Raw genomic sequence first — 72089 nt, 5'->3', positions numbered from 1 at the left:
GGATCATCAATATCACTAGCTTCCACCTCCACATCTTGTCTCACCAGAAGGTCTTTGGGAGCAAAGTAACACGCATGGGGCTGTCATCTCCTATGATAGCAATGCCTTCTTCTTGAATACCTCCTGAAGGACCTGCCTAGGCTGTTTTACAGTTAACTTTTTGAATATGTAGAAGAGTATGTTCTAACATAATGATAAAATGTGTAGTATAATAAACACATAAACCAGCAACATAGTCATTTATTATCAAGTATTATGTATTGTACACAATTGTATGTGCTATACTTTTATAGAACTGGCAGCACAGTAGGTTTGTTTACATGGGCATCACCACAAACACGTGAGGAATGCATTGAGCTACGACAGTTACAACAAGAATTTACATGCAACAAGAATTTTTCAGCTCCATTGTAATCTTGGACTGCTGTTGAATATGTGGTCCCTCATCAATTGAAATGTTGTTATGTGGTGCGTGACTATATATTTTTTTCATGAATTCTATTATGCAAATATAACGATGCATATTTAGGAATGCTGTGAGATGATATCGTACTTACAGCTGTGCAAATGGCTTTTTTTTAACAGACATCGTAATATGAATGGCAATCTATGCCAATCAATAAAAATTCACATAATAATAAAAATGGCAATACGTTAACACTGATTTTTTAAAAGGTTAATATTTATTATTGACATCCTCATTCCTGACACTGTTGTAAGAGCTAAACCTATAGTTATTTAATCCTCAGCATCATCTGTAAGGATGATGCCTGCCTTTAAACATAAGGGAACTGAGGCACAGTGAAGGCAGGGCTAGCAAGTGTCGAGACTTAGATTTGAACATTGGCTGTGTGGCTCTCAAGCCCCTACATCTAACCAGTATGAGCAGCTGCCTTTCATCCAGTAAGATCAGGGCATAGCAGCACAACTAAACAAATTAAGGTTTCCTGTTTTTTCTCAGTTAAGTAGGCAGACCTTTAATTAATTAATTAATTAATTTATAGACCAAGTTTTACTCTTATTGCCCAGGCTGGAGTGCAGTGGCGCAATCTTGGCTCACTGCAACCTCCGCCTCCTAGATTCAAGCAATTCTCCTGCCTCAGCCTGCCAAGTAGCTGGGATTACAGGCATGCACCGCCACGCCCAGCTAATTTTGTATTTTTAGTGGACACAGGGTTTCACCATGTTGGTCAGGCTGGTCTCGAACTCCTGACCTCAGGTAATCCGCCCACCTCTGCCTCCCAAAGTGCTGGGATTACAGGCGTGAGCCACCATGTCCAGCCGACAATTAAATATTGATAGTGTTCTGTGTAGTGTTGAATTTGGAAAAAGTATGTTCAGTAATACTGTGGAAATACCTTGTCTCCCTTCCTGCCTTAGAGATATTCCTGTTCTGAAGTAAATAGCTTTCTTGTGGTTGGGAACACAGAATGGTTATATTTTCCAGACATTTTAATATTTGTGTAATTGCAAGAGGAATAGTGCTTATTATAGGTAAAAATAGAAGATATAGAAAAGAAAAAATAGCTGGGCATGGTGGCTCACGCCTGTAATCCCAGCACTTTGGGAGGCCAACGAGGGCAGATCACCTGAGGTCAGGAGTTCGAGACCAGCCTGACCAACATGGTAAAACCCCGTCTCTACCAAAAATACAAAAAAATTAGCTGGGTATGGTGGCAAGCACCTATAATCCCAGCTACTGAGGAGGCTGAGGCAGGAGAATCGCTTGAACCCGGGAGGGTGACATTGCAGGGAGCCGAGATCGCGCCACTGCACTCCAGCCTGGGTGACAAGAGCGAAACTCCATCTCAAAAAAAAAAAAAAAAAGAAAAAAATAATACCCCAAATCCTGCCACCCCAAGATAAGCCCTTGTAATGATTTCACCTACATTATATTCTTCCAGAAGTTTTCTTTCGCAGGTAAATATATATGTACATATGTAAGTATGCGTGCATTTATATATTTACATACAAAAGATACTTCATCTTACATTTAGTTTTGTAACTTGCTTGCCTCACTGTAATGGGTTGAATTGTGTCTCCTCAAAAATATGTCCTAATTCTAACACCCACTATACCTTATTTGGAAATAGAATCTTTGCAAATCTAATCAAGCTAAAGACCTAAAGATATGATCATCCAATTGCCAGCATGATTATAAAAGAAAGGAGAGGCATATTTGACATAGAAAGGGAGAAAGGCCATGTAAAGATGGAGGAAGAGATTGGAACTATAAAGCAGGAACCACCAAAAGATGGAAGAGGAAAGGAAGGATTCTCCCGAGTCTTCAGAAAGAGTTGGCCCTGTCTAGACCTTGGTTTTGTACTTTTGAACTCTGAAATAATAAATTTATGTAATTTGATATGGCAGTCCTAGAAAATGTATACACTCACTAACAAACCACAAACGGCATTCCTTGTGAATAAACTTTATATCCTATTTTTATGACTACAGTGATACTAATGCCAATAAAATATATAAAAAGAAATGACTACATTTCTTATATACCATATGCATTTATGTATCGAGTCATCAAATTTTCACAGCACCCTTACAAGGTAGAAACTGTGGCTAATCTCTGTTTTATAGATGAAAAACTGATGACAGAGAGAATATGGACTCTGTCTGAGACTGTACAGTTAGGGAGTGAGACAGCTTATATTTGTGTCCAGTACATCATGCTCCAGAGCCTGGGAAACTGTGAAAGCTCTGTTGATAGGTGGAAGAAGTAGTCTGCACAAGCATGCATGTTTTAGGAGATTACTTTTAAAAATGAATACTCATTATGATAATATATTTACACACACACACACACACACACACACAAACTGAACCTAGTGACCAAAAGGTGAATTTTAACCTTGGTGAGATCATGTTTGTTGCAATCCTGGAAACAGACATCACAGCGCGATGGGATAAGGACCATGGGAAGTGAAGAATGTTAACAGAGAATGCAGAAAATTCTTTCAGTACTTTGAATTTGAAAGGGAAGACAGAGACCTAGAGATACAGACAGATACATTTATAGAGAGAAGGATTCTGTGACTGGATAGGAAGAAGGGTTCAATGAGAGACTTTAAAAAATCTTCAATTCCATGAAACTTCAGCAAGTTTTCAAATTAATGTGAAGAAGCTGTCTTATCTCAGGTTTATCCCTCGAAGTTGTCCATATATTTATTTCCCTTCTTACATTCTTATTTCCACTTTGGAGAACATGAGACCCTTCCAATGAACTTATAGGGGTTTTGAGCTCAATATATATTTACTTGTTAGTAAATGAAAGAATGGACATTGTATGAAAGAAATGCTAGTAACTCTTGGATTTTTGTCCTTCAAGGGAGGCAGCAGGTGGCTGAAATCCTGGTGTGATGTGGCTGGATCATGCATGATCTGAGGACTCCTGCACAGCTGACTGTAGGATGAGTACAGAATTTTTCTATAAATATACTAAAATACCAAGTAAGCCAGGAGCAGCCACTAGGCAAACACCAAACCTTGCATTCCTGGCCAGACCTATCACAGAGCTCATCAGGTAAGTTCAAAGACACACCTGTCTTCCCAGCATTGGGAACTGGATTGGGTTCTGCTCAGAGGCATGATGTTGACCAGATTTTATGAAACACCCAAGAATGTAGAGAACATTCTGTTTCTAAAACTTTGAATTCGAATCATATCAGAGAGAGATTTGCTTTCCTTATATGGATGTCTGTGTTCTCATTAGGAGAGAAACAATGAAAAATGACTTTTCACAATGCCTGCCTTAGCCCTGAGGCTCAGCCAGCCCCCACTTCTATGTCTCAGCATTTAAAGGGCAATTGAAGTCCCACTCCATGCTATATATTCTCAAGAGGTTTTCTCATTAACCCCTCAGAACAACTCTGTAAAGATGGTATGGTCAGTCCCATTTCACAGATGACTTAAGCTCAGCCTCACAGAGTCTAAGTCACCTCTCCAGGTAAGTGGCGAGGTTGGAATGAGGTTCCATCCCTCACCCTCCCTAGAGAACCCTGAGCAACTTCCATTTTAGAAGATGGACTTCCAGGGCTTGAGAAATGGTCAGATTCCCCCCTGATATTGTGTCCCCACAGGTCCTCACTCCACAACTCCTCTGGGTGATAAGGAAGACAGAAGAGGTGAAATCCTGCACTTTGTGCCATGAGATCTGTGTGTAGGGCCACATGAGTTGGCTGATCCTTGAAGTGGTGAGTGGGCTCAGGCAGAAGCTCAGGTGTTGGCCTTGGGACAGGTGAGCTGGAGAGAAGGAAAGTAACATGCACTGAACTACTGTAAGTAAATGCAATTTACAGCTCATCTCCTTTAATCCTAACAACCATTTAAAATACTCATCATTCTGACCATTATTCAGATCAGTGTGCTGTCTTTAGGGGAGTTTATGTAAGTCAGGGAAACAATCTAGTTGTCCTGGGATCATTAGCTAACTCTGGAATACTCCAAAGTTGTATCGTTTTCTCTTGATATCTCCAGGGCTCTGAATGTTGTAATCTCCCTGCAGACTGATAGCGCCTTCTCCTCATGGTGTTGTTCAACATTTTTTCTTTTTAAATTATGACCTGTATATATTTTTATCACATTATTGACATTTAAAACACTTTCTCAATAAAAATAAGGCTAAGCAGGGAGAAAACATTTGCAAACTACACCTCAGATACTGGGTTAGTATCCATGATTTGTGAACTACATTCTGTAACAAAATGACTGGCAACTATTTTCAACAGAACATTCTCATTAAAATATACATGAACAATAAACATGTTAAAATTTGTCAAAACTGAAAGTACTAATAAGATGCAAATATAAATCTTCAAAAGAATATTATGTGGAAGAAACAAGTTGCAAAAAAAATTAGTACTGTGATTCACTTTTGGAACAGATTGTGTGTGAGTGAACATGTTTGTGTGTACCTCACCTACAGGGACAATCTGGAGAGTATGCACCATTCTGTTGACAACAGACTCTTTGGGTCAGAGGGTAGATGCAGATTCATTTCAATTTATAAATATACTTTTATATATTGTTTGAAATTTTGTATTTAGGGGAAAAAGCATTTCAATAAATACTTTTGAATAGATTGGCAAAAGTAATTGTAATGTATTTCATTAATTTGAAAGTACATTCATTGTATTCAATTTTATATTGACACAAAGTAGATACAAATGGAATTGATAATGTCTGTGTGTGTGTGTCTTCTCTTGCCCTATCACCCAAATAAACATAGGTGCAGATTTACCTTCAATTCAGACAGGGGATGGAACCAGTATCAGTTTTAGATATCCCAGAAAATAGTGGATACAGAGAGACAGCTACCATGAGCTGAATAATTCCGGAAAACTCCAGCTTCTTGGAGCCAAGTTCCCAAACTCCATCATCCCTCTTTCCCTCTTACCGAGGCCCTTGTCTGACAGAGATGCAATCCTGTCTCTGGCCACCAGATGGCATCCATCTTTTTTTTTTTTTTTAAATAAAAAGGAGTACATTTTGTAAAGAGTAATGAAGGACTTAAAATGGTTTGTTTACCATGATCATAATTCTGTGTGCAAAAATTCATATATTTTTATTTCTATAAAATATATTTATGGATTTATACAAAATATATTTATGAATTTTTATTTTATTTATATTATATATATTATATATTGTGTATATATATAATATATATTTTAAAGCAGTTGCATTATGGTGACCCAAGAATCTATATCGCATTCACTGATTTATCTTTTCCTTCCTCAGGGTAGGTTGAGTTTTCCACACTGTAGAGGGGTCCCTCCCTCCCAGAGAGCAGGCAGTTCGCCCTTCATTACCCCACTCCTGTACAGGCTTCCCAGACCCTCTCCCACCCACTCTTAGTCATACCGTCTCTGGGACACTGTGGACACAGCCACCCAGACTCAGTTCCACCTCCCTCATCATTTCTCAGTCACCTTACGCCTGCCCCTGTGCTGTCCTATGCCGGCCGGTGGCTCCCAATGTGTGCTAGAGCTACCTGGTGTTTCATCGTATGGATGCCCCAGAATATATTTATTTAGTCTTCTTTTGCATCTGTCAGTTTTTTCAGACAGAATAATTCTGAACATAGTTTCACAAGCTGTGTTTTAAGGGAGGTATCGTATTTCTTTTTGTTCATTGTATATATTGCTTTGCAGTCTGATAATGGTGCTACGTTAGTGCCCCCTCGTGACAGAAGCCTAAACTGCAGCTTGAACATCCCGCGAGCAGGAAAGTGGGAGGAAGGGGCTGTGGCCCAAGCCCACCTCACAGAGCTTTCCATAAGTCTGGGTGGAAACGGAGGTATATCCAGTGTTCAGGGATACTGATGGCCAAACAGAAAGTCCAGCCTCTTACTATGCTTAAGAGAAAGCTATATTTGAGAGGAATTTAAAAAATCATTTTCATTTTTATGCTTTCAGACCTATAGATATATAGCAATAGACCTATACAAGCAAAAATAGATACAGAACTACTTATGACTTTTGTGGGGTTTTTCTTTTGTCACCCAGGCTGGAGTGCAGTGGTGCAATCACAGCTCACTGCAACCTCTGCCTCCCAGGCTCAAGCAATCCTCCAGCCACAGCCTCCCAAGTAGCTGGGACTATAGGTGTGAGCCACCACCCCTAACTAATTTTTGTATTTTTTGTAGAGATGGTATTTCACCATGTTATCCAAGCTGGTCTCGAACTCCTGAGCTCAAGGAAACCGCCCACCTCTGTCTTCCAAAGTGCTGGGATTACAGACGTAAGCCACTGCACCCGGCCATACTACTTAGGACTTTTGTGACCTGTGTTTGCCCTTATTGTAACCATCTTTCAAATTCAATTTCAATTTTTTGTATGGAGTTGGTGTTTCATCATATGATGCCCTAAACTTTATTTTCCCAGTACTCTAGTGGTGAAAATTTAATTCCTTTTAATATAGTTTCTATTACAGACAATAGTATACTTAACACCAGCTTTTATATATGCAAATATCTTTTAAAGCATTTCTTCATAAGCTCCTGAAGAGTCCTTTCAAAACCCTGGAAATTAGAACATTTTATATTAACATAATGGTTCAAAATACTACTACTAATTTACATTCCTAATGTAACCACAGAACCGTTCAATATGCTTTGACTTTGTAACAAAGTGATGAGTTGTTTTTTAGATGCAGTGGATACCCAGGTTGCAAGTCATATAACCTGAGCATGCCCAAATGAACCAAATATGCCTGATTGGTGAATCTGGAGCTGGCCAGAACAGAAAATGTCAACCACATGTGGAACCTAAGTATTCAGATTGAGAAATGAGGACCAAAATGAGAAGTGAGAGGTTCCCTGTTTTTTTTCCAGTACAAACTTAAAAGCCAAGGACTCGGCACCACTTCTTTGCATGATCCAATCAGATCGTGCGTCGTTGCATTTCCCTATGTCCCTCATAGTTACTCTCTGCCTCCAGACCCCAGCTCGAGGAAACAGATTTGAGTGTTGCAATAAAGCTTTTTCTTTCCTCAAATGCTAGTGCCATAGTATTGGCTTCTGTGTTCATTGGTGAGCAAGCCCATTGCTCAGTAACACTGACATCACAGTATGAAAGTGCCTGTTTCTACACACATTGAAATAATGGGCATGGTAGCTAATCTGATAGCCAGAAAATTATCTCTCATCATTGTCTTCATTATAACTCATTTTATTGCCTACCTAGAATTTCATCCTGTGGATGTAACATAATTTTCAGAACTCCAGGTTATTCAGAGTGTTCTGATACTCCCTATTGTCAACACTGTGTCGATGGCATCTTTTCAAAGTCTGTGCTCCGCTGAAGGGCACAGTTCCAGGCACAGTTCCTGTGGCTGTTTGGACTGGTGAGCCAAATGTGTCCTCTTGGAACCCACCAAACTGTCGTAGAAGAATACTAATATTGTGATAAAAAGAACCTGGTCCATGTATAAATGTGTGTGCGCGTGATTGTGTATGTGCTGGCGTGATTGTGTGTGTGCTGACAACCACATTTTCCTCTGCTTCCTTCTTTTCCTTCATGGCTTTGCATCTCATTTGGTCTCCCTTCCTAAATTCAGGTTGAGAGCAAAAGTTCTCTGAAAAGGAATTTAGAGGAAAGAGACTTTATTCCAGTGAATAGTTTGCAAATCGGGGAGATGTAGCCTTCAGTATAAAATGAAGGTGTGTTCCAGAGAACAAAGGGAAGGTTTGTCTCTCTTTTTTTTTTTTTTTTTTTTTGAGACGGAGTCTCACTCTGTCACCCAGGCTGGAGTGCAGTGGCTCGATCTCCGCTCACTGCAAGCTCTGCCTCCTCGGTTCACACCATTCTCCTGCCTCAGCCTCCCAAGTAGCTGGGACTACAGGCGCCCTCCACCACGCCTGACTAATTTTTTTGTATTTTTAGTAAAGACGGGGTTTCACCATGTTACCCAGGATGGTCTCGAGCTCCTGACCTCGTGATCCGCCCGCCTTGGCCTCCCAAAGTGCTGGGATTACAGGCGTGAGCCACCGTGCCCGGCCAGGTTTGTCTTTTATGAAGAAAATTCCCACCCAGGGTCCCACTCAGATCAACTTATGCAAATGAAGGATTCCAACTTGCTTAGTTCCGATTGGTTGACACAGGTGAAAGCTTATTGGTTGGTTTAAGCACCATAAAAAGGAACAGGCAGCTATGAAAGTCCCAAAGTTAAGCAGACTTGCAGATTTTCTGGAAACTCGAAGTAATGTGTGACCTTTAGTCAACAAATGGCCACTTGGCTCTAATTTGAATTTAAGCCCGGTTAAACACCAAGGATTCATCTTGAAGGACTGGTTCTTTCAGGCTTCACAAGGCCTGAAGGAAGGGAATTGTCAGAATGGCAGTTATTTTTACCATATCCTTATCCACATCCTTCCCTACATTCTGAAGATAAACTTGTACATGGCTAATTGTTGGTGCAAACAGTGTGTACATATGTAGGTTTTTGATAAATATTGCCACACTGACACCCATAAAGGTAGTGCTATTTAGACTCCCTAAGTGAAGTCATGCAAGAAAACACACAGGGGAGTGAAGAAAGTAATAGTAATGACATCCTGTTAGACAGTAAATGCACTACACTTTGTTGTGGACCCACTCTCAAGCCACTGCCACAGTTGGAACATGTGGAAGTGATCAGATGAAAATCAAATCTTACACGCAAGTAAAACCTGAAGTAACATGTGGGATGGTGTTAGGAGGGGAAAATCCATGGAGGAACATATGACAAGCAGTCACCAGGGCTGGGATACAGCTACTGTTTTACATGCATTCACGTTTATATAAAACATGTACATCATGGCCTTTGTGTGAAAAAGTTTGGTCACTACTGTGGTACAACAGAAGACCAGGGCAATATCATATTTTTAAACAGCTTTCTTGTAGTATAGTTTATGGACAATAAAATGCATGTATTTGAAAATAGAATTTTGTGATTTTTAGTAAATGTATAGAGTTGTGCAATGATCTTCATAATTGAGGGTTTAAAATCTTTTCTTTTTGATTTTTGTGGGTACATAATAGGCATATATATTTTGGAGGATACGTGAAATATTTTGGTACAGGTAGGGAATGTGTAATAACCACATCATTAAAAATTAGGTATCCATCCCCTCAAGCATTTATCCTTTGTGTTACAAACAATTCAATTATACTTTTTTAGTTATTTTGAAATGCACACTTAAATTATTATTGACTATCGTCCCCCTGTTGTGCTACCAAGTACTAGGTCTTACTCATTCTTTCCAATTTTTTTGTACTCATTAACCATACCCACCTCCCCGCCAGCCTGCCACCACCCTTCTATTCTCTATCTCCATGAGTTCAATTGCGTTCATTTTTATCTCCCAGAAATAAGTGAGAACATGCAATGTTTGTCTTTCTGTGCCTGGTTTATTTTACTTAACATAATGACTTCCAGTTCCGTTCATATTTTTGCAAATGACTGAATCACTTTCTTCTTGATGGCTGACTAGTACTCCATTGTGTATATGTACCACATTTTCTTTATCCATTCACCTCTTGATGGACACTTAGGTTGCTTCCAAATGTTAGCTATAGTGAATAGCATGGCAACAAACATGAGCGTGCAGATGTGTCTTCAATATACTGATTTCCTTTCTTTTGGGTATATACCCAGCAGTGGGATTGCGGGTCATATGGAAGTTCAATTTTTAGTTTTTTTGAGGAACTTTCAAACTGTTCTACATAGTGGTTTTACTAACTTACATTCCTACCAACAGTGTACGAGGGTTCCCTTTTCTCCACATCCTTGCCGGCATTTGTTATTGCCTGTCTTTTGCATATAAGCCATTTTAACTGGGGTGAGATGATATTTTGTTGTAGTTTGGATAGGCATTTCTCTGATGATCAGTGAAGTTGAGCACCTTTTCATATGCCTGTTTGCCATTTGTATGTCTTCTTTTGAGAAATGTCTATTCAAATCTTTTGCCCACCTTTTAATCAGTTTAGTTATTTTTTGCTATAGAGTTGTTTGAGCTCCTTATGCATTCTGGTTATTAATCCCTTGTCAAATGGGTTGTCTGCAAATATTTTCTCCCATTCTGTGGGTTGTCTCTTCACTTTGTTGATTGTTTCCTTTGCTGTGCAAAAGCTTTTTAACTTGATGTGATCCCATTTGTCCATTTTTGCTTTGGTTGCCTGTATTGGGGTATTACTCTAGAAATCCTTGCCCAGACCAATGTCCTGGAGAGTTTCCCCAAAGTCTTGTAGTTACATAGTTTGAGGTCTTAGATTTATGCCTTTAACCAATATTAATTTTTGTATATGGCAAGAAGTAGAGGGTCTATTTTCATTCTTCTGCACATGGATTTCCAGATTTCCCAGCACCACTTATTGAAGAGACTGTCTTTTCCTCAGTGTAGGTTCTTTGTTGAAAATGGGTTCACTGTAGGTGTGTGGATTTGTTTCTGGGTTCTTTATTCTGTTCTACTGGTCTATGTGTCTGTTTTTATGCTAGTACCATGCTGTTTTGGTGATATAGCTCTGTAGCATAATTTGAAGTCAGGTATTGTGATTCCTCCAGTTTTGTTCGTTTTGCTCAAGATTGCTTTGGGTATTCTGGGTCTTTTGTGATTTTATATGAATTTTAGGATTGTTTTTTCCATTTCTGTGGAGAATGTCATTGGTATTTTGATAGGGATTGTATTGAATCTGTAGATTGCTTTGAGTAGAATGGACATTTTAACAATATTGATTCTTCCAATCAATGAACATGAAATACTTTTCCATTTTTTGATGTCATCTTTAATTTCTGTCATCAGTGTTTTATAGTTTTCATTATAGAGGTCTTTCACTTCTTTGGTTAATTCCTGTGTATTTAATTTTATTTATGGCTATTGTAAATGGGATTACTTTTAAATTTATTTTTTAGATTGTTCACTGTTGACTGGCCTATAGAAATGCTACTGATTTTTGTATGTTGATTTTGTATCCTGCAACTATACTGAATTTGTTTATGAGTTCTAATCGTTTTTTGATGGAGTCTAGGTTTTTCCAAATATAAGATCATGTCATCTGCAAACAAGGATAATTTGACTTCTTTTCCAATTTGGATGCCCTTTGTTTCTTTCTCTTGTCTGATTGCTGTAGCTGGGACTTCATAGTTGAGTTTCAGATGTTTTCATCATCCTAAGATTACCCATCCTGCTTGAATGCAGTTAACCCTGTGCCCACCCCCAACCCTAGGCAATCACAGATATGCTTTGTTTCCCCATGGATTTGCCTGTTTTTGACATTTTACATAAATGAAATCAAACAATATTGGGTTTTTTGCATCTGGCTTCTTTCACTTTACATAATGTTTTCAGAATCTGTGTTGCAGCATATATCAATACCTCATCCATATTTATTGCTGAATATACTACATTTTATCCATGTATCAATTGATGAGCATTTGGGTTGTTTCCACTCTTTAGCTATTTTGAATGATGATCCTGTACACATTCAGGTACAAGTTTTTATGTAGACATATTTCTTTTGGCTATGTACCTAGGGGTGGAATTGCTGCGTCATATGGTAACTCCCTGTTAACCATTTGAGGTATGGCCAGACTATTTTCATAAGCCTGATTTCATGAGAAGTACAGGCTTAATTTGTTTTTCTCATTATTAGACTGAGGTTATGGGTTTTCAGAAGGAATACCACAGAGATGAATTACCCTTTTTATCACACCATATATGGGTTTACATGCTATCCATATGGTATCAATGGTGATGTTAACCTTCATCACTTAGTTAAGGTACTGTTTGCCAAATTTCTCCAGTGTGTGGTAACTATTTCACATTCCTATACTCTTTTCTGTAGAAGTAAGTCACTAAGTCAGCCCTGTTCTTAGGAGGTAGAGGACAGAATTAAACTTCACCTCATGAACTGTGGGGTAGCCACATATATTATTTAGAATTATTTGATTGAGACAATTTGTCTTCTATGACCCATTTCATTTTCAATTGAAACACTTATTTATATCAGTATGGAATCATGTACACTTATCATATAGTTGGGATAGTTTACCAAATGGAAACATTCCAAAAGGAATTCCAGCATTATGATTTGTGTGGTGCAGTAGAATTCTGACCTAATCAGGAGATTGCAGGAGTTCCCTCTCTCTACTATTATATTTCACCACCATTATATTACCTAATTATGGCATATTAAACAATCAGACAATGCTTTTAGGCAATATATTTAACCATGACAAATTTTGAAACAACATTTTAATTTCAGGTGATTACATACTTAGTAATTGCAGGTGATTTAATTTCAGGTGATTGCATACTTAGTAATTCCTTCAGAAAGAAATAAAATAAATAGAATTTATTTAAGTGATCACAAAAATATTGCTAACATGCAGTAAATCTATTTGCAACATTCCTTTTATTGAAGCAATATTATGGGATATATTGGGGAAATGTTGTACTTCAATTGATAGCACAGTTCCTGTAGCACAGCCTTCACATTATCTGACTGACTCTATGGAAGCTATTTTACAATGCTAGCTTTTAGGTAAATATAGCATTGCCATAAAATCTTTGTCTATACAAAAGCAATTGTCATTGCAGGTGAAGCTTTGTCTCCACATAGATGTTCATTTCAACAGTCTTGATCTATAAATGGGACAAAGGCGTGGCTGTTGGTTTTGATGGGGTTCATTTCAGTGGAGAGGTGCGGTAACAAAGCACCATTAGATGAGGAATGAGGACTGAGGTGGAGGGAGGTGTAAAGGGATGAGTTTTGAGAATTCTTCATATAACTTTGGTTGCAATGGGAGAATATATGTAAAGAGAACAGTAACTAGGGTTGTAGAGAGCGGTCCAGGGTTTTTAAATTATGTTTTGAAATTATCAATGATAAGAGGCTCTCTCAGGATGGAAATATTAAGGAGAAGGAGCCATCTCTTCTTAGGTCTAGAAACTGAGTTCACCACAACCCCCTTACTTCCTTGTTTCTATTCTGGGGAAGTCTAAAGCTTAACCAGAAGGATGGTGTCATTTGACCTTAATGCCTGTTAACTATGAGGATGGATGGATGGATGGATGGACAGACGGATGAATGGATGGACAGATGAATGGATGGATGCACGATGTGTCAAACAGGTACTGCTATTTTATCTTCTAGCACCGAGCTCCTCACACAGGTGACTGAACCCATGGTTTTGGTGTCTGAGAAGATGCAGCTTCTCCAGTCTCTGTAACTGATGGCAGGAAGATGGGAGCACTCAGCTTCAGTGTTCAGAAGCAGATTTAGGCCGACTGCCATACCTTACATCCTGGAGGGATCCACCCTGACTTGAGCAGGTGAGATCACAGAAAGGCTTGCTTTCCATCACAGGGACAGTATTACAGCCTGCTCAGAAGCATGTTGTGGTCCAGCTCTTGTGTCATTTAAAAAGACTCCAGCTCTTCTCTAATACTGAATTCAACTAATATCACAGAGAGATGTTCTTAATCTTCTAGACAAACACACTGCAATCAGTATCCCCCAGAGGCCACAAACACACCCTGGAACCATAATGCCACCAGTAGCTCTAGGAGAACTTGCAGGCTAATGTGCCTGTTGCTCATTGTTTTTAGGTTACATATGAAAATGGACCAGTTTGCAATAAAAATATAATGCAATGATGATTATCAGAGCATTTTGTATACTAGGGAATTTTTTAAGTTATCTGAACACCAAATTAAATATAATGACAATGAAAGAATTTCCACCTGTCATATCATCAAAGTATAAAAAGAAACCATTCAGGATTCCAGTAAGGTGGGCATGCAGGGAAGTCTACCCTGTTTCATATTGGTGGTGGGGATGTCATTTAGTACAACCTCTTTCCAGGTTGATTTGGTAATTTCTATTAAAGACTCTATGCATCCCTGATCTGCATGTGTTTAGGGCCTGCTCCTTCAAGTATTCACCCTCAGCATGACCCCTGTCCCTCTGAGAGCGCATATTCTTCTTGACATCCGAACTGTCTGGAGACTCCAGTTTCTAAAGCACTGGCCCAGACACACTCCCTTGTCTACAGAGTAGGAAATTTAGGTCTGACAAGGTTCTCTGTCTTTCAGAAGAGAGACAGAACTGGCAGACTGGCTTCAGAGCTGAAGATACAGATTTCATTAGTGACCCGGGTCAGCAGGAAAGCAAGATTTACTTGGTTATGGTGTGATGTGCAGCTCAGCATCACAGTCTGCCTGGGGGCGTATAGGGTGCTAGTCTCTGCTTTTCCACTTAGTGGCAGGATGCTCCCCAGCCAGGCTGCTTAACCTGCAAACATCACTGTTTCTTCAGCTACAAGATGGTGTAGAGATTATATCCTCTACCTCCCAGGAATGTTGTGGAAAATTCATGAGATAGAAAAGTGCCAGCGTTCAGGAAGGGTGAGTCCCCAAGGCTTCCTGAGGCCAGAGATACTGCTCTTCTGCAGTACTTTATGTTACAATCACCCTATGACAATGCACAAATAAGTGGTCATTCAGTTACAAAAGAGTGCAAGGACTTATATTTACTCAGTTCATCCAATATGGATTATTATAATATTCACAATGTAAATTGGAAAGTAACTACATGGAAATCAGTTCTCCTTCCTTCCCATCTAAGGTCTCAGAGGTGCTTTCCCAGATGTGATCTCATTAACCTCTATATTGATCTGAGATTTGTTAACCAAAACTGGCCAGTACAGGGGAAATGACTCACCTAAAGTCTTATAATGGGGCTGCCCTGCCATGTTCTATTGCAATGTTTTTCTGCAAAGCCTCATCTTGCGGGGTTACATTATGTATATTTTTCTTTTTCTTCTCATTTTACCAAAAGAGAAAAATATATACCTTTTTATTGTTAAGAAACATTTTCTCAAATAAGTACCTATTTCATTCCTTACTGAAATGGTTTTTTCTTACTGACCCATTGAAACCATGTTGGCTATGTTCAACATAACTAGAGATATCTTTGGCGTTTTCCTCCCTTAGCTTCATATCTTGTAGAACATCTTGTACAAAAAAAGTAGGTTTACAGAAAAACATACATATAAATCTGAATTAATCCTCAAATGTAGTAAAATAACAGCAAAAACTTTATCAAATCCATTTCATGCACGAACTAGACAGATCTGTTATATACAATCTCTATATGCATCTGCAGTGTTTTATAAATTGGTGCTTTGACTTTAAAAGGAGGTTTACAAAAAGGCCCCTCTTGTAATATCAATGACTGAATTATCTCACTATCATTGATTCTCAAATTTACTTGAATTTATACTCATCACTGCCATATCACCATTCTTACAAAGGCAGTAATTTTAAGGAAAAAGTTGCAGTGTGATTATGATATGAGTAACATTCAAAATTTCATGTTACCAAGAGTTGAGCAGAGTACTGATTTCCCCTTTATAAACACACGTCTAAAATGAGAGCTTCATGCACATCCACATAGAAATTCAAAGTCAAACTGCGTAATGTGTTTTTATTGACAGAAGGCATCATACCATTCCCAAGCAGCATGATTCCCATGAGAAACTGAAAACTAATTTCTTGAATCTAGAATGCAACTTCCGACTTCCGTCTTCCAGGTGTAACCAGAGTTCTTCCTGGACCGATTCCAGCTTGTTTCATTTTGGTGCCTTCCTTAAGAAATTTTGCAGCTGTTTCTGGTGCAGTTTTTGGGTGGGCTCTGGGATGGGCAGACGATCTCCACTTTGCAGAGGCTGCTCCTTTTGTGGGTGGAGCTGGTGGTGAGGGAGTAGGAGAGGCCTTGCATCATCCTGGCATTCAGGCCCTTAGCCATGGAGAAGGACTTGAGGTGGCTTCTTAAGGCAATGGGGAGCGGGAGCTTGTCCACCAGGTATACGGGTGTGCAGGACACGATGGTGCGGGAGCAGAGGTCTTGCAAGCTGAGTACCTTGCTCGGCCTCCCAAAACAATTCATCCTGTGCCGCAGCAGCACGATCCTGGCCAGCTCTGTGAAAGACTCTATGATGTTGAAATTGCACAGAGGGCTGACCTCAAAGAAGGTCACGCCCAGGCGCTCAGCATAGGCCTGGGCCTGCTCCCTGGGCACCTGCCTCTTGAATGCCAGATGTAGGCGATTCCCCACCAGGATTTTAGGGACACCGGGGGCATGCTCATCGATCTTCTTAATCCATCGATCCAAACCCTCAAAAGACCAGCGGTTTGCAATGTCGTAGACCAGGATCACTCCTTGTGCACCACGAGAGTAGGAGCGGAATATGGTACAAAATCTTCCCTGCCCCGACGTATCCCAGAGCTTCAGCTTCACCCGCTGGCCATCCAGCAGGATGGTGGTCGTCTTGTAGTCGATCCCCCCCAGGTGACTGTATGGGGACTCGGCCGCGCCATCCTGCAGGCTCTCCAGGATCTCACTCTTGCCTACGTCGCTGTCGCCCACCAACAGGAACTTGAGCAGGAAGTCATAGGCCTGGTTGGGGCTGTCCAGGGTGCTCATGTTGCTGGCCCCACACTCCCACCTGAGCCAGGCCCACAGGGTTGTGCGCAGAGGTAATGCCGGGCCTGTTTTTCTTGAGAAATTAACATAGAACATTAAAAATGAGATGGGGAAGTCTATGAAATAAAGCGAAATGAGGTGGTGGCTTTGATGGATTTCTTTTACAAACCCAGGAAACTGGTTCAGTGATTGTTTTCCTTTTCCTTACCCAGCACAGAGTAGTGACACAGCAGTTAATTAATCATGGAAACCTATACATTTCCCTTAAAATTTTCATATGATCATTATGGAACCATGCCTTTTGGATTATGTCAAAGGAATCTCCTTTAAAGGAAGGACGGGTATGGGATAGGAAAGGGACTAAGATGTGTTGAGTACCGTATGTACCCTACGCTGTGTATGATGCTTAAAATATTTTGTTCTTTTGCTTTCAGAACAGCTGTCTTTGGTAGCTATGATTGTTTCCATTTTACAAATCAGAAAAGGCAAACTCAGAAATGTTATGTAATTTTAAAAAATATTGCCATTATTATAGAGATCACAGAAATCACAATCCTGAGCCAGGGCTCTCATATAATGCACCACACATCCTTTTTACTCTGTGGCCATACAGGGTTTAGGAGTAAGTGTGAACTGTCTGTGCATGTGATCCTTGACAAGCCACCCATGTTTGCATGGACACTAATATGTTTCTTGCTGCAGGTGGACATCTCCCATAAATATAAGAGCCAAGATCTCAGAAGAGACATCTAGGACATAGATTTTGCTAGTGTCTCATAAATAATATTCACCCAACAAAGATGTGTTGAAATAACGCATGCATCCATCAGTGAAGGGTTTTAGGTTTAACACATGTACAGCTCCTATAACAAAACAGCAAAACTGACAAAATATGTAAATGGTTCACAGGTGAAGAAATGCAAATGGCCAGTAATCACAAGAAAAAGCATTCTAGCTCACTAATACATTAAGGAATGCAAATGAAACCATCTAAATATCCTTTTATCACCTATCATCTGATAAAATTTAAATGTAGGAAAAAAACGAAAACATTTTTTTAAAAATTTGAAAAAGAAAAAGGTGAAAAGTGGTTCTGTGTGTGTCTGGGTATGGGGGCGGGATGAGGGACCAAATACATCAAGGACAATGGAAACACACTTATCAGTTATAAATACATTTAAATATTGTAACAACGTGTACAAAGATGGTTAAAGAAATGAGAATGCTCAGACACATATAAGGAAGTTTAAATTATTGAAATCAAGCCCCAAGGGATAGATGTTTACACATGTAATGGAGGAAAAAATTTTCACATGTCCAAAATAGCCAGGTAAGTGGTTATTTGAAATAGCATTGCTGAAATCTTTTTAAAAAGGAAAAAATGAGAAACATTCTAAATACTCATCAATACAGAACAAACATGTGAATAGAGGATAAGAAAAACATTTCTATTTCTCCGTGGGCTTCAGGGCAAATAGAGAAAATAAAAGCCTTTAGATTAATTCCAGAGTTAGCTGACAATAAGGATATAATAAAGTTGTCTCCCTGATTTATACAAACTCCCTTAAAGACAGCACCCTGATTGGAATAATGATCATAATCATTGGTACCTTGAACAGCCGTTAGGATAAAGGAGATGAAATATAGAGTGTATTTGCTTAAAGTAGTTCAGTGCAGGTTACTTTCTTTCTCTTCAGCTCACCCGTCGCAAGGCCAACACCTAAGCTTCTGCCTGAGCCCACTCACCACTTAAGGGATCAGCCAACTCATGCGGTCCTATATCCAGTCTCTTGGCATAAAGTGCAGGATTTCACCTCCTCTGTCTTCCTCATCACCCAGAGGGGTTGTGGAGTGGGGGACCCGTGGGGACACAATAGCAGGGGAGTGGAATCTGACAATTTCTCAAGCCCTGGAAGCCCATCTTCTAAAAGGGGGTGCTTGGGGTCGTTTAGGGAGGGTGAGGGATGAAACCTCATTCCAATCCTGCCACTTACCTGGGAAGGTGACTTAGGCTGTGAAAGCCTGAGCTCGATTATCTGTGAGATAGAACTGACTGTATCATCCTTACAGAGCTGTCCCAAGGAGCAAATGAGAAAACCCGTTGAGAGTATATGGCATGAAGTGGGACTTCAATGGCCCTTTAAATGCTGAGACACAGAAGTGGGGGCCGGCCGAGCCTCTGGACTAAGAAGGCATTGTGAAGGCATTTTTCATTGTTTCTACTAATGAGAACACAGACATCCATATAAAGAAAGCAAATCTCTCTCTGATATGCCTTGAGTTCAAAGTTTTAGAGACAGAATGTTCTCTACATTCTTGGATGTTTCATAATCTAATAAAAGCTGTTCAACATCATGCCTCTGAGCAGACCCAAATCCACTTCCCATGTTAGAAAGAAAAAAATGATAGATGTAAAACAAGACTATAAAAACATATGCTCCAGGGCATGAAATACCAAGTAGCACTTACAGGGCTGCAGAAAGGTGACAGAGAGGATAGAGGTCACAAGAGCAGGGTCTGGGCAACTGTGTCCATAGGATCCTAGAGAAGGGAGGACTGAAAGGGAATGGGAGGCGGTGTGGGAAGCCTATACAGGGGCAATGGAGGCTAAATGCCCTGCTCTCTGTGAGGGACCTCTCTATAGCGTGCACGGGACAATGTATACTGAGGAGGGAAGAGATAAATCAGTGAATGCCATGTAGATTTGGAGTCCACAGCCAATGGACCAGCTTTAATACACATATATTTTTCAAACAGCACTGGCATCATAGTTTGTAACTCTTTGCAAAATGTCCTCATTTAAAAAAAAAAAAAAATGGAGATAGCTGTGATGCCTCCTGATGGCCAGAACCCGGATCACAGCTTTGAAAGTCTCAGACAAGGGGCCCAGGGAAAGGGAGAGGGATGTTGGAGGTGAGCTACAAAGATATCACCTAATTATTCACCTAACGATAGCAATCTCCGTGTATCAGTCATGTTCTGGCATATATGAAACTGAGATTGGTTCCAGCCCCTGTCTGAATTAAAGATGAAACTGCATCTGTGAGTGTGTATTTGAAGTGATACAGCTAGACCTAGACACACACACAAATGTGCACACACACACACGCAAATACCCTGTCAATTAAATTCTTTTATTTTCTGTTTTCACCATAAAATAGAATACAATGAATGCTTTTTCAAATTAATAAACATATACACAGTACTTTTGACAATCTGTTCAAAAGTATTTTGTCACAGCCATAAAAAAAAAAAAAATCATGTCCCTTGTAGCAACAAGATGCATCTGGAGGCCATTGTCCTAAGTGAATTAACACAGGAACAGAAAACCAAATACCACATGTTCTCACTTATAAGTGGAAACTAAACACTGGGGACTCATGGACATAAAGATAGCAACAACAAGCCCTGGGGACTACTGGAGGAGGGGGGAGAGGTGGGGCAAGGGTTAAAAAACTATTGGGTACTATGCTCACTACCTAGGTGATGAGATCATTCATATCCCAAACCTTAGCATCCCACAATATACCTATGTAACAAACCTGCATGTGTACCCCCTGGATCTAAAACAAAAACTGAAATTTAAAAGAGAAGAACATTCTGCCTCCTATAATGAAGAAACATCTCAACTAACTTATTTTTTGGAAAACAGCAACATTTTTTCAAAGTTTGGGTACATCATTTTTAAAAATTCACTATGGCTCTTTCTTTCAGGTCCATTTCATTGACTACAGAAAGGCATCAGAATTTTTTTCTTTCTTTTTTTTTGGACAGAGTCTTGCTGTGATGTCCAGGCTAGAGTGCAGTGGTGCAATCTCAGCTCACTGCAACCTCCACCTCCCAGGTTCAAGCGATTCTCGTGCCTCAGTGTACTGAGTACCTGGGATTATAGGCATGCGCCACCACACCCGGCTAATTACTGTATTTTCAGTAGAGATGGGGTTTCACCATGTTGGCCAGGCTGGTCTTGAACTCCTGGCCTCATGTGATCCACCCACCTCAGCCTCCCAAAGTGCTGGGATTCCAGGTGTGAGCCACTGCAACCCAGCCAGGCATTAGAATTTAACTTTATTGCCTTGAATATCTTAATTAATGTTTTATAGTTAATCTTAAAGAAGGGGAAATTTTATATCATTGAAGAGACACTTATGCTCACAAGAACTCCTTTTAATAATAAAAGCAGAATTTATTAGTAAAAAAGGGAAAGAAATAGAACATTATCTTCACTTCAGGAGCTTCCTTTATGACCTTACACGTCATTATTCCCCCAAAAGTAAACTACATTAACTTCTAACACTAGAGATTTGCCTGTTTATGAACTTTTCATATTTTATATACCTGAAATTATACTTTTTTGTTTCTGCTTTCTTTTGCTTAATATTATCCTTGTGAGATACATCCATGATTTTGCATATGGCAACATTAAAATGAGCATTCTAATTGTGGTAGAGTATTTCATTTTATGAATACTGCAAGTTATCTGTTGGATGATATTTGGGTTATGCCCACAGTTTGACTAATATTATAGTACTACTACATACAGATTTGTGGCTGTCTTTAGTGGATATATGTACACGATTCTGTTGAGTATATCAAAGATTGGAATTGCTGGCTCATAGGTATGCATATAGTTAGCTTTACTAGATATTGCCAAATGATTTCCCAAAGTGTTTTCACCAATTTACTTTCAGTAATAGTACATAATGGTTCTACTTGCCCCTTATTCTTTTCTTTTCAGCTCATGGGGTTACTGTAGTATCTCATGACAAGTTTAATTTGCATTGTCCTAAAAACTAAAAATGTTAAGCACCTTTCTATACATGCAGTTGTCATATGGGATTCTTATATTGTAAAGTGCCTGTTTACTTCTTTTGCTCATTTTCTACTTTTCTCCTTGTTTCCAAAAAATCAAATCACTGTATATATAAAATCTTTCACACTGTATTTCAATATTTTCTTTCTTAAGAGTATGTTTTGAAAGATAGAGTCTTTAATTATAATGTAGCTCAATTTATTATTTTTTTTCCTTTGGGATTAACAGTTTTTTGTCTAGTGATTAAGAAATATTTGCCACCCCAACTACATAAAAATATTTTCCTACATTGTTATAGGTTATTCTTTTACTTTTGCATTTAGACTGACAATCTACCTGAAATCAATTTTTGCACGTATCTAATTCAGCTAGCATACTTAAAATATCATCCTTCTCCCTTCCCTGCACTGTCACCTGTGTCATAAGTGAAAATGACCACATATGGATTGGGTCTATTTCTTGACTCTATTAAGTCCATTGGCCTGTTTTTTTCTATCCTTACACCAATTCTACATTCTCTTAATTACAATAGCTTGTTTTTTTAGATCTCAATTTTTAATTTTTTTCTTTGAATAGCTTCAGGAGTACAAGTGGTTTTGGTTATAAGGATCAATTGTACAGTGGTGAAGTCTGGACTTTCAGTGTACCCTTCACCCAAAATAGTTTACATTGTACCCAGTAGGTGCTTTTTCATCTCTTACTCCCTTCCCTCCCTTACTCCCACCTCCCCCTTCTGAGTTTCCAGTGTTCATTATTAATTATAATAGCTTTATATTTTAATCTTAGTTTGTACTAAAATGTTTGAACTTTGTCCTTTTCCACACAGGTTTTAAAAAACTGACATGCTTTTTAAATATATATATGTTTTAAGTCCTTGGGGCATAAAATTTAAATCCAAACAGATCTAATTAAAACATAATCCAACATATTTTATGACAAATGAATAGATCATTGCCAATTCTTTACTTGCCAGTTAAATTTTTAAAAACTGTGCATTCAAATATTCACTAAAATACTTTTAGTCTCAAATATGAAACTTCAAAAACTATATAAGAGTATATTCACAAGTCCAATTTAAACTGCACCTCTCACTGGCACAGCTCCCACCCCTTGACCCCAAGGGGTCTGTTGTCCCTAGAATAGTGCACACTCTCCAGAAGTGCCCCTGTAGGTGAGGTGCACATCACCACATTCACCGTCACACACAGTCTTCTCCAAAAGTACAATCATAGTCCTCATTTTTTGCATCTTGTCATTATAAATTCTCAGGATTTAAAAACATTTGCATCTTGTTAGTTCTTGTGGTTTTTGTATTTATTTTATTTCTTCTAAAACAATGGGATACATGTGCAGAACGTGCAGGTTTGTTACATAGGTATACGTGTGCCACAGTGGTTTGCTGTACCTATTGACCCGTCCTCTAAGTTCCCTCCCCTCACCCCCACCCCCAACAAGCCCTGGTGTGTGATGTTCCTCTCTCTGTCCATGTGTTCTCAGTGTTCAGCTCCCACTTATGAGTGAGAACATGTGGTGTTTGGTTTCCTGTTCCTGTGTTAGTTTGCTGAGGATGATGGCTTCCAGCTTCATCCATGTTCCTGCAAAGGACATAATCTCATTCCTTTTTATGGCTGCAGGTTTTTGTATTTTTTAATGTTTATTATTCATGTATATACTTATTTAAATTTTCTGTTGAAATCATTGCCAATTGTTTTGTTACCAAGTATGTTTCGCAAATCATGGCTACTAACCCAGTATCTGAGATGTAGTTTACAAATCTTTTCTCCCTTGTTTTAATACAGTCTTTAGTGTTTTTTTTTTTCCTTTCGAAAGTGTTTTAAATTTTATTAATGGGACCTAAACATTATAGAGGTCATATTTAAAAAGAAAAAAAACATTAAAAACCACCTGTGGAGCAGATACTGCCAGGTTGAAGGAGATTAGAGCACTCAGAGTTCTGGAGGCATCAAGACAAAATGAAAATAACAACCGAAAAAAAATCTTAAGTAATTCCAAAGTTAGCTGCTGATCAGGAGATTAAAAAGTTTTCTCTCTGAACTACATAAACTCTCCTTAAACTTAGTTTCCTGATTTGAATAATTATCAGAATGACTGGTTAAATGTTGTTAGGGTAAAAGCAGATGAAATACAGAGTGCATTTGCTTACAGGAGTTCAGGGCATGTTACTTTCCTTCTCTCCAGCTCGCCTGTCCCAAGGCCAACACCTGAGCTTCTGCCTGAGCCCACTCACCAAAAATCAAATTTAAAGTGCACCTCTCACTGGCCCAACTCCCACCCCTTGACCCCAAGGGGTCTGTTGTCCCTAGAATAGTGCACACTCAGGTCTACAGGTTTTTGTATTTTTTTAATGTTTATTGTTTATGTATATACTTATTTGAATTTTCTGTTGAAATCACTGCCAATTGTTTTGTTACCAAGTATGTTTCACAAATCAGGGATACTAACCCAATATCTGAGATGTAGTTTACAAATGTTTTCTCCCTTGTTTTTAATACAGCCCTTAGTGGGGTTTTTACACACTAGGCCTACACCCAGGTCTCTTGGCACAAAGCGCAGGATTTCACCTCCTCTGTCTTTCTCATCACCCAGAGGAGTTATGGAGTGAGGACCTGTGGGGCCACAATAGCAGGGGAGTGGAATCTGACCATTTCTCGAGCCCTGGAAGCCCATCTTCTAAAAGGGAGGTGCTCAGGGTCCCCTAGGGAGGGTGAAGGATGGAACCTCATTCCAATCCTGCCACTTACCTGGGGAGGTGACTTAGGCTCTGAAAGCCTGAGGTTGGTCATCTGTGAAATGGGACTGACCATACCATCCTTACAGAGCTGTATGAGGGGTTAATGAGACAACCCTCTCAGAGAATATGACATGAAGTGGGACATCAATGGTCCTTTAAATGTTGGAACACAGCAGTAGGGGCTGGCTGAGCCTCAGGGCTTAGGTAGTCATTATGAAAAATCATTTCTCATTGCTTCTCCAGATGAGAACACAGACATTCAGATAAAAGAAGCAAATCTCTCGGATATGCATTCAGTTCAAAGTTTTAGAAACAGAATGTTCTCCACATTCTTTAGTGTTTCATAATTCATAAATACTGTTCAATATCATGCCTGTAAGGAGACCCAAATCCACTTCCCCATGGTGGTAAGACAGGTGTGTTTGTGAACTCACCTGGTGAGCTCCATGACAGATCGCATCAGGGACACAAGGGGCGGTGATTGTCTAATGAGTGCTCCAGCACTGCTTAGTGTGTGTGTGTGTGTGTGTGTGTGTGTGTGTGTGTGTGTAGATATATAGATATAGATATGAATATTCTGGACATATCCTGCAGTCACCTGTGCAGGGTTCTCAGATCATGCATAATTCAGCCACATCACACCAAAATTTCAGTGACTTGCTGCCTTCCTGAGAGACAAAAATCCAGGAATTACTAGCATTTCTGTAACACACAATTGTCCATTCTGTTATTAGGTAATAACTAAATATGTATTGAGCTTGAAAAACATACTAGTTCATTGGAGGTATCTCATTAACTCAAAAGTGGAAATAAGAGAGCAAGAAGGGAAATGAATATATGGGCAACTTCATAGGTTAAATCTGAGATGAGACGGCTTCTTCACATCAACTTTTAAACTTGCTCAAATTTCAAGGAATTGAAGTTTTTAAAAAATCTCTTTGGATCCCTCATCACCCAATCCGTCACAGGATCTCTCTCTCTCTCTCTCTCTCTCTCTGTCTCTCTCTCTATCTCTTCTTTCCCCTCCCCTCTCCCCATCCCCTCCATTCTTTCTCCTCTCCCCTTTCCTTCCCTCCCCCTCCTCCCTTCTCCCTCTCCCTGTCCGTCCCCCTCTTCCTCTCCCTCCCTCCTTCCCTTCCTTCCTTCCTTCCCTTCCTCTCTCTTTTCCCCTTCAAAGTCAAGAACCAAAAAGAATTTTCTGCATTTTCTGTTAACATTCTTCACTTCCCACTGACTCCTTATCCCACTGCACTATGGTTTCTGTCCCCAGAATTGCAATGAAGATGCTCTCCAAGGTCATATTCCACCTGTTTTCATTATGACCAGTTTTTTTCATCATGAGCAGTTTTTTTTTAAGACGGAGTCTTGCTCTGTCGCCCAGGCTGGAGTGCAGTGGCACAATCTCAGCTCACTGCCCTCCTGGGTTCAAGCAATTCTCCTGCCTTAGCCTCCTGAGTAGCTGGGATTACAGGCATGCGCCACCACGCCTGGCTAATTTTTGTATTTTTAGCAGAGACAGGGTTTCACCATGTTGGTCAGGCTGGTCTCAAACTCCTGACCTCCTTATCCGCCCACCTCAACCTCCCAAAATGCTGGGATGCCCGGCCAAAATACTCCTTTTAATGAGCTCCTAAAATATCCTTGCTTGTGCAGTTGCATCTTTCACCTAACAACAGAGATTTCACAGTTTCTCAGACTCCGGAGCATGATGTACTGGACATAAATCCAATTGTCCCACTCCCTAACTGTGTGGTCTCAGGCAAAGTCCTTATTCTCTCTGTCCCTCAGTTTTTCATCTATGAAATGGAGATTAGCCACAGTATCTACTTTGTGAGGGAACTACAAGCACCAAATGACTCAATACCTAAAAATCATTCAGATCATAACATATTTTAGCCATTTTTATTTCTTTTTCTCTATCTTTATGGGCCATTAGTATCTCTGTTATCCCTATGGTGCAGCCTGATATTTACTCACAACCTTTCATGTATGTTGTTTGTTAGACAAGCAGGTTACAAAAGTAAATAGGATGAAAGTAAGTAGAATGAAACTTTGTCTTTCATGAATAAATATATAAATGCATGCAGTTCTGCTTAAATATATAAATACCTGAATAAGGAAACTTCTAAAAGAATTTATACAGATAAACTCATTACCAGGGCTTGTCTTTGAGTGTTCTGTTTGGGAGTAATGTTAATTATTTCCTCTCCTATGATGCTATCTATTTTTAACTATAATAAATAGCTACTGCTTTTGCAATTTTACAAAATAATAAAATGGTGGTGAAACTTAAGCATTCTCAGCCCTAAGCACAGGAAAGACACTGATACTTAGAATGAGGAATGTTCCTGAGACTCAGGAAGGGAGAGAAGATTTTGTGGGAACCTCATCTACATTATAACAGGGTATATTTTCCCCAAATTCCCACTCACACTGATAATTATCAATACTTTAATTTTTGCCTAGTTCACTGGGAAAAATCAAGGTATTATCGTTTGGTTGCATTTTGTTCCCCCAAAAGATACATTGATGTACTAACCCCAGATACCTGTGAATGTGACCTTATTTTAAAAATAGAGTCTTTGACATGCACACGTATGTTTACTGCAGCACTATCCACAATAGCAAAGACTTGGAACCAACCCAAATGCCCATCAATGATAGTCTGGATAAAGAAAATGTGGCACATATACACCATGGAATACTATGCAGCCATAAAAAAGATGAGTTTGGCCAGGCACGGTGGCTTATGCCTGTAATCCCAGCACTTTGGGAGGCTGAGGTGGGTGGATCACGAGGTCAGGAGATCGAGACCATCCTGGCTAACACAGTGAAACCCCATCTCTACTAAAAAAAATACAAAAAAAATTAGCCAGGTATGGTGGTGGGCGCCTGTAGTCCCAGCTACTTGGGAGGCTGAGGCAGGAGAATGGCATGAACCTGGGAGGTGGAGCTTGCAGTGAGCTGAGATTGCACCACTGCACTCCAGCCTGGGTGACAGAGCGAGACTCCATCTCAAAAATAAATAAATAAATAAATAAATAAATAAATAAAGGATGAGTTCATGTCGTTTGCAGGGACATGGATGAAGCTGGAAACCATCATTCTCAGCAAACTAACACAGGAACAGAAAAGCAAACACTGTATGTTCTCATTCATAAGTGGGAGCTGAACAACGAGAACACATGGGCACAGGGAGGGGAACATCACACAACAGGGCCTATCAAGGGGGGGGCTAGGGGAGGGATATCATTGGGAGAAATACCTAATGTAGATGATGAGTTGATGGGTGCAGCAAACCACCATGGCACGTGTGTATGTAGCAAATCTGCATGTTCTGTACATGTACCCAAGAACTTAAAGTATAATAATAATTTTAAAAAAGAGTCTTTGCAGATGTAATCAAGTTAAGATAAGACTATTAGGGTGAGCTTTAATCCAATATGACTTGTGGTCATATAAGATAATGAAAATGCCACTAAAGACAGAGACACACAGGGAGAGCAACATGTGGTGACAGAGGAAGAGACTGGAGTGATGTCCCTGCAAGCAAGCAAGCAATATCAAGGATCTATGGTCATCACCAGATACTAGGAACAGGAAAGGAAAGATTCTTCCCATAGACTCAAAAGGAGCAAGGCCCCATCGACACCTGGACTTCAGATTGATATTCCTTGAGTTCCATGTTTTGTAGACAAAAGGTTATTGACATTCTTGGGTGTTTCAAAAGTGTTGCATCCAGAACTGTGAGAGACTAAATTTCTGTTATCTTAAGCCACAAGTGTTTGGTACTATGTACAGCAGTCATAGGAAACTTAATACAAAGCCTTAGTTTTGGTTAGCTTTTCTTTTGTTTGTTTGTTTTTTTGTTTTTTGTTTTGTTTTGCTGTGCCCTGATCAACAGTAAGGCTGGAGATCTAATGAGCAGGAATAGCACATGCTGGTTAGATAAATTTACTCAGGAACCACAGAGCCTGTGTTCAAATCTCAGCCTCACAACTTGCTAGCCCTACCCTTATTGTACCCCAGTTCTCTTATGTTTAAAGTTGGAAACAACTGCTCCTCTTTATATATGGTGGTGAGGATTAAATGAAGTATGGGTTTAGTATTACAGCAGTGTCAGGAACTGAGAAAAATCACAGTAAATATTAACCATTTCTATAATTATTTCATACCCGGATTGACTAGTACTGTTTCTACTGCCATTTTTTATTATAATGTGGATTTTGTTAGTGTGGGTTGACCTTCACAATATATATTTGTCATTAAAAAGCAGTTTACAAACCTAAAAGTAGGATACTATTTTATTTCTATTCTTAAATATATAGTTACATTTGCATAATATAATTTCTGAAAAAACATTCAAATGTTGACAGTGCTTATCCGTGCATAATAAAATTTTAAGGTTTTTTAAAGATTGTATTCCTTTCAGGTATTTTCCATTTTTATCTACAAGAAAAGTGTCTTGGTTTTGGAAGTGAGAAAAACAATAAAAACAAAATACCCCTGCCCTTTTCATAGGAAAGTTGCTCAACGTTAGGAATGATAACATGTCTAAGCCAAGACAATTAGGTACTAGAGTAGTCCTAGAATTAAAGTATGAATCTATCTACATGACATCCCCAGTTGGGCAGGTTTAGGGAAATTATAGACACCTGGGGGAAGGGCAAGCATGTCTCTCAGATGAACCTTACATTCAACAGCCAGATGACATTTCTACTTTTCAAGATTTTAGGGAAGGTCATGAGATGGAAGTGGTTTCATAACATGCTTCTTTCTGCAGTAGCACAAATAAAGTCCCTTGAATTGACAGCAGACTCCTCTTTTTACCCACCTAGTTGGCCAAGCAGTGACTGCCACAGGGGAGGAAAAGGGGAGGGACTGCATGAAACCACTAGGGCTCAGCACCACAGCTTCCAGAGGAGAGAATCCTAACACAGCAGGATTCAGGGTAAAAGTAGAGTCACAGTCTCACTCGGCCCTGGTCCCCAGGAGTAATCAACACACGTATGAAGTTCCTTGCTCATACAATTAAAAATATTAAGCAGAAAGGAAAATATACACATGCCAATCACATATAATACCAAATCATATCAAGTTCTAAATGGGATGCATACCTAAACTAACCAAGGGATTTGGATAGTAGATTGGACACATAAAAACCAACTCCTGGCAATCACTGACTTTTTTTCACCAAGATTGCCCAGATTAGTTCCAGATTTACAGACATAGATGCGTAATCGCATGAATAAAAGTGAGAAATTATGCCTGGACAATGGGAAGATATTTCACATTCAAGATACACTGCAAACCCCAGCTACTTGGGAGGCTGAAGTGAGAGGAACAATTGAGCCCAGGAGTTCTAGGTTGTAGTGTGCTGTGATTGTGCCTGTTAATAACCACTGCACTCCAGCCTGAACAACATAAGGAGGCTGAAGAGATCCTGTCTCAAGGAAAAAAAAAAAAAAAAAAAAAAACCACAAAGATACACTGTAACATTATTTTGAGCTGGCTGTCACCTGGGAAACCCTTAAGACTTTAAACACATCACATTTTTTTAAATCACTGAAAAATGATATGTACCAATTCTGTTAGTGCTCTCTATAGCACATAAACTGGAAAAGTGGGTGTGTCTGGTTTAGTAGCTCTGAAAGACAGTACACATGTAAAGAGGCATACATGGCAGGTCACAGTGTTGAGATATGAATGGGTATTTGTTCTTCTCATGTTTTTTCCTTTCTCCTTTCCGTCAGATAGCCAGACAACTATAGATAAAACATGCAACAAAATCACACCATATTTCATGCAGAAATATATACATATGTAACGAAGGATAAATAATGAAAAGTCTAAATGCTTGTTACTGCTTACTCCTTTGTAAGAAGGAGTCTAATGCAAGCAGAAGAAACTTTGACTTTCTTTCTTTCTTTTTTTTTTTTTTTAAGACAGGGTCTTACTCTGTCACCCAGACTGGAGTGTAGTGGTACAATTATGGCTCAGCACAGCCTTGACCTCCCTGGCTCAGGTGATCCTCCCATCTCAGCCTCCCAAGTAACTGGGACTACAGTCCTGCGCCACCATGCTCAACTAATTTTTGTATTTTTTTATAGAGATGTGGTTTCACCATGTTGCCCAGGCTGGTCTCAAACTCCTGGTCTCAAGCGATCTGCCCATCTCAACCTCCCAGAGTACAAGGATTACAGGTGTGAGCCACTGCACCCAGCCCAGACTTTGAGTGAATTTCGATTGTACATATAATGGTTTATTTATTTATTTTTTTCCTCAATCTTCTTGTTTTCTCTTTAATTCTCTTTAAAGGAATGAAAAAAAAAATCTGTATGTCCTATTCAAATGCCATACATTGGTCTCACAGACTGGAACTGAAAACTTTTTTTTCTATTATTATACTTTAAGTTCTAGGGTACATGTGAACAACGTGCAGGTTTGTTACATATATATACATGTGCCATGTTGGTGCGCTGCACGCATTAACTCATCATTTACATTAGGTATATCTCCTAATGCTATCCCTCCCCTCTTCCCCCTCCCCACAATAGGACCCGGTGTGTGATGCTCCCCTTCCTGTGTCCAAGTGATCTCATTGTTCAATTCCCATCTATGAGTGAGAACATGCGGTATTTGGTTTTCTGTTCTTGCGATAGTTTGCTCAGAATGATGGTTTCCAGCTGCATCCATGTCCCTACAAAGGACACGAACTCATTCTTTCTTATGGCTCCATAGTATTCCATGGTGTATATGTGCCACATTTTCTTAATCCAGTCTGTCACTGATGGACATTTGGGTTGATTCCAAGTCTTTGCTATTGTGAATACTGCCGCAATAAACATACGTGTGCATGTGTCTTTATAGCAGCATGACTTATAATCCTTTGAGTATATCCCCAGTAATGGGATGGCTGGGTCAAATGGTATTTCTAGTTCTAGATCCTTGAGGAATCGCCACACTGTCTTCCACAATGGTTGAACTAGTTTATAGTCCCATCAACAGTGTAAAAGTGTTCCTATTTCTCCACATCCTCTCCAGCAACTGTTGTTTCCTGATTTTTTAATGATTGCCATTCTAACTGGTGTGAAATGGTATCTCATTGTGGTTTTGATTTGCATTTCTCTGATGGTGAGTGATGATGAGCATTTTTTCATGTGTCTGTTGGCTGTATGAATGTCTTCTTTTGAGAAGTGTCTATTCATACCCTTTGCCTACATTTTGATGGGGTTGTTTGTTTTTTTCTCGTGAACTTGATTGAGTTCTTTATAGGTTCTGGATATTAGCCCTTTGTCAGATGAGTAGATTGCAGAAATTTTCTCCCATTCTGTAGCTTGCCTGTTCACTCTGATGGTAATTTCTTTTGCTGTGCAGAAGCTCTTTAGTTTAATGAGATCCCATTTGTCAATTTTGGCTTTTGTTGCTGTTGCTTTTGGTGTTTTAGACATGAAGTCCTTGCCCATGCCTATGTCCTGAATGGTATTCCCTAGGTTTTCTTCTAGGGTTTTTATGGTTTTAGATCTAACATTTAAGTCTCTAATCCATCTTGAATTAATTTTCGTATAAGGAGTAAGGAAAGGATCCAGTTTCAGCTTTCTACTTATGGCTAGCCAATTTTCCCAGCACCATGTATTAAATAGGAAATCCTTTCCCCGCTTCTTGTTTTTGTCAGGTTTGTCAAAGACAGGATGGCTGTAGATGTGTGGTATTATTTCTGAGGGCTCTGTTCTGTTCCATTGGTCTATATCTCTGTTTTGATACCAGTACCATGCTGTTTTGGTTACTGTAGCCTTGTAGTACAGTTTGAAGTCCGGTAGCGTGATGCCTCCAGCTTTGTTCTTTTGGCTTAGGATTGTCTTGGCAATGCGGGGTCTTTTTGGTTTATTTCTTAATGTGAGTATATACAGTATATTCTTTTTGTAAGTTTATGTCTAAAATATTTCAGAACCATAAATGTTTCTATGACTAGTTCTGATTATAAAAATGATTTGTATCAATTAAGAGGTTGTGAAAAATATAGTTATGTCCAGAAATAAATATATAATTAATCAAGTAATCCTACTACTCATTAACTTAAAAAAGGGTATTATGTTTGTATATTACCCCCATTATTCTCTGTATGCATGCATCATAACGTACATTCATTGCATGTGAGTCTAATATATTGAGACATTCAAGATTTGCCAGACAGCATGAAATGAGTTATTAAATGATTCCAAGTTCAAACTAAACTCTGACTCTCAAGTCACCATCCCTAACCATTGGGATATATAATCTTTTTCTCAATAAGTCCTGTGTCCAGCTCAGGGAAAGTTCTAGACAAGGACAGATCTGGCATTCAGTCCCCAGGTCTCCTGATTTCAGTCTGTTGTACAGAATACTCATCTTTATGCTCTTTTATTCTGTACTGTCTCCTTTCTGGGGTTCAAACAAAGGTTCCTATTCCAGTGTCACAATGGAAGGTAAAAAGGAAGAGAAGAACACACCAAATAAAAAGTAACAAAGTGATTATTTGATCCCAAACTTCCACCATTCTCAGGTATCTCATCCACAAAGAAATGTCACCAAAGGTGTTCTATAACATATGAGTATGTATGTTTCCTTTCCCAATGTTTCAAATTTAAATGATCTCTGTAGGAGGTTTATGTTTAAGTCTTTTGAGGAAGGGAAAACCGAGGGGAGACCAAATATATATTCACTGAAGTATTATGTATCAGATGGTTTCTTTAGTTTTGCTCATTTCTCCTTATAACACTCCTGTGAGGTAAAATCAATATGCTAGTTTTATTGATGAGCAAGGTAAGGTTCACTAAGTGTAACTCACTACCATAGCATCATACAACAGAAAAGAGTGAGTATTCTTCCCTCATCCCAACTTCATCACATTGCATAGTACAGAGATGGCATCTAACGTCCTACATAATATAGATGAGTGTGTGTGGTTCCCTTACATTCCCAAATACTCACTAAAATATAGTGATGCTATCCAGATTATGAAACAACATCCCTGTTAAAGATCAGAAGAGTTGAGATGGGAAGGAAGCAAACACTGGCACTGTCAATGACACACCAAATACCGTGCCAGCATCTTGACAAAGATCTCCCCCTTGAACACGTCATAATGCTTTCTTGAGTGTAAGGATCAGGTATATGTGTGTTTGTGGTGAAACATGCAAAACAATACTATGTTTTGTTTAGGGAAGCTTTCATATGGAATAAAAGGATAAAGTCACATTTGGGAATTATAATCATTGCTTTCTGGATGCTGATTATCTATAGCAGACAAGGAAGGAGATACAATTAGGGAGGAGTAAAGTTTTTCCTAAGCTGGACTGATTTCATAGTTCTCTCTGTTTTTTATTTGAAACATTTCACAAGTAGCAGAGGTTTTAGGGGATATAGTTTTATCATAAATACAGATATTCCCTGTTGATGTTTTGACTTATAATTTTTCAATTTTATGATAGTGTGAAAGTGGTACACATTCAGTAGAAACTATACTTCAAGTTTTAAATTTTGATCTTTTCCTGGGCTAGAAAAATGCAGTATTATACTCTCTTGTGATGCTGGTTAGGGAGCAGCAGTGAGCTACAGCTCCCAGTCAGCCATGCAATCACGAGGATAAACAACTGAGACTCTACAGTGTACAGTGTTGCCAGCATTCTTTAATATTGTTTTGTGTTTTCACATCCCATCTTGTCTACAAATGCCCATTTTTGACCTACAATTATTTTCAACTTACAATGAGTTTATCAGGATGTAACTCCCATAGTAAGTCAAGCATGGGGTATGGAATATGTACAATCCATACTCTCACCTTAGCAAATGTTTAATATTGAGTCAAATGCAGAGGTTAAAAATATCAAGAGCCAGCAATTCCATCATAATTAAAATTAACATGGTACTAGATCTTTCTAATGATTTTTTATACATGGATATATGCACATGTACTGTACATGCATTACAAATGCAATCATAAAGCTATTATAATTATATGTACAGTACAGTAGCCTGAGTTTTTTGTTGTTATTTTCAGTTTTGCTTTTATCTTAAGTACTAACATGTGGATGAAACATTCTGTGTACATGACAAGGTATAAGATATAATCTAACTTTGCTTTTTAATGAACACTTTACAGCTGGCCCAGACCCAATTCCTTAACAATGCATTTGATTAGAAATGCCATACTTGTAGCATCTTAAATGATGTTATATGCCTGGGTCTACTCAAGAGCTTTCTTTAGACTTCTTTAACCTGCATGTCAACCATTCTGTCCAAAACTTATGAAATTATACGCTCAGAGAACATTGTACTACCTGGCAAAGTAATCCCCACTTTTTCATTCAGTCTTTGTATGCGTGATAGGAATAATAATAAAAGACATAAATGGTTACAGGGCACACAGTAGATAAATTGGTTGATATAGATCATGCAACCAGCAAGTAATGGTTCCCAGGGTCAAATCCCAGTCCTTCTCACCCAAAAGCCCCCTCCCCAATCACTGTTTCTATACTGAATGTCCTTCTGTGTTAGAACAGAGGCCAACAGAGGGAAGAGACTCACCTCAAAAAACACAGTCAATTGATGGGTCAAGTAACTGGGGTACAAATCTGATGACTCCTGTCTTCTGTCTAGCTGACTCATTATTATTCTTTGCTCTTCTGTACTATTTCTTCCTCCCATGGCTCAATAAGAACTCCTTCACCCACGCCACACTAGAAAGAAAAAATAAAAGAGCAGAAAGTACATGGAATCAAAGGAATGATAAGATAAAACCAGCATTCATTTCTTGCTACTATATTTCTAAATGCTCTCTGTTTCAAATCTTCTATTTCACAGGGCACAATTATTTTCTCTTGGAACCAACAATCTTTCTTTGGAGAATGTACCCCAAAGATACAATTCGAAAAGACAAAAAGGCAGAAGCACAAGGTCATTCTTAGCAGAACAAATTGTAACAGCAGAAGACTAGAAATAAGACAGATGTCCACCAATAAAAGATTGATTGAATAATCTGAGGTGCATCTACATCCTAGATTTCGATGCCAGTATAAACAAGCAAGGAAGACTCCCTCTCTCTACTGCTATGTAGTTATTTCCAGGATATACCATTAAGTGAATAAAGCAAAGTGCAGAAAAATGTGTAGAGCTGCTGTTGTCCCATAGCATAGCCACTGGCCACTCATGGCTATTTAAGTTAACTAAATTTAAATGGAATTTTAAATTCACTTCCACAGTCACACTTACCACATTTTAGGTGTTTAATAGTCATAGGTATCTAGTGGCTATGTTGGACAGTTTAGACATAGAATATTTTCACCTTTGTGAAATTCTATTGGACTCTACCAGTGTAGAATATGCCACCTTATATGTGTGAAATAGGAGAAAACTAATAGAAACATTCTATTTGCTTATATTTTAAAAATTGGAAAGTTTTAATGAAAATTGATTTAAAAAATCATTACCTATAAAAAGAAGGAAAAACGGCCCAGGATGGAAGCCAATAATGTCTTTTCTCTTAAAAATATAATATATATATACTGGCTCCACGCACTGGAAAGGTGAGAAACATGATAGACCCAGTAGCAATGAGCAACTCTAGTGCCCGTATTGAATCCACTTAAAACACATCACACTGAAAGGAACTAGGTTATCTTAGACAAATGGCTGAGTCTAGGTCTGTGTAGCCATTCTACTAGATGAATCTGGACCAAACTATCATACCAGAGTATGTCAAAAAGGCTCAGAAGCCAAGCTTAAGGGGCTCTCGCTGGACAAAGATGAAGCAATTTGAACATTAAATAAAATAATGACTACTATAGATTAAAACACGTTAAATATAAAAACTTCTACAGCTCATGATGACACTCTAAAAGAAAAATAAAATAAAACAAACAATATCAACTCATTGCTTGCCTTTGGAGAACCCTAGGGAAACAACTCATTGTTTTGAAAAGTGGAAATATTGCAAAAGAATTAGGCATTCATCCAACCCTTTCTATACATACTACTCCTCAGTGTAACCTAATGGTTTATGAAAGGAAGTTTAGTTAATAGAATAATTCCAGCTAATAAAGTAGAGAAAATTACAGAATTAGAATATCATCCTTTTATGACGTTTAATGATACAGAACCAAGCAACAATCCTTAGAGGCTGCAGAAAAATCGAGGTGAAAAAGGGATGGGAAATTTTATAATGGATGGATCAGCTTAACGATACTTGAACATAGTAATTAATCTTTTTTTTTTTTTTTTTTTTTTATTATACTTTAAGTTCTAGGGTACATGTGCATAACTTAACATCACAAGAGGAGAGACACTTAGACACAATGAACCCCTTGTGTAACACTATAGGAATAAACACCACCACATATGAAGTACTTCTGACCAAAACAAATCTAAATTGAATCAAGCCTCTGAATCTAACACCAATTTTTTTAAAAAAATTTATTATACTTTTAAGTTCTGGGATACATGTGCAGAATGTACAGGTTTGTTACATAGGTATACACGTGCCATGGTGGTTTGCTGCACCCATTAACCTGTCATCTATATTAGATATTTCTCCTACTGGTAATATAAAAAGAAAAAAATACTTGGAATTTAATTTGGAAAACCTTTCTTCTGTAGCCAGTCCACCTCCATGTGCTTGATGCAGTTGACACTTCTTACCCTACAGAAGATTATTCAGCCTATCAGCCAATCTAGAAAATAAAATCATCAGGATCCATGTTTGGTGGTATAGGAACTATTAAGTTTATATTGGAACATTTTGTAAAACATGTTAAAATTAAGTTAAAATGAATGTGGCTTGAAATTAGGATTGTAAGATTTTGGATTTCAACTCAGTTTCCACAGAGAAGTTTGATTGACCTAAATTTTAAATATGTTAGGAACAAGCCTCTGCTGCACATCATTATATTCAAAGTTCTCTGTAGCTTCAGTTGTGAAAACAAATGGACAAATGGGTATATATATTTAAAACATGTCTTTGGGATAAAAAGGCATTTTGAGTTCTTGGTTTTCAGGATGTTCCTTCTGGTATTCTCCAAATACATGCTTCTATAATATTATAAAGATGTCATTAACCTGCTAAAATGGGAATGTATTTGTCTATAGCTACAAGGTGAAAAGTGTTATGAATAATAATTTTAAGATGACAGATATTAAATAGTTCTATTATTGATAATAAGATTTTTTTAAAAAAGAAAATATATGTCCACCCAAAAGAATGAACATGAACACTCATAACACCATCATTCATGTCAAAAACTGGAAAATACACAAATCTCCATAACAGATAAATATAGTGTGAAATATCCAAATAATATAATACTTTCCACAAATGAGAATAAGCAATCTATAATATAGACCACAATAAATATTAATTTCACATACATTATGTTGACTGAAAGAAGCGAGACATAAAAGAGCACATGCTGTATGATTCCAAGAATTTCTCTTCTAACCTCCCAATAGAGATTGGGGCAGGAGAGGAATATCAACAACTCATTTCCTTTTATTTTAAGGTACTTAGTGTCTTTTTATGTTATCTGTAGCTTAACCTCAGATAAGTGAAACAACTTTCTTCTGAGCCCTTGAAAAGTGATTAACTACACATAAGATGAAAAGCGAATAGTATATCTGATGGCAATGTGGTGTGAGAGATTTGGGCAAGAATCCTAAATGGATGCTCAGTCTGCACCAAATCACACAGCAGTCACTGAGTCACCAAGGTAACCATTCTGGCCAACGAAAGCTGAGAAAAAACAAACACCACTACCCCGAGCTTGTTCCTAATATGTACCAGGAACTAAATAGGATTGACATGATGCACAGTAATTAACCTCAAGTAGTCCTTACAATAAAAATTCCTGACAGCTTCAGTGACATACAAATGTATACATACTCACATACATGCATGCTTGCTCACCCTCTCACCACTCCAAATCCCAGGAATTTATTGAGGTTGATTTACTGGTGGGTAAAAAAGTAAATCTAGCCAGGCATGGTGGCTTGTGCCTATAATCCCATCTAATCAGATGGCTGAGGTAAGAGGATTGCTTGAGGTCAGGAGTGTGAGAGAAGTCTGAACAACATAGCAAAATGTTGCCTCTGAAAAATGTTTTTAAGTTTAGCTGAGCATGGTGGCACACACCTGTAATGAGTTACTCAGGAGGCTGAGGTGGGAGAATTGCTTGAGCCCGGGAGTTCAAGGCTGCAGTGAGCTATGATTGCACCACTGCACTCCAGCCTGAGCCACACATTGCAACAAAATCATTTCTGACCACACATATAAAGTTGAAAGCTACTAAACTATGTTCTTTTGGTGTGATTTCTGAAGATGACCTGTAGAATTATCTCTGGAACATTTTCTTCCATAGTTTCAATATATCGCCAATGACTTGTAAAAGCAGATACGGAAATACAGGTAAACACAGATTAAGGATCAAATACATTTTCCATCCTAGAGTAAGCTGTACTTTCAACCAAAAAAATCCCTCACTGATGTTAAACACTTGGTTGCTGATAGTACTGTGAAAATATAGTAATTAGCAATTGTGTTTAATAAATCCATGTATGGCATCATCAAAAGTATGAAATATTTATGAATAATCTGTCCACAGATGTGCAGTGCCTGTACACTGAACACCACACATCATTGCTGAGAGAATTAAAGAAGACCTAAATAAGTGGAGGACATACCATGTTCATGGGTCACAAACAATACTGAGAAGATTCAGTATTGTTAAGATGTCAATTCTTCCAAAACTGATCTATAGATTCAGAGCAATTCAAATAGAAATCCTATAAAAAAATTTTTTAAAGAAACCGACAGGCTGATTCTAACTTTCATATGGACACGTAAAAGACCTAGACTACAGTATTAGTCTGTTCCCATATTGCTAAAAACAAACACATGAAACTGGGTCATTTATTTTTTTAAAAAGGCGTTTTCGTGGCTCATGGTTCTGCAGGCTGTATAGGAATCATAGTGGCATCTGCTTCTGTAGAAGTCTCAGGGAGCTTTAACTCATGGCGAAAGGTAAAGCAGGAGCAGACGTTTTACATGGCAGGGAAGGTGTTACACACTTTCAAACAACCAGATCTTATGAGAATTCTATTATGAGAACACCACCAAAGGGGGAAATCCACCCCCACGACCCAATCACCTCCCACCAGGCCTCATATCCAACATTGGGGATTACAATGTGACATGAAATTTGGGTGGGGACACAGTTCCAAACCGTATCAACTATGAAGTACAACTGTGATAAAGAACAAAATCAGAAGACAAACACTATGTGATTTCAACACTCCTTAGTAATTCAGACAGTGTGTTATTGGCATCAAGATGGATTAGTAGGTAAAAGGAACAGAATAAAGAGTCCAGATATAGACCCACAAGTATATGGACAACTGAGTTTTGACAAAGATGCAATGGTGATTCAGTGGAGAAAGGATTGTCGTTTCAACAAATGGTGCTGGGACAAGTGAATATTGACATGTACAAATATAAACTGTGACCCAGATATCACACTGTATACAAAAGTCTATTCAAAATGGACCTGAGATCTAGATATAAAACTTGAAGCTATAAAACTTCTAGCAGAAAAAAAAAAAAAAAAAAAAAACAGGAGAAAAAATCTTTGTGACAATGGGTCAGGTGAAGATTTCATAGATGAGACACCAAAACTACAATCTATAAGCAAAGAAATTGAAAAATTGGACTTTCTCAAAGTTAAAAACTTTAGCTTTCCAACTACATGGTTGAAAAAAAATGACAAGTAAGTTGCTGACTGGGATAAAATGTTTGAAAATTATATATCTAATAAGGGACTCATATCCAGAATATGTTGAAAATCTTAGTAAGAAGAAAACAGGCACACCAGTAAAGAAACAGGCAAAAGATTTGAATAGACATCCCACTAAAGAAGACATACAAATGTCATGTAAGCACATGAAATGATGCTCAACCTCACTCACTGTAAGGGAAATGTAAATGAAAACTACAATGAAAAATGGTATAAACACTTGGAAACAGGCAGTTTCTTACAATGTTAATCTTACATCTACCATATGATCCAGCCATTGCACTCCTAAGTATTTATTAATGAGAAAGAAAGCCTATTTCCATGGAAAGACTTAGTCACACATATTCATAACAGCTTTGTTTACAAGAGATCCAAATTGGAAATAATTCAAATATCCAACAACAGGTGAATGGATAAAAAATTGTGATCTAGCCATATACTGGAATACTATTCAGCAGGAAAAAGAATGAACTATTGATATGTGCAACAAAATGGATACATCTAAAAATAAATTGGTGAATGAAAGAAGCCAAACCAAAAATCAAACACAAACACAGAAAATCATTTCTATGATTGCATTTAAATAAATGTCTAGGATGTAAAACTTAATCTATAGTGACAAAGTATTGTGTTTGTCTGGGGGCAGGGCAATAGGAGGGATAGAGAGTCCTAGTAGTACAGAACTGAAAATCTTATGTCCTGGGAAACAATGATAATAATATTTAGGCCTACCTGGTTATTTTAGGGGACATGGCTGGGTATCATTGTAATACAGCAAATTATATGGAAATTATTATTTTTCAAAATATGGAACTTTTGTATCTGACATTTTGACAGTTTTAACTAATACTTTGTACATTTCTGCCTTCTTAAAAAATTTATTATAGAATGGATAATAACGTGGTTACCACTGAAAAATGCATATTACAATCTCCAGTTGCTTGGAAGACCTTCTGACCTACTGTGTATTTCAACGCCCATCTGAGAGATACATGGGAATCACCGATGATTATTTATACAGGCAGAAAACATGTAAATTTATTTCAAATACATGTTAAACATCAAGTTGCTTCCCCAAATGAATTATTCATTGCTTTGTGACAACGAAAGGCATTTATAACATGGGCCTCAAGGGCCGCTACAAAGCACATAGCTGCTGATGGAAGGAAATTCCACCTGCTAAACCTCTTCTCCAAAAATGGGATCAAAGGAGTTTCTCTACTTTTAGACTATTTTATAATCCTCACAGAGCTATTCCACAACATGCTTTTGTTAGGATCTATTAACTCACTTGTGCCAGGCATCATATCCCACCAGGGATGGAAGTCTTGGGGGTGTCCTTAGGACTGCTGCCCTTCAAATCTGAAGCAGAAGCTTCAGCAGCCATCAAGACCCAGATCCTCAAAGCCCATCTCCTTCATACACCAGTTATGAGTTCAATAACCTGATGAAGATCTACACAGGGACAGAGAGAATCCAGCAATCCCTGTGCTTTCTTAGAGTAACAGTGTGCCAGGAACCATGCTAGGCACTGGGTCAGTGACCAGGGACACTGATACAATTGGGTAGTGATCATTACAACCAGAAGATACAATGGGTTTCTCACCAGGGCCTTTTCTTCTCCTTTCCTCATCTATCTCCTAACAACAAATCTGTAAAGGACTAAGAAGAGGCCTGAATTCACACAGGCATTCCTGATCGTGCAGTAACCACAGGGCTATGGGCTTGCACCTGTGTTATCACTGCAGCTTGCAGCAATCCTGTGGGTGAGCATAATTATCCCCATTTTGCAGAGAGGATGCTAGGTTCAGAGAGTCCTTACCTGTCTCATCCTCCCACATCCCACCTTTACATAGAAAGTAGCTCCAGAACACCAGGAGCAGGACACCCCACTCACTGGGGCCAGAAGGGTCCCAGCTCTCTCCCTCATGAAACAGTGAGAGCAACTTGTTTCAAAGTGGGAGTAAGGGGACTTAGATCTGAGATTCCTTCGTCTCCCCACATCCCGAGGCACTTCAGCTCCCACTGTGGGACACTCACACCCTCAACTGAGTTCCAAACACCTGAAGGCGGGACCCTGCTATTCTCTCCAGCCCACAGGGGTCTCTATTAAAAAGTCATCAAGGTCACAGTAATGACTTCTGGTTTCTGTGGCAACCGTGGTGCTCAGGCTTGTCCTCCACATCAGACATGCTTCTGCACAGCCCTCTGTCCCCTTGCCTTCCTCAAAAAAAAAAACAAAAACAAAGACAAAACAAAACTTCACTCTTCCCCTCTTCAGACCACCTCCTTAGAAAGCTTACTAATTAGAGGAACTAGCCTCAGACAAGGGCGATTTGTGGAATTCTACCCAGCTTGGTGAAACAAAGCATCTCCCCATCGGCAGGAATATTGCCTGCTTTAAAAGTGACAGTAGTTGAGTACCATCACTACACAGAGACGCAGGGAGGTATCCTAGGGCTCCTGGTGATGAGCTAACCCTCTGAGGATGATGTGTAAAACTTACACAACATGCTAAGCAGTTAGCTATCTGTGGCAGAAGACTAAGAGACTGTCTATAATCATGTGTGTAAATGATGTAGGAACACCAAGAAATGTCATTTAAGATATCTCAGTTATTTCAGGGTGGCAGGCCTATCATAATGTAATCATTTAGTAGGCAGAAATCTAGTCAACTGAAACATACATTGGCTCATTTTGGGGAATTCTTATCCACCATTCTTTTTTTTTTTTTTTTTTTTTTTTTTTTTAGTAATAAAAATTTTTTGAGAATTCCTGGGTTGGTGGTTATCTCCTCCCAGCCTTGAGGGAGGGAACAACACTGTAGGAAATCACTGAGAAATCACACACTGTCCCAACAGCCCCAGTTAACACAGGGAGGAGGAAAGTAATTCCCCAGGAAAGGGGCTGGTCTTCAGTCTTCCTTAATCCAAGAGGGGTTCAGGGGACCGGTGTGGGGGACCATCGCATGATACTGGGTTGGGGTAGGGCTGTGCTGGACCCCTGGCTGGCTCCTCAAAAACTGGAGAAGCAAATCCACTTCCTCTGGGGGTGGAGTTCTTGGTGACAAGGCTCATTTCTTACCCTTGATGAGGCTGTCACTTCCTCTGGTGAAACTTTCATCCTGTAGGTTCAGCATGAGGTTGTCAGCCGTGAGATAAATACGATTCTGTGATGTGGCGATCGTCTTGGAGATGTTCTGGGCTGCTCGGATCTTACGAAGTTTGATGTAGCCAGGGTTCTTGCTCAGTGCTTCCCCAAGCATGCTGGCAGCCTTGGCCTCACCCTCGGCCTGCACAATTTTCTGCCGCTGTTCCTGTTTCACTTTTTCTACCAAGAATTGGGCCCAATGGGCCTCCTGCTGGGCCACTTGTTTGGCTTCTACAGCAGCTGTGTACTCTCTGCTACAGCTCAGCTCTGTGATGGCCACATCATCCAGGAAAAGGCTGAAGTCCTTGGCCCTCTCTGTCAGCTCCCGGCAGGTCAACAGGGATACCCAGGCCCTCTGGGTGATCAGCTGTGAGGCATTGAACTTGGCCACCACACTCTTGAGCACCTCGTTGACAATGGACGGCAACACTCATTCCTCGTAGTCCAGCTCTAGGCGCTGGTACATGCTAGGAAGCTCCTGAGCATTGAGTCGAGACAGCACTTGCAGGGAGATATTCACCATCTGTAGGTCTTTGGAGCCTATAGGGAAGGAGATTTTTCGAGATCTGGCCCGAATGTCATAGATAATGGGGTACTGAAACCAGGGGATCCTGAAGTGAAGGCCCTCGACCAGGATAGTATCCTGCTGCACTCCACCGATCCAATTGAAGAAGATGGCTCTGTGCCCACCTTCCACAGTGAACACGGATTCACAGACACCGTAGGCCATGGCGCTGGTCCCCAGCAACAGCTTCAGTGCTGTGCCCATGCCCCGGGGCCCGGCAGACAGCCGTCCCGCCAAGTCCTTCAAGTTCTGGGCCATGTCTGATCTTGAGGCCGGTGGCACTGGAGGTCAGAAGTGGGTGCTGGCCCGCCTCTACCCCGCTTCAGCTTAGGTACTGCTTGTCCACCATTCTTAATATTTTCTTCCATGTGGAGAGACATTGATACCCAAAACACTTCTGGCCTCTTGATACACTCACTCCTCTATCACAGGAATGTCCCATCTAATTGGTGAGTTTGGAAGGAGAAACAGGTTGCACAGCCCAGGTCCTCTCCCTTTAAAACTCTTGGTTGTAACCTTCACTTAACCAAGTGTATGTTCTGCTCTGCCCTCAGGGGTAGGGCTTACAATAGGTCCACAGCTCTACTCTCCTGTGTCTCGCTTGCTCCCCAACTATTCCTACAGTCTTGCTTTGCAATGCTTGGATCTTTAAGGGGCCCCCAAAATGCCCTCCAGCTCCAAGTCTGAGTTGTACACCAACTGAGAAATACGACAAAAGAATAAGAAGAACAATAAATTGACTTTATTCCTTATAAAGGAGATACTGGAGAATGTGACATAGATTTGCTGGCACATGGGTTTCCTATGAACAAACCCCAGAATTGGACAGACTTATCCAGTGATACATTGGGACCATCACAAAAAAACAAGGTCTGCATTGCATATCTACCTGCTTGCTGTCTGCTGAAGGAGCCCTGTCTGTGTACCTAAGGAAAGTGACTTCCTTTTTAAGGGCTATCCCTGTAGCAGGAGAAAATCTTTCAGTACACCTTCTTAGAGAAACACTTCTCAAAGTCAATAAATATACCTTGTACTCCTTGCATACTCACCAAGCAACCTGCAGAAGATACAGCTTTCCATATGGCTCAAGGAACAGTTTATATCAACATTCTCTCAATTTCTTAACGCAAGTGATTGCATCGGAGGCTTATCCTATAGAGAGAGAGATTGGAATTATGTTCTAAATTGCAAGAATAGGTAGAAAAGCATATTTTATGAAAACCTCCCTTGAAAATCCCATCAAAAAGGAATTAATGGTATGTTCAGAAATATATACCCACACATAAACTAACACATGGACTATAGTCAAAATTATAACAAATCCCCCCCAAGCCTTCATGATATGTGATCTGAGAGCAGCTCACAGAAAATGAAGAAAAGGTCACCAAAACCATAAGGTTTTAGATAACCACTTGTGCTTAACAAAATGTCCCCAAACAATAGCTATTTATTATCTCTCAGGATTCTATGAATTGACTGGGCTTTGCTGGGTGTTTTCTATTCTATGTGGTGTCTGTCACCTGGGCCTGCAGTCATCAGCATGCTACACTTGCCTGGGACATCCAAGAGAGCTCACTCACATGGATGGCGAATGGTGCTGGCATCTGCTGGGAGCTCAGCTGGGGCTGTTGCATGAAGCACCTTGGTTCAACACAGAGTCCTCCGTGAGTAGGGCTGTCAAAAAAACAGAATATACTCAGTCAAATTTGAATTCCAGATAAACAATGAATAATTTTTTAGTGTAAATGTGATGGTTACTTTATGTGTCAACTTGGCTGGGCCACATTGTTCAAGTATCTCAACATTATTCTGCATGTTCCTGCAAGGGTGTTTTTGGATGGGATCAACATTTAAATTGGTGGACTTTGAGAAAAGCAGATTGCCCTCTATGATGTGAGTGGGCCTCATCCAATCAGATGGAGGCCTGAATAGAGCAAAAATCTCACCTCTTCTAAGCAAGAAAAAATTCTACTAGCAGATAGCCTTCAGACTTGAACTGCAACATTGGATATTCTCTAGTCCCCAGTCTGCCAACCCGCTCTGCAGATTTTGGACTTTCAGCCTCCATAGTCATGTGAGCCAATTCTTGAAAATTAATCTCTCTCTCTCACCATGTACATGTGTGTGTGTGTGTGTGTGTGTGTGTGTGTGTGTGTACACACATTACATTGGTTCTGTTTCTGTGAATGTGACATGCAATTTTTATTTGAATACAACTGGGCATTTTGTATTTTTATTTGCTAAATCTGGAAACCTTAGAAGAAGAGCCTCTGAATATGTAAGTTTAATGACCATCTGAGATGACCTTCCCAATAAGTCAGGGCAGGTGGTGCGACAATGAGCAGATCAGATTAAAAAAAAAAAAAAAAGCTGGTAATACCTACGTTGATGAAATAAAGGAGAAACAGACTTTCATATACACTATTGGTGCCACATCGAGGTATCCATTTTCTGAGGCCCATATTATTACAGCCGAATGACTTGAATGGCCTTTGTACAGAAGTCCTATTTCTACCAACAAGGGGGTTTCAACTGAGGGTTTAGAAAAGGCTCATCAAGGCGACTCTGATGTGCATGCTGGTTAAGGGGCCCATGCTGTCGCAGGGGCAGGTCAAACTCACATGAATTTCTGCTCCAAAGAGGAAAGATAACTTCTACTTATGGAGCAGAGTGTTTAGAGGGGCCCAGCTCCAGGTTCTTTATGTTAGTGTCTGGATTCAATCTCATGACAGCCCTGCCAGTGAGGTACTAGTATCCTTTCTTCTTCACAGATGTCTGTGACTACAAAGCACATGCTCCTAACCACAGAGCTGGATGGAAAAGAGGTTGCTCAGCAGGTCCACTGCCAGAATGTGCCAGTCTAGGCACCTTGAGTCGCTGGTGGCAGATCTTTAGCATTAGGACATATATTGTTAAGGAGTTTAATATCTGTTCTCCTTGTGTTTACCCTCTGTATTAGTCCGTTTTCACACTGCTATGAAGAACTTCCCTAAGACTAGGTAATTTAAAGGAAAAAGGTTTAATTAACTCACAGTTACACATGGCTGGGTGGATGTGCGGGGGGCCATAGGAAACTTACAATCATGGAGATATGTTAAAGAGAAGCAAGTACCTTCTTCACAAAGCGGCAAGAAAAGAGAGTGTGTGAAGAGGAAAGTGCCAAACACTTACAAAACCATCAGATCATGTGAGAACTCACTCACTATCATCAGAACAGCATGGGGGGAACCACCCCCATGATCCAATCACCTCCCACCACATTCCTCCCTCAACACCTGGGGATTACAATTCAAGACGAGACTTGGATGGGGACACAAAGCCAAACCATATCACCCTCCCTGCATTTCCAGGAAAAAAAAAAAAAACTTGGGCCTGTTTCGCCCTGTCTCAGGGAAGGTTTATAGCAGGGCTGGAAGCAGAAGCTGTCTGAAGCCAGTGTTTGCTTCATCCTGTGTGAAAACTTAAACTTAAGGAAAGGATTGGGCTGCTTGTACTTGGCAGGGAGGGGAAGGGTCCTGAGGACACAGAGAAGGGAGAAGAGAGATTTCTCCAACACAGGGATGAGGTCAGAGGTCTACAGGTCCCGACGGGAGTAGGGACCTGAGCATTGCTCCATGTCAATTTGGAGAAGCTCTGTGTATGGTTCATCAAGGCTGGGCATTCAGCCATGAGACAGATTCTCCTGTTTGGTTGGAAGGATAGATCGCTCAGGGTTGGGAATGGGGCTCTGGCTGAGGGTAACAAATCGGCTAGGGAAATGGTCAGCTCAGCCCTCAGCAATAGGGACACATGAGCCTGGGAGGCTGTATCTGGAGGATATGTTTCCACAAATGATTATTTTTTTGTCAAACAGCATGACTATTTTTAGTATATACTGTCTAGTTGAAAGTTAAAATCTCTTTACTAATGAATATCCCAACCAACTACAAGATGAGAGCATCTGTTTCTCTAGATTTGTGCAATAATGGATTTCCCAACTTTATTAATAATTGCTACTTTTATATCCTATCACTATAATGTTAAAATACTTTTCATTTTTCTCCATCGATATCCACATAAATGGCATATTTCACATGTGCATTTCTAAACACAAACATAACAGTCCTACTTTATGCCTCAGAATATGTCCTGGAATAATTCTAGAATTTGATAAGAAAACCTGATAAGTGAGTTTGTATCTATGCTGTGTCCTGTTTAAATTGAAATTGTGGAGTCATAAAAATCCTATACACTGCTGCAGGAGGACAAAACGGTACAGAGTATCTTTGCAGATACACTCGGCAACATGTATGAGAGAAGCAAGCATGGCCCCATCAACTGCTGTCCTCTCAAGTCTGCACTGCAGAGTCTCTGGCATGTGTGCAAGAATGGTCATGGCAGCATGGCCAAAATATCAATACAGCCCCAAAGTCACCTTATTAGAGACATCTCAGAAACAACATTTTTAGAAGAAAAAAATTCAATAAGTGTTTGCTACGATTTGGATGTTTGTCTCCTCCAAACCTCATGTTGAAATTTGATCCCCAATGTTGGAGGTGGAGCCTAACAGGAAGTGTTTGGGCCATGGGGGTAGATCCTTCATGAAAGGTAAATCCTTGCTGTGATGAGTGAGTGCTTGCTCTATTAGTTCCCACAAGAGCTGGTTGTTGAAAAGAGCCCGGACCTCCCATCTCTTTTCCCTCTCCCGCCATATGATCTCTGCACAAGCCAGCTCCCCTTGGCCTTCCATTGTGAGTGGAAGCTTCCCAAGGCCCTCATCAGAAGCAGATGCCCAATCTTGAACTTTCCAACCATCAAAATTGTTAGCCACATAACGATTTTATGTTTTGTTTTGTTTTTTTCTTTATAAGGTATGCAGCCTCAGATATTCCTTTATAGCAACACTAAATGGACTAAGATAGTGGTATAAAAATATATAGTTTATTCCATTTATCCATCAGGAGAGTAGTGTGAAGAAAGTATGGTGAGTCCCATCTCACAGATGATCAAGCTCTGGCTCACAGAGACTAAGACCCTCTCCAGATAAGTGGCAGAATGGCAACAAGGTTCCATCTCTTGCCCCCCACCCCCAACAATGGAACCAGCAGCTTCCCATTTGGAAGATGATAATTTTACACTTCCCTAGTATTGTGCCCTAAGGGTACTCACTCAACAGCCCTTCATGTTGAGGAAGACGACTGTGGAGATGAAATCTGGCCCTTTGGGCCATGAGACATAGCTGTGGGGTCATATGGATTACCAGGTTTCTGAGGTTAACTGTGGGGTGAAATAAAGAAACATATGAAACAAGAAAGAACAGGGAAGAGAACAGAAAACAGCAGGCCCTCCAGGGATCACTTCTACCTCTCTCTGTATTTGCTCCCTTCCCCACCCCATTTGTCCCCTGCTCTTTGTGACAGTATGGGATGTAACAGGAATCCAAGCTACTTGGAGAGAGGACCAAAAGATGGGAAGACCCAGACCATGAGAGGGGTAGATCAAGCAGCACATGTCCTGGAGCCCGTGCCCTGGGTGTTGGCTCACCCACCAGGTGCTCCATCTCTACCTGCTTCTGTGTGCCTCAGCATCACTCTACCACACAGCAATGAAGCTCCCACATAACAGAATTATGCACTCTCCAAGAGAGGCAAGCAGGAGAAGTGACTTACCCCTGAGTCAAGAACGTCCCAGAGTTACTGGTTTGGATTTTGCGCCAGAATGCAGAGAGCTCTCCAGTATCTCTTGCTCCAGTGTCCTGTCCAGCAGACATAGTATGAGGTTTTCATTAAGCCCCTCCGGAGTGCAAAGGAAACACATTTCTGTCATACACCACAGGGTAGGGGGAAATAGGAGGTAGGAAAAACTATGAAACAGTAAGAAATGGGGTGACTGATGACTTCATCCCTGTACCCCAAACTCCATTCATGGGGTCCATGACTCAGTTGGATGGAGATGGTAAAACCACTTTCTTCCCTTCCCCCCAGGCCCATCAGGGTGCTCATTCCACCACATAGAAATGAACTGACTCACAGTGAAATTAGAAATGTGTGTTTTCCTTTTTTTCTCCATATGCCCTCTAGGTACATGAAAAATAGTTACAGTACACTGGAGAAACATGACAAACACCATCCTTAACCAAATGATGAAGATTAACATCACCAGTGACATCATGCAGGCATTGTATACTCCTGGATACGATGTGACAAGAAGGGCACCGGAACTAGTGGTATTCCTTCTAAAAATCTGTAACCACAGTCAAATCACAAGAGAAGCAACAGACTGAGCATGTACTTCTCAAGCCTGTCAGGGTTATGAAAGTCATCTGGCAGTTCCTCAGATGAATAAAAAGAGTTACCATATGACCCAGAAATCCCACTCCTGGGTACATAGCCAAGAAAAATGAAAACCTATGTCTACATAAAAACTTGTACATAAATGTATATAACATCATCACTCATAACAGGCAAAAATCAGAAATCATCTAAATGACCATCAATAGACAGACAGATAAACAAAATGTAGTATATCCTTAGAATAGAATATTATTCAGCCTTTAAAAAAATGAATGAATTCTGCTACATGCTACAATATGCATGAACCCTAAAAACATCATGCTAAGTGAAAGATGCAAAATACCAAATACTGCATGATTCCATTTATATGAACGTCCAGGATGAACAAATCCACAGACATACAAAGCATAACTGTGGTTCCAAGAGCTGAGGATAGGTGCAGGTTTAACTGCATTGAAGCACAATGGGAGTTTTGGGGGCAATTGCAATTTCTAAAACTCAATTATGGTGATGGTTGTACAACTCTATACATTTAATAAAAATTGCCAACCTTAAAATGAATGGATTCTATTGTCTATAAATAATATTGCAAGAAATTTGTTTAACAAATATTGGCCAAGGCTTATATTGTACCACAGGAATGACCAAAATTTTTCATAAAAAGGCCTTGATGCACATGTCTTACATAAACACAAATGTACATAAAGTTGTAGCTGTATCCCAGCCCTGACTCTATGTCCTGTGTTCCTCCAATGACCTTTTCCCCACCCCACATGCTACCTGAAGTCTAATTCAGGTCTGATCATTTTCATGTCTTCCAAATGTTGTGATGGCTTGAGAGTGGGACCACAACAGGGTCCCGGGCCTTCCCTCTGTCACAGGATGCCAGCATTATTACTTTCCTCACCCCTCTCCAAACTTTTTCATGTTGTTGCACTTTGGGGAGCCTAAACAGCACTAACATTCTGGGTGTCAGCATGACAATATTTATCAAAGGGTTACATAGGTGCATACACTAAGCACCAACAATTTCCTTTTTAGAAGTTTAACTTCAGGATGTAGTGAAGGATGTTGATAAAGGTCTGGTTATGAGGACTGCCATCCTAACAATACCCTCTCTTCACTGCTAGACCTCAATTTAGAAAGGGAGACCAAACAGGATGCAAAGCCATAAAGAGGCAGAAGGAAGCAGAGGAAAGTGTGGTTGTCAGCACACACACACTTGCACACATTCGCACACACTCCCCCACACTCATGTGCTAATCAGGTTCTATTATCACAATACTAGAATTTTTCTAAGACAGCTTGCTGTGTTCCAAGAGGACATATTCGGCTCAGTGCAAACAGCCACAGGAACTGTGGCCTTCAGCAGAGCACAGACCTTGAAAACATGCCAGTGTAGATAAAAGGAAATATCAGGACACTCTGAATAACACAGGGTTGTGAAAATTGATTATGTCACATCCATAGGATAGAATTCTAGGAGGCAGTAAAAATAAGTTATAATGAAAACAATGATGAGAGATGATTTCTTACCTAACCAGTTAGCAATAATCAACATTATTTCCAGTGTGTGAGTAGACACTTACATACCGTATTAGTAGGAATACATATGAGTAATAATGTTATCATGTATTGTGTTAATATAATAACTTTATAGATTTCATAATGAAAGAGTATTTTGAGAATCTCATAAAGAAACTCTTACAAATATATTTGCATACATGTGAGCAAGGATGTTATGTTTGCTACTGTTTATAATAAAACATGGTAAAGGAACTACATTTTTATCTCAAAGTGAAATAAATGTGGTACCATCCATATGATGAAACATCCAGTTGATGGCAAAAATCAAAACTAAAATTATGTTGTAAAATAATTTAAAATGTTATAGTAGACATGCATTTTCATGGGATAATTGTCATAACAAAGTCAAAGGCAGGTTACAAAGATCATCAGTAGCCAGGATCCATTTTTGCTCATATCCATCTACAGCTATTTTTTCAGAGGACTCAAAGCATACAAATAAAAATAATCTTTTCCTTGCTCCCACATAAAGCCTTCTCTTCAGCATAGTGAGAGGCTGCACTTTGTTTGGAGGCCATCAATATTCCTTTAGCCTGGAATTGCTCCATTTTCCATCTAGACTTCCAGAAAACTCCATAGAGTGGGCTTGAGCTAAACCGCTCCTTCCCACCTTCCTGCTCAGATGTAAAAGCTGCAGTTCAGGCTCCTGTCACGAGGGGGCACCAACGTACCTTCATCGTCAAACCGCTACAAAGACGTTTACGCAATGAGCAAAAAAATAAAATACCCTCCACTGAAACCCAGTCTATGAACCTATGGACAGAATGACTCTAATTCTTCCAGAAAAAAAATTGATAGGTGTAAAAGAACACTGCAAAAACATATACTCCATGGCATCTATACAATGAAACACCATGTATGACAAGCAGCCTTGGCAGTCCTTAGCAGGCTGGTGTAGCGCAAACCAGGGCAGCCGGAGGTGAGTGGAAGAGAATGGGGGCACTGGAATGGGGTCTGGACGGCTGTGTCCATAGCGTCCCGGAGGGGGGATGCCTGAGAGGAGGTCTGGGAAGCCTGTACAGGTGTGGGGTAATGGAGAGTGAACACCCTACACCCTGGGAGGGACCCCTCTACAGTATGGACACTTCAACCTGCACTAACAAAGGAAGAAATAAATCAATGAATGACATGTGGATTTAGGGTCAACAGCAAATGGACCTGCTTTTAATATACATGTGAATTTTCCAAAGAAAACTTACAGTAAACAAACCATCCCAAGACATTTGACACTCTTTGAAAAATGTACTCTTTTTCATTAGAAAAAGGAAAATAATAATGGAGTTAGATATCGCTTCGGGCCAGAGTCAGGACTGCAGCTCTGAGAGTTTCAGACTAGGGGGTTCATCAACTGGGAAGGACAGATGGAGGTTGGGAGCTTGACTTCAGTATCACCCAAAGTTTTCTGGAATTATTCACCTAATGGTAGCAATCTCTCTGTATCTTTCATTTTCCTGTATATCTAAAAGCAAGATTAGTGCTAGACCACCAACCTCTAAGTTGAAGGTAAAACTGTACCTGTGAGCGTGTATTTGGAATAATTTAGCTGGAGGAGAAATAGACACAAACACACACACACGTAGAAATACAGTCAATTCAATTTTTATCTATTTTGTTTCACTATAAAATCAAATACATTGAATGTTTTCACAAATTAGTGAATACATATATATAATTCTTTTGTCGATCTCTTCATAAGGATTTTTTGTGCTCAAGTTTTTATCAAAATACTCTTCTCCTTAATATAAAGTTTTTAAAAATATGCAAAATTACACTCAAAAATAGGAATTTTATCCTGCATCTCTCACAGACCTGACTCTGGCCCCCTGACCCCAAAGGGTCTGCTGTCCCTAGGATGGCACATACTCTTCAGACATGTCCCTGTGAGATGCACATAAACACGTTCACCCCCCCATACACACACACATTGTCTTCTCCAAAAGTGCAGTCACAGTCCTCATCTTGTCATTTCCACTTATTATCATTTATCAGGATTTTAAAATATTTGCATCTTATTAGTTCTTGTGGTTTTTGCATATTTAATATGTTTATTGTCCATGTATATACTTATTTGAATTTTCTGTTGAAATCATTGCCAATTGTTTTGTTAATGAGTACGTTTCACAAATCACAGACACCCACCCAACATCTGAGATGTAGTTTGAAAATGTTTTCCCCCCTGTTTTAATACAATTGTTACTGGGTTTTTAATCTTTCATTTGGAAAATGTTTTAAATTTCCATAATGGGACTTAATAATTATACATGTCATAATTGAAAAAGAAAAAACATTGCAAAACACTTGGGGAGCACGTACTGTCAGCCTGGAGGGAGATTAGAGCATTCAGAGACCTGGAGGCATCAAGAGAAAATGATAAATCTTTAGAGTATTCCAGAGTTAGCTGCTGGTCAGGAGATAACAAAGTTTTCTCCTGGATTCACAAAAACTCCCCTAAAGGCAGCACCCTGATCTGAATAATGGTCATAATAATGGGTACCTCAGATAGCAGTTAAGACTAACGGAGGCCAGGTGAGGTGGTTCATGCCTGTAATCCCAGTGCTTTGGGATGCCATGGAGGGAGGATCTCTTGAGGCCAGGAATTCAAGACAAGCCTGGGCAACATAGCAGGACCTTGTCTCTACCGAAAAAAGAAGAAAGAAAAAAGATTAAAGGAGATAAAATATAAGGTGTATTGGCTTACAGTAGTTCAGGGCATGTTACTTGCCTTCCCTCCAGCTCTCCTGTCCCAAGGCCAACACCTGAGCTTCTGCCTGAGCCCACTCTCCACCTCAGCCAACTCGTGTGACCCTACACCCAGGTCTCTTGGTACAAAGGACAAGATTTCACCTCCTCTGTCATCTTCATCACCCAGAGGGGCTGTGGAGTGGAGGACCCGTGGGGCCACAATAGTAGGGGAGTGGAATTTGGCCATTTTTCAAGTCCTGGAAGCCCATCTTCTAGAAGGGAAGCTGCCCAGGGTCCTCTAGGGAGGGTGAAGGATGGAACCTCATTCCAATCCTGTCACTTACCTGGGGAGGTGACTTAGACTCTGTGAGCCTCTGTGAAATGGGACTGACCATACCATCCTTACAGAGCTGTCCTGAGGGGTTAATGAGAAAACCTGTGGAGAATATATAGCATGGAGTGGGACTTCAATGGCCCTTTAAATGCTGAGACGCAGAAGTGGGGGCTGGCTGAGCCTCAGGGCTAAGGCAGGCATTGTGAAAAGTCATTTTTCATTGTTTCTCTCCTAATGAGAACACAGACATCCATATAAGGAAAGCAAATCTCTCCCTGATATGCCTCGAGTTCAAAGTTTTAGAGACAGAATGTTCTCTACATTCTTGGGTGTTTTCTAATCTCATAAAAGCTGTTCAACGTCATGCCTCTGAGCAGACCCAAATCCACTTCCCCATACTGGGAAGAAAAAAAAAATGATAGGGGTAAAAAACAAGACTGTAAAAACATATGCTCCAGGAAATCCATGCCATGAAACACCAGGTAGCTCTAGTGCATCTTGGCAGTCACCAGTCGTCATTGGTCAGTGCAGGGCAGGCAGGAGGTGGCTGAGAGTGGATGGGTCACTGATATAGGACCTGGGCAGCTGTGTTCATAGTGTCCAGGAGAGAGGATGACTGAGAGGGGTTGGGAGAAGGCCTGGGAAGCCTGTACAGGGGTGCAGTAATGAAGAGTGAATGCCCTGCTCTCTGGGAGGAACCTATCCACCTTATGGACACCTCAACCTATATCGTGGAGAGAAGAGATAAATGAATGAACATGATGTAGATTTGGAGTCAACAGCAAATGGACCTGCTTTAACATGTGAATTTTCCAAATAGAACTGGTGTCATAGTAATCAAATCACTTCATAACATTTGTTACTCTTAGCAAAATGTACTCCTTTTCATTAATAAAAGAACAAAAGACATGGAGATAGCTGTGATGCCTCCTGGTAGCCAAAGACAGGATCGCAAGCATTGAGAGTCAGACCAGAGGCTCAGCAGGGGAGGGAAAGGGATTGAGGTTGGAAGTTAGCTTCACTATATCAGCCAGAGATTTTTTTGAATTATTGACCTAATCATAGCAGTCTCCTTGTATTCATCACGTTCTAGGATATATAAAACTCAGATTGGTTACAGTGCCCATCTGAATGAAAGATAATGCTACATCTGTGAGTGTGTATATGGGTTGATAGAGCTAGAGGACACACACACACAGTCAATTAGATGTTTTATTTCTTTCACCATATAATACAATGAATTCTTTTTCAAATCAATGAAAATATGTGCATATTACCTTTGACAATCAGTTCAAAAGTTTCTTGTGTGTTCAAATCTTTATCAAAATATTTTATTCCCAAATACTGAATTTCAAACAATATATGAATACATTCATAAACTGAAATTAATCTGCACTCTCATTGGTTCAACTCCCACCCCTTGATTCCAAGGGGTCTGCTATCCCTAGGATTCTGCATACTCTCCAGATGTGTCCCTGTGAGGTGCACATGAACACGTTCACCCACCCACACACACACACACACACATTGTCTGTTCCAAATGTGCAATCACAGTCCTCATCTTTTGTATCTTGTTGTTTCCACTTATTATAAATTCTCAGGATTTTAAAATATTTGCATCTCATTAGTTCTTGTGGTTTCTGTGTTTTTTAATATTTATTGTCCACGTATATACTTATTTGAATTATCTGTTGAAATTGTTGCCAGTTTGTTAACAACTATGTTTCACAAATCACAGACACCAACCCAATATCTGAGATGTAGTTTTAAAAGTGTTTCCTTCCTCGTTTTAATACAATTGTTACTGGGTTTTTATTTTTCATTTGGAAAGCATTTTAAATTTCCATAATGAGACTTAAAATTTATACATGTCACAGTTTAAAAAGAAAAAACTTTGGAAAATACCTGAGGAGCCCATACTGTCAGCCAGGAGGGAGATTAGAGCATTCAGAGACCTGGAGGCATCATGAGAAAATGATAAAACTTTAGAGTATTCCAGAGTTAGTGGCTGGTCAGGAGATAAAGTTTTCTCCTCGAAAAAACTCCCCTAAAGGCAGCACCCTCATCTGAATAATGAGTACCTTGGATAGCAATTAAGATTAAAGGAGGCCAGGTGAGGTGGTACATGACTGTAATCCCAGTACTTTGGAAGGTTGATGTGGGTGGATCACTTGAGGTCAGGAATTCAAGGCAAGCCTGGGCAACATAGTGAGACACTGTCTCTACCGAAACAGACAAAAACAAAAAGATTAAAGGAGATGAAATATAGAGTGCATTTGCTTTCAGTAGTTCAGGGCATGTTACTTTCCTTCTGTCCAGCTCACCTGTCCCAAAGCCAACACCTGAGCTTCCGACTGAGCCCACTCACCGCTTCAGGAATCAGCCAATTCATGCAGCCCAACAACCAGGTCTCTCGGCACAAGGGGCAGGATATCATCTCTCTGTCTTCTTCATCACCCAGACGGGCTGTGGAGTAAGGATGCATGGGGCCATAATAGCAGGGCAATAGATTCTGACCATTTCTCAAGTCCCGGAAGCCCATCTACTAAAAGGGAGGCTGCTCAGGGTCCTCTAGGGAGGGTGAGAGATGGAACCTTATTCCAATCCTGCCACTTTAGGTGATTTGGACTCTGAGTCTGAGCCTGATTATCTGTGAAATGGGACTGACCATACCATCCTTACAGAGCTGTCCTGAGGGGTTAATGAGAAAACCTGTGGAGAATATATAGCATGGCATGGGACTTCAATAGCCCTTTAAATGCTGAGACACAGAAATGGGGGCTGGTTGAGCCTCAAGGCTAAGGCAGGCATTGTGAAAAGTTATTTTTCATTGTTTCTCTCCTAATGAGAACACAGACATCCATATAAGGCAGGCAAATCTCTCTCTGATATGCCTTGAGTTCAAAGTTTTAGAAACAGAACGTTCTCTACATTCTTGGGTGCTTCATAATCTCATAAAATCTGGCCAACATCAGGCCTTTCAGCAGACCCAGCTCCCAGTGCTGGGAACATGGGCATGTTTTTGAACTCACCTGGTGAGCTCAGATATCAATCACACCAGAGATGCAAGGTGGTGGTATTTGCCTAAGGGCTGCTCCTGACTGCTTAGTATATGAATATATTTGTAGAAAAAAATGTGGCCCCATCCACAGTCATCAGTATAGGGGTCCTCAGATCATGCATTATCCAGCCACAGCATGCCAGAATTTCAGCCGCCTGCTGCCTCCCTGAGAGGCAAAAGTCTAAGAGTTACGAGCATTTCTTTCACACAGTTTTCCCACTTTTAATCACTAATAACTAAATCTGTATTTCACTCAAAGCCCATAGTATTCCAATGGAGGTGTCTCATTAACTCCATAATAGAAATGAGATGGTAGTAGGGAAATAAATATATGGACAACTTCAAGGTTACATCTGAGATTAGAGAGCTCCTTTACATTAACTTTTGAATGTACTTAAGTTTAAAGGAATTGAAGATTTTAAAATATCCCTCCTTAACCCCTTATTACCCATTCAGCAATAGGATATTTAATTCATTCTCTCTCTATCTCTCCCTACCTCCTTCAAATTCAAAGTACTGAAAACAGTTCTCTACAGTCTCTGTTAACATTGTTCACTTTATTGACTCCTTATCCCCCTACTATGGCTTCTGTCCCTTGATTGCAATCAACAGGCTCTCCAAGATCACAAACCACCTTCTGTCACTAGGTCCAGTGTTTGTGTAAATGTGTAACTGTATTAAAATACTTAGTATTACTTGTAATGACCTCCTAAAATATGCTCACTTGTGCAGACTGCTTTCACTTAACAAATTTGTGACAGCTTCCAGGCTCTGGAGCAACATGTACTTGACACAAATCCAAGCTGACCCACTCCCTAACTGTGTAGTCTTCGGCAAAGTCACTCTCTCTGTCCCTCAATTTTTCGTCTATAAAACAGAGATTAGCCACAATAACTATCTCGTAAGGGAGCTATGAGCAGTGAATGACTCAATACATATAAAAATCACTTGTTACAAGAAATTTTAGTCAATTTAAAATTTCTTTAATGTGTCACTGATATTACTATCCTTACAGCTACATCAATATAAGACATAGACTGGTGTTTATTTACAATTAATGACATTTTAGATATGTTGTTAGTGAGTATACTAGTTTCCTAGGGTTACCACAACAAATTACCACAAAATTTGTGTCTTTAAACAGCAGAAATTTATTTTCTTACAGTTTTGGAGACCAGAAACCTGATATCAAGGTTTTGACAGGGTCACACTCCCCATGAAGGCTTGGGAAGACAATTTTTTTCTTGCCTCTTCCAGCTTCTGGTGACTCATAGCTTTCCCTGGCTTATGGCAGCATAACTCCAATCTCTGCCTCCTTCTTCACATGACCTTCTTTCCTGTGTATGTCAAATCTCCCCATCCTCTCTGTTACAAGGACACCAGTCATTAGATTTAGGGCCCACACTAAATCCAGAATCATCTCATCTTGAGATCCTAAATTATATTTGCAATGACTCTATTTCCAAATAATATTACATTCACAGGTACTAAGGGCTAAGGCTTGGACATATATTGTCGGAGGATATTATCCAACCCACTATATTGACATAGGCAGGTTAAGAAACTAAAATGAGATCTTGTCTTTTTCATATAAATATATAAATGCATCCATACATGCATAAGTGTATAAATTCCTACATGAGAAAACTTCTAAGAAAATAATGCGGATGAAAACATTAGCAGATCTTATCTCTAGGTGTTATATTTGAGGAATGGTTATTTTATTTCATGTCCTATGTTTTCACTTTTTTAACTGTAATAAACATCTATTGGTCTTATAAATATGCAAAAGAATAAAATCACTGGGAAACATAACCATTCTCTGCTCCACCTACAGCAAAGCCCCTCACTTCAGAACAGGAATGTCTTTGAGAAACAGGAAGGGAGACAAGATGCTGGTCAGCCCCCTCCACAGTATTCCAGGACACATTTCCCCAAATTCCAAATCACATTCATTTTTTTTCAGTATTTTAAATCTCTGCTTAGTCAAATGGGGAAAAATGTAGTATCTTAATTTCATATATTTTGCTTTATTCTGATAAATAATAAGGTTGGTGTTCTCATATGAGAGGCAGTGGCATATACTGATTAGATGTAAGGGGTTGGGAGCCACACAGCCTGTGTTCAAATTGAAGTCTCAGCACTTGCTAGCCCTATCCTCACTATGCCTCAGTTCCCTTATATTTAAAGTCAGACAACAACAGTGCCTCATTATATAATATGGTGATGATTAAATGATTAAGTATATGTTTAGTACTTGCAACAGTATCAGGCATTGAGGAAATCACAATAAACATTAGCTATTATTATTATTATTATAATACCTGAATAAACCATTACTGCTTCTATGGCCATTTTTGTTATTATGTGGATTTATATTTATTGATATAGACTGACCTTCAAAATATGATGTTTTTCATAAAAAGGCAGTTTATAAAGCTGTAAGTAGGATATTATCTGATTTTTGTTTTAAGTATAGTTACATTTGCATAGTAAAACTTCTGGAAAAATGTTTATTTCTCCTAGTCCATTTTCTGATGCTATAACAGAATACCAGAGACTGGATAATTTATAAAGAAAAGAAATTTATTTCTCACTGTTCTGAAGGCTGGCAAGTCCAACAGCATAGTGCTGGCATCTGGCAAGGGTCATCCCATGACGGAAGTGTGGAAAGCAGAAGTGAGTGCAGAAGACAGAGAAAATTGGGCTGAAGTCATTCTTTTATTAGAAGCTTACTATCACAATAATGGCATTAATTCATTCATGAGGGCAGAGCTATCATAACCTAATCACCTCTTAAAGGCCCCACCTCTCAACACTGTTATGATGTCAATAAAATGTTAATATGAGTTTTGGAAGGGACATTCAAACCATAGCAATATTCAAAAGTTTACAGTTCTTATTCATGAGTAATAGAATTTTTAGGGTTTCTAATGATATTTTTCCTTTTGTGCATTTTCCAACAAAAGCATGTTGGGTTTGGAAGTGAGAAAAATAATCCAAAAAAAACCAAAATCTCCAGTCCTTCCCATAGGAAAATGGCTTAGCATCAGAATGGGGAACATCCCTGAGCCAAAGGAACTAGGTAATATGGTTGCCACAAAACTAATATATTAATCTATCCACATGATAGCTTCAGGAAAAGCTGAGCAGCATCAGGGAAATTACAGCTCCAACTGAGTGGCTTCAGCGAAATTACAGATGCCCAGGGAAAGGACAAGCATGCCTCTCAAATGAACCTTACATTCTGCTATCAGGCAATGTCTCTTCTTCCTAGGATTTCGTGAAGGTCATGAAATGAAAATGAAATGAAATGAAAGTAGTTTCATAACATGCGTGATACAGTTTGAATATCTGTCTCCTCCAAATCTCAAGTTGAAATGTGATCTCCAATGTTGAGGGTGGGGCCTGGCGGGAGGTGTTTAGGTCATGCAGGCAGATCCCTCATGAATGGCTTGGTGCTATCCTTGTGGTAATGAGTGAGTTTTGGCTCCATTCGTTACCATAAGATCTGATTGTTAAAAAGAGCCTGGCACCTCCTCTTTTCTCTATTGTTTCCTCTCTTGCCATGTGACATGCCACCTCCCCTTGCCTTCTACCATGAGTAAAAGTTTCCAGAAACAGATGCTGGCAATATGTTTCTTGTATAGTCTGCAGAACTGTGAGCCAAATAAACCTCTTTTCATTATGAATTACCTCACCTTAGGTATTATTCCTTTATAGCAATGCAAAATGCATGAATACAATGTCTCTCTCTGTATTCTCCCGAATGCATCCCCTTAAATTGAAAGTAGGCTTCTCTGTTTAGCTACCTATTTAGCCAAGCAGTGACTTCCACAAGGGATGGAAACGGGGAGAGACTGCATGAAACCACCCAGGGCTCAGCACCACAGTCTCTGGAGAGGAAGAATCCTGACATAGTGGGTTCGGGGTATAAGTTGAGTCAGAGTCTCACTCAGCCCAGGGCCCAGGAACAATCAATATGTGCACATTAAAACACTCTTAAAGTACCTTCCTTGTGCAATTAAAAATAATAAAAGGAATGGAAAAGATACACACGCCCAGCACTTATAACACAAAATCAGGTCAGGTTCTAAATGGGATGCATCTCTAAACCAACCAAGGGATTTGTGTAGTAGTGTGGACACATGAAAACTAAATTCCAGAAATCACTGCCTTTTTGCACCAAGATTTTCCAGATTAGGTTCCAGATGTACAAGTATAACAACGTAATGAGTAATAGTGTAAATGAAAGATGGAAAATTAAGTATGGACAAATGAAAAGCTGTTTCATGTTCATTACTTGGGGCTAGATGGCACCTGGGAAACTCTAAGACTTTGGACACCTTAGATTTAAAAAGTGACAGCAAATATTATCTGAAGGTTCTGTTAGTGCTTCCTACAGCATATAAACTGAGAAAATGGGTATATGGAGGCTAAAGTTACTCTATCTTGGATGCTAATCTGCCATATTTACTTCTGATTAACCTCAGTTCCAGGAAAGCCTCAAAAAATTTCCAGTTTATCTATTGCTCCTTGTGTAAGAGCACATACTTACCATAATTCTTGCCCTTAGGTCAAAACAATCTTGATGTTATTGTACTTCAATTTTCCTACAGATTTCTTCTGAATCATGTACACCCTTTCCTTATGGTATGTAAGCCCTGGATTTGGATTTTCCAATAGCTTCTGTTTGTTAGTCCCTATTAAATGTTTCTTTCTAAGAAACTGGATTTATCAGCCTCTTTCTTTGGCCTCTCAGCTTCCTTGGACTTTGGGGGTAGGTTTGCATAGACCTATCTACTGCAGAACACAGTGTGTCTGTTTGAGCAAGTCTGAAAGAAGATACACATAACAAGTAGGCATATATGGCAGGTTCCACTGATGAGATGTGAACATGTATCTGTTCTAATAATTATTTTTTCCTTCTTTTCCATGAAGTAGGCATCTGTAGATAAAATCATGCAACAAAAGAATGTCATATTTTACTTTAGGAGGAACTCTAAAGAAAAGTCTCAAAAATTAAAAAAAAAAAAAAAAAAACTGACCAAGATGGTGGAGTAGGAGGTATCAGCCTTCATCCCCCAACAAAAACAAATACAAACATCTATTCACAAACCAAAATAGACCAGAAAGGGCTCAAGGGTCCAATAAAAATTCTGCAGCAGCACAATGGAGAAAAATAAGGAGACTACCCACAGAGAAAGGATTTCTGGTGAGAACAGCATACCTGAGACACCAGGAGACAGCTATGAGCAAAGAAGAAAGGTGGCATGTCAGTTATGCACAGGGAACCATCATGGTACCCAGAGGAGTGCTCCACAGAGGACACCAGCATCCCTTGCCACTGAGGTAACCTGCAGCCATTCCTACCAGGGAAATCCAGAGAGGGAGACACAGCTGCATACCTCTCCTTCTCCACAAGAAGTGGCCACCCCGTTGAGCTGCTTCAGGAAAGGAGCCACCACCTCTTCCAACCCTGAGCATTCCTTAATGTAGAGCCATAACCTCTTTGCGAGTGATCACACTCCAGACCCAGGCTCTGTGGCTACACTGGGCCCACTGATGACTCAGACGCCAGAGCCATTGCCATAATGAGCTAGTCCACACTCCAGGCTCGAGAACCAAGTCCTCACTATGCATGACCCAACTCAAGGTGCCAGCTCAGATGCCACAGAGAACTAGACCTTCCCCTAATGACAGAGTCTCTCTAACTTTGTGTGCATCTGTGCTCCCATTCTTGGCTCTCTAGCTACTTTACGAGCATTTTCACCTTACATATTGCCATAACACAACATCAGGGATGCCAGCACCCCAGATATCGGGTACATTACTCCACCGGATACCAGAGCCATAGTCCTTCCATGCATACCTGTGCTTTGTGCCTCAGCAGAATAAACATTCTTCTCAAGCACATATTCTGGAGGATAGATCATATGTTAGGCAACAAAAGAAGTCCTAACAAATTCAACATTAAAATAATATCAAGTGTATTTTTTACCACAATAGTATAAAACTAGAAATCAATAGTAGAAGGAATTTCAGAAATTTTATAAAAATATGGAAATTAAACAACATTGTCCTAAACAACCAATGAGTCAGTAAAGAAATTAAAAGGGAAATTTTAAAATACCTTGAGACAAATAGAAATGGAAACACACCAAAATGGAAACATACCAAAACTCATGAGTCGTGGCAAAATCAGTTCTAAGGGAGAAGTTTATAGCAATTAATGTCTACATCAAAAGAGAAGAAGATTCCAAATAAACCACCTAATGTTATACATTAAGGAACTAGAAAAATAAAAACAAACTAAGCCCAAAGTTAGTAGAGGGAAGGAAATAATAAAGACCAGATCAGAAATAACTGAAATAGAGATGAGAAAAACAATAGAAAAATCCACAGTAGAGTGGATTTTATGAAAAGATTTTTAAAAATTCAACAAAACTTTAACAAGACTAACAAAGTAAAAAAGACAGATGACTGAGATAAATAAAATCTGAAGTAGGCCCGGCGTGGTGGCTCATGCCTGTAATCCCAGAACTTAGGAAGGCTGAGGCGGGCATATAGCTTGAGGTCATGAGTTCAAGATCAGCCTGGTCAACATGGCAAAACCCCGTCTCCACAAAAAATATAAAAATTAGCTGGGCGTGATGGTGCATGCCTGTAATCCCTTCAGAGGCTACTTGAGAGGCTGAGGCATGAGAATCACTTGAACCCGGGAGGTGGAGATTGCAGTGAGCCGAGATTGCGCCATTGCACTCCAGCCTAGGTACAGAGCAAGACTCTGTCTCAAAAAAAAAAATACATATATATATATCAGAAATGAAAGAGGAGATATTACAACTGACATCACAGAAATACAAAGGCTGATAAGAGACTACCTCAAAAGAGAAGAACAGTGTGAAGAGAAGTGAACAGCTATATGGCAACAAATTGGGTAACCTAGAAGAAGTGGATAAATTCCTAGATGCATACATCCTACCAAGACTAAACTATGAAAAAGTAGAAAATATGAAAATATGAACTGATCAACAAGGGGATTGAATCAGTAATAAAAGTATCCCATCAAAGAACACCCAGGACCTGATGGTTCACTACTAATTTTTACCAAACTTTTAAAGAACTAATACCAATTCTTCTCAAACTCTTCCCAAAAATTAAAGAGGAGGGAACACTTCCAAATTCATTTTACAAGGCCAGTACTACCCTAGTAACAAAGCCAGACAAGGACACTACAAGAAAAGAAAATTGCAGGCCAATATTCTTGATGAACATAGATGCAAATATCCTCAACAAAATACTGGCAAACCAAATTAAATAGCACATTAAAAAGATCATTCAACACGATCACGTGGGATTCATACCTGGGATGCAAGGGTGGCTCAATATATCCAAATCTATAAATGACATTAATGGAATGAACAACAAAAACCATATGTTCATCTCAATAGATCAATAAAAGGCATTCAGCAAAATTCAACATCCTTTCAGGATAAAAACTCTCAACAAATTAGGTATATAAGAAATGAGCCTCAACATACACACACAAAACCCATATATGACAAGACCACAGCTAACATTATATTCAATGGTGAAAAGCTGAAAGCTTCCTCTAAGATCAGTAACAAGGTAAGGATGCCCACTCTCACCACTTCTATTCAACTTAACACTGGATGTCCTAGCCAGAAGTTAGGCAAGAGAATGAAATGAAAAGCATCTAAATCAGAAAGGAATAAGTTAAAGTATCTGTTTGCACATGACATGATCTTCTACATATAAAACCCTAAAGACTCCACCAAAAACTGTTGGAATTGATGAACGAATTTAGTAAAACTGTGGATACAAAATGAACATACAAAAATCAGTTGTGTTTCTACACTCTAACAACAAACTATGTGAAAAAGAAGTCAATCCCATTTACAATAGAATTAGAAAGAATAAAATACTTAGGATTAAATTTAACCAAGGAGGTGAAAGATCTACATTGGATAAATTTAACCAAGGAGGTGATGCAATCCCTATCAAAAATCCCATGACCTTTTTCATAGGAAAAGAAAATACAATCCTAAAATTTATAAGAAACCACAAAAGACCCTGAATAGCCAAAGCAACCTTGAGAAAGAAGAACAAAGCAGGAAGCATCACATTCCCCTGATTGCAAACTATATTACAAAGATATAGTAATCAAAACAGCATGGTACTAGCATAACACAAACAGTCACATAGACTAATAGAACAGAGTAGAGCCGAGAAATAAGTTCACACATACAGGGTCAACTGATCTTTGACAAGAGCACCAAGAATACACAATGACAAAAGGAATGTGTCTTCAATAAATAGTGTTGGGAAAATTGAATATCCACATGCAAAAAAAAAAAAAAAAAAAGAAATTGGACCATTGTTTTACACCATATTCAAAAATTAATTCAAAGGCATTAAAGACTTAAACATAAAATCTGAATCTGTAAACCTCCCAGAAGATGACATTGGGAAAACAGAGACATGGGTCCTTGACATGGGTCTTGGAAATTTTTTTTTATATGACTCCAAAAGCATAGGCAACTAAAGCAAAAATAAACAAGTAGAATTACATCAAACTAAAAAATTTCTGCATGGCAAAGGAGACAACAAAATGAAAAGACAACCTACGGGATGAGAGAGAATATATGCAAACCACATAACTGATAAAGAGTTAATACCCAAAACATGAAAGGAACTCACACCATGCAATAGGAAAAAACCCCAAACAACTCAATAAAAAATAGCAAAGGACCTGAATTGGTATTTTCCAAAGAAGATATAAAAATGGCCAACAGGTATAGTGTATGAAAAGGTGCACAATATCACTAATCATAAAGAAATACAAATCAAAATCACAATGAGGTATCACCTCACAGCTGTAAGGATGGCTATTATCAAAAAGACAAGAGGTAACAAGTGTTACCAAGTATGTAAAGAAAAGGGAACTTTTGTACACTGTTGCTGGGAAAGTAACTTGGTACAGCCATTATGGAAAACAGTATGGAGATTCTTCAAAAAATTAAAAATTGAACTACCACACAATACAGCAATCCCATTTCAAGGTATATATTCAAAGAAAATGAAATCAGTATCTTGAAGGAATATCTGCATTCCCATGTTCATTACAGCATTACTCAAAATAGCCAAAATATGGAATAAACCTGACTGTTTATTGGTGAATGAATGAATATAAAAAATGTGGTGTGTGTGTATATATATATAAAATATATAATATATATATAATATATAATAATATATATCTATTATTCGGCCATAAACAAGAAGGAAATACTGCCATTTGTAACAACATGAACGAACCTAGAAGACATTAGCAGTGAAATAAGTCAGACACAGAAAGAAAAATATTGCATGATCTCACTTATATGTAAAATCTTAAAAGGTCAAACTCACAGAAGCTGAATAGAGCAGTGGTTGCAGAGGCTAGAAAGTCAGGGAAATGGGAAGGTGTTAATCAAAGGGCATAAATTTTCAGTTTTAAGATGAACAAGTTCTGGGAATCTAGAATAAAGCATGAGTGGTGATAGATGTGTTATAATTTGATTGTGATAATCATTACATAATGTATAGGTGTCAAATCATCACATTGTACAACTTAAATATATAGAATCTTTGTTAATGAAATATTTTTTTAAAAATAAAGTTTAATAATATTATCACTGGTTGGTGTTACATTTCCAAATATTCTCTCTGGTAATCATGCTATTATGTTTTTGTTTTTGTTTGTGAGAGTCTCACTCTGTCAACTAGGCTGGAGTGTAGTGGCATGATACTGGCTCACTGTAACCCCTGCCTCCCAGGTTCAAGCAATCTTCCCACCTCAGCCTTTCAAGTAGCTTGGATTACAGCAGTGCACCACCATGTCTGGCTAATTGGGTTTTGTTGTTGTTGCTGTCGTATTTTTAGTAGAGATGGGGGTTTCATCATGTTGGTCAGGCTGGTCTCGAACTCGTGACCTCAAGTGATCCGCCCATCTCAGCCTCCCAAAGTGCTGGGATTACAGGCACGAGCCACTGTGCTACTATGTTAATGTCAGTAGCATTACAATGACAGAATGAAGGCAAGTGGGAATGGACAGCTAAAATTTGTTTAAGGCCTACTAGATGCTACACATGTGGTAGGTTGTAATTTTTAGACTTTCACTCTTCAAATCATCAGAGCAATGCTCTGAGGTTGGCATCCTTTTTACCTATGGGGAGATAAGCTTACGTCCTTTTTACCTACGGGGAGATAGACTCAAAGAGCAAAATGCACGCTCCAGGAATTCTAGGAAGGCATCAAACGGACTGAGGTCAACTTGAGGGGCTTCCACTGGCCAATTCTGGAATAATTTGAGCATCAAATAAATATTGATAATAACAAATGCTATATCTTTGAGCAAACCAGGAATCTATGAATCACAGTAATATAAATAAACAGCTGGGTACGGTAGTTCACACCTGTAATCTCAGCACTTTGGGAAGCCAAGACAGGTGGATCACCTGTGGTCAGGAGTTCGAGACCAGTCTGGCCAACATGGGGAAACCCCATCTCTACTAAACATACAAAAATTCGCCGGGCATGGTGGCGGGTGCCTGTAATCCCAGCTACTCAGGATGCTGAGGCAGGAGAATAATTTGAACCCAGGAGGCGGAGGTTGCAGTGAGCCAATATCGCACCATTGCACTCCAGCCCGGGCGACAAGAGCGAAACTCTGTCTCAAAAAAAAAAAAAAAAAAAAAAGATTATATATATATATATATATATATACACACACACACACACACACACACACACACACACACACATAGCTCTATCCAACAGTCACATGTCAATTAATAAATCTAAACAAAGTGACAGAATTATAAAAGCAACCCTGACAACTATCACAGTAGTAAATGATTCAAGCAAGAATCATAAACAGATTTTCATTCTGCACCAAAACCCATAGCAATTACTGAGTCACCATGGTAACCATGCTAGCCAAGGAAAGCTGGGAGGAAAAAACAAAACAAAACAAAAAACCAACCACCTCCTCGATCTTATTCCTAACATGTGCTAAGAACTGAATAGGACTGACATGATGCACAGTAATTAACCTCAATTTTTTCTCACAATAAACATTCCTGGCAGCTTCAGCAATATACACCTTCATACATACCTAGATACCCACATACATACATGCTCTCTCCCTCTTTTTCTCATAGTCCAAGAATCCAAGAATTCATTAAGGTAGATTTGTTTGGAAGCATAAAAAGAAAACTCCACAATTAAAATCTACCCACACACAGAAAGTCAAGAGCTACAAAACTATTTTATTTTAGTAATTCATTTCTCTGGAGATGACCTTTAGAAAAATGTCTTAGCGACATTTTTCTCCCTGGTTTCAGTATATTACCAATGACTTATAAAAGCTGATAGTGGAAATACTGGCAAATGTATGTTGTGATGACTAATTTTATGTGTCAACTTGGCTGGGTCACAGTGCCCAGATATTTGGTCAAACGTTATTTTGGATGTTTCCGTGAGGGTGTTTTTGGATGAAATTTACATTTAAATTGGCAGACTAAGTAAAGCAGATTGCCCTCCCCAGTGTGGGTGGGTCTCATCCAGTCAGCCGGAGTCCTAAATAGAATAAAAAGCTGATATCCTCCAAAGAAGAGGGAATTCTGCCAGCTCACTCTTCAGATTTCATCTGTAATATTGGCTCTTCCTATTTATCAGTACACTGCCTTTGGACTTTAATTTCAACTCTTTCCTGAGTCTGAAGCCAGCTGGCCTCCCCCATCAAATTTTGGACTCACCAAGTGTCCAGAATCACAGACGCCAGTTCCTTAAAATAAATATCTTTTTATATATATATAATATTTATATATATATATATAAAGATATATGGATATATAGATATCTTATTGTTTCTGTTTCTCTGTAGAACCTTGACTAATACGGACATTAAGTATTAAGCATCTTTTCTACCCTAGAGTAGCCTGTGCTTTCAATCAAAAAGGTTCCCCAGCAGCTACTGTTAAACACTCAGCTTCTGACGATTCAGTAAAAATATAATACATTGAAATTGCAATTGAAAATACTGCCATTAGGCCAGGCATGGTGGCCCATGCCTGTAATCTCAGCACTTTGGGAGGCCAAGGTGGGAGGATAGTTTGGGACAAGGAGTTTGGGACCAGCCTGGGCAACAAAGTAAGACCCTACCTCTATTAAAAAAATTTTTTTTGATTTTTTAATTAGTCAGGCATGGTGGCACACACTTGTGGTCCCACCTGCTCGGTAGGCTGAGACGGGTGGATCACTTGAGCCCAGAAGCCCGAAGCTATAGTGAGTTGTGATCATACCACTGCACTCTAGCCTAAAAAAAGAAATACTGCCATTTATAATAGCATCAAAAAGTATGAAATACATGAGGATAATCTGTCCACATGTGTGCAAGGCCTGTACATTGAACACCACAAAACATTGCTGAGAGAAGTTAAAGAAGACCTAAATAAATGAAGAAAAATGCCATCATCAGGAGTCAGAACCCTCAGTATTGTTAAGATATCTACTCTCCTCAAACTGATGTATAGATTCTATGCAACTCCAATAGAAATGTTAGCATATATTTTTAAGAAGAAATCATAAACTTATTCCAGAAATCATGTGGAAATGCAAATGACCCTAAACTATGAAAAACAACTTTGTAAAATAACAAAGTTGGAGGACAAACACTGCCTAATTTATGTTTCATTAAAAACTTACATTAACCAAAACAATGCATTATTGCCTTCAAGGAAGAAATGTATATCAAAGGAACAAAGTATAGAGTCCAGAAATAGACCCACAAATATAAGGACAACTGATTTTTGACAACAATGCAGACAATTCAGTGCAGAAAAGATCAACCTTTCAACAACTTGTGCTGTAACAGGTAGATAACAAAAATAAACTTTTATCTATATATCACATCATAAAAAAACTCAAAGTGGATCTTAAAAGAAGATTTAAATTTAAAAGTCAGAACTATAAATTTTCAAGAAGAAAACATAAGAGAAAATTGTTGCGATCTTAGCTTAAGTGAAGATTTCTTAGATATGACACAAACAGCAACATCCAAAGCATAAATGAACAAATTTGGAACTATTCATACATACAACAATATGGATAAATCTAAAAATAATTAGGTCAAATATGTAAAATAACATGAAATTTCAGGATCCCCAAATTCATCACACCAAGGGAAAAGTTAAGCCTGGGAAATGAATTGTGCAACATTACCAACCTTTGTCCCCAGATAGCTGTAATTTCACAACCCTGTGTCATAGCATAATACATAAACCAGATTCCCACAACAGTAAAAAGCATTATACCTTCCCAGATGACCTTCCTCAAATGTTGCTCACAAGGAAATTCCTTGCTAGCCCCTAAATCTTTCAGGATCCATATCCCCCTATAAAACCAACACATGCCAATTGTAACCTTAGGTCTGCAATCAAAGTTTAACTCCTAAAACTGAGTTCTGTTAAATCTTACACTGACAGTGTCAGTTACAAGCTTACCTTTCCAGAACAAAGACAAGATCAATCACTCTTCCACCTACTCTGAAATGAATATATAATTGACTCTTTCCTCTCTCTTTTCAAATCTTATATTGTGTAAAACTCAGATTTACTGAGTGCTAATTAGCGCCTCAGAAGAATGTAACCATTTGCCTCACTGCCTACCCTCCCTCCCTTTTTCCCTCTTGCTCTCTGCCCTTAAATACTGAGTTCCCAAAACCCTCTTTGTAAAGCACAAGTCAGGGATGCTCTTGTGACTTGCAATTTTCCCAGGCATGTCCTCAAACTTTGGCTCAATAAACCTCTAGTGATTGAGACACTTGCCTCAGTCACTTTTTTGGGGGGCTAACAAATGAATTAGGTCAGAAAAAAGAGAATAAGCATCCTATGATTCCATTTACTTAAAAGGGCAAGAAACAAAAACTAATCTATGGTAAGAGGAGACCAGTGATTGTCCGGGAATGGGACAGGTTGGCATGCAGAGGGAAGCTAGAGACAGATAGATGGA

At 39.3% G+C, this 72089-nt stretch overlaps 1 protein-coding gene and 1 pseudogene across 2 annotated transcripts; both read right to left on the bottom strand.

The window, feature by feature from the left end:
- Nucleotides 1-15357: 15357 nt before the first annotated feature.
- Nucleotides 15358-45222, bottom strand: LOC111535976 (ras-related protein Rab-40A-like). The gene is made up of 3 exons (XM_023202216.1): nt 45124-45222; nt 35108-35259; nt 15358-17049 (listed from the first exon to the last, which is right to left on the bottom strand). The coding sequence occupies exon 3, from the start codon at nt 16974-16976 to the stop codon at nt 16140-16142; it is 837 nt and encodes a 278-aa protein (XP_023057984.1). The 5' UTR covers nt 16977-17049; nt 35108-35259; nt 45124-45222; the 3' UTR covers nt 15358-16139.
- On the bottom strand, nt 43113-44332 carry LOC111535975 (annotated as a pseudogene). The gene has a single exon (XR_002729619.2). The product of XR_002729619.2 is annotated as a prohibitin-2 pseudogene (transcript).
- Nucleotides 45223-72089: the final 26867 nt, after the last annotated feature.

This window comes from Piliocolobus tephrosceles, chromosome 12 (genome assembly GCF_002776525.5).
Source record: "Piliocolobus tephrosceles isolate RC106 chromosome 12, ASM277652v3, whole genome shotgun sequence".
Classification (NCBI taxonomy): domain Eukaryota; kingdom Metazoa; phylum Chordata; class Mammalia; order Primates; family Cercopithecidae; genus Piliocolobus; species Piliocolobus tephrosceles.
Note: the sequence above shows the minus strand (reverse complement) of the source record. Positions and strands in the feature narration are given on the sequence as shown.

Excerpts from the sequence above, each read along its gene's own strand:
- LOC111535976 (XM_023202216.1), bottom strand. The coding sequence starts at position 16,976 with ATGAGCACCCTGGACAGCCCCAACCAGGCCTATGACTTCCTGCTCAAG.